Raw genomic sequence first — 57,499 nt, 5'->3', positions numbered from 1 at the left:
TAGCTGGCTAGCTAACCTCGATAATTACTCTAAACTACACAATTATCAAACTATGACAAAGACAACTATGTCGCTAGGTAACACTACACTAATCAAATCGTTCCGTTGTAATGTATTAGTTTCTACAGTGTTGCATGCTTCACTGTAGGGATGGTTCAATCTTGGTTTCATCAGACCAGAGAATATTGTTTCTCATGGTCTGAGAGTCCTTTAGGTGCCTTTTGGCAAACTCTAAGCGAGCTGTCATGTGCCTTTTACTGAAGGGTGTGTTCCGTCTGGTCACTCTACCTTAAAGGCCTGATTGGTTGAGTTCATCAGTGATGGTTGTCCTTCTGGAAAGTTCTCCCATCTTCACACAGGAACTCTGGAGCTGCGTCAGAGTGACTATCAGGTTAGTGGTCACCTCCCTGACCAAGGCACTTCTCCCCCGATTGCTCAGTTTGGCCGGGAAGCCAGCTCTAGGAAGAGTATTGCTGGTTCCAAACTTCTTCCATTTAAGAATGATCGAGGCCACTGTGTTCTTGGGAACCTTCAATGCTGCATACATTTTTCGGTACACTTCCCAAGATCTGAGCCTCAACACAATCCTGTCTTGGAGCTCTATGGACAATTCCTTCGACCTCATGGCTTGGTTTTTGCTCTGACATGCACTGTCAACTGTGGGACCTGATATAGACAGATGTGTGCCTTTCCAAATCATGTCCAACCAAATTAATTTACCACAGGTGGACTACAATCAAGTTGTCGAAACATCTCAAGGATGATGAATGGAAACAGGATGCACCTGAGCTCAATTTCGAGTCTCATAGCAAAGGGTCTGAATACCTGTTTTCACTTTGTCATTATGGGTTATTTTGTGTAGATTGATGAAGATTTTTTTTTATTTAATACATTTTAGAATAAGGCTGTAACATAACAAAATGTGGAAAAAGTCAGTCGGTCTGAATACTTCCCGAATGCACTATATATGCCCAAGCCTTTCACAGAAATAACTGTCAAGGCAGGTTCCCCCTGAGAATACCTGGCAGCAGCCATCGCTTATTTTTGACTGAATGTGACCACATGACTCAGAGGGGCCCAGGACAGCTAGTCATTTAGGCTCCCAGAATGCTCAGGGGTTTCATTCCCCTCTATTAATCTGAGAACTTGGTGTCATGTCCTAACAGTCCTCAGATTTGCCCACTAGACCTTGCTACCTGCTCTGGCACAAGGTGATGACGTAAGCATCTCTCTAGGGCCAGAGAGCAAGCAATTATGGGGAGAAAGAAAAGGGAAATGGAGCAGCAATTAAAGCCATCTGAGTCAATAGAGGGGGAGAGATGGACTGTTCCTCCATCCCTGCCGAGCAGACACAGTGAGTTTCTGTGTGGATTGGCTACTCCGACTGGGAGGCTGTGGTACTACATGGCTCCTGAGCATCAGGTGTTTCAAGTTAAACACTGATTTCAAAATGCCTAAAATCAAGGAAGACATTTACAATCCTGCTGATCATTTAATCAAAGTAGTAGCATCAGTCACATGAGAGAATTGAGAGGTGTGCACCAAAAGCAGGAAAGTCCTTACAGTGCAATGACACAACATGAGAGATAAAAGTGCCAATGGTGGTCATAGAAAGATACATAGGACACACAAAGACATTGATACGGACGCAGAATAATGCATTATATTACACAGACACCAACAGTAAAATCCAGAAAGCAGACACATTGCGTAAAATAAAAAAATAAAAGGCTGAATTGGATAAATATGGTCCATGTTACATTCATCCTGTTATGCTAACATAGATGAGCCAACGCCTCAGACTAGCAGGGCAGATCTCCAGCGGTGTTCTAGCCTGCCTGGAGTCGGCCCCTTAGTGATCATGTCAGGTGACTGACCCTTCACTGCTGTGGCTCCTGTTATGCAAAAGATGCTACAGGTGAGGTTGGGGGGGGGGGGGGGGGGGGGGGGCTCTCACCACAAGAGGGCAACTCACTCTCTGCCTCCATTAGCTTTCATGTCCTGGAGAGTAGTGAGACTTGGTCCATTATCTTCCCACCGCCACAGCTCAGGCACCAGACTGATCTTAGAGTAATGCAGGAATATTTTAATGTTAATTTCCTATGGGAGCTTTAATTAAGCATTTCATTAAAACATGATAAAAGAAAGTGTACTTGAAAAAGATGTGTCTAACCCCTGTATGCAAAACATTGTAGCAAGTTAACCCTGTAGGGAAACCTACACAAGAAATAAGCAAATAAATGCTCTCCGATCTGATTCATTGTGTTGGGTGAAATAATGGCTCTGTAATGTCAATGTTACAGAAACAATCTGCAGGTGTTACATGTTAAATGTGGAGATATTACATGTCAAAAGAGTCCAAACTAATATCAAGATGACAAGTATGGCACTATTTTCCGACATCAATATGTTCCACTCCTTCAATTTGTTGACAACTCTGTTTAGTTAGCACTTGCCATGTTGCCTTCTACTACCGACTAAGGTGAGAGAAACTGTACAATATCATTATCTGTTTATCAAAAAAGAAACCCAGTTTATAAGACAGGTCCACAGAACATAAAATAACGTTTTCCTATGGTTTATATTTTCTAAACATTGTTAGAACGTTTTCAGTCAAGTATAATAAAAATTATCTGCCACAAAAGAAAGTGCTTAAAATGTTTCACATGTAAAACAAAGTATTTGACAGGTAGGTGTAAATATTTATAGCATATAAATCACAAAACAATTTATTAGACTAGTAATTTATAATATAGTTTGATCAGCACAAAGGTGATGAGAGAGGCAAGACGATGCGTCCGAGTGGGCTCCGATCATCCGAAACAGCTACACCGCGGCCAGTTCAACATCTGGAAACATTTCCATATGACCTGCATTCTCCATATCTGTGGTCAACGGAGCAATTTTGTGTTTCATTCGGTAAAGCATTACGATCAACATGACAAGCAATAATAAGAACAAACATACAAAAAGTCCAACGTATGTCGATAAACTTGGTAGCGTTGGGTCTTGACGTTCTATTTGCGCGACAGTTGTTGTCCAGATGTGCTCCTCGCTGGAGTTTAATACAATTTTTGAAAAACCATCAGGTCTTGGCGTAAAAAAGTTCCTCCAGATTATTTGGTGATTCATCATGGTGAATATTTACAATGGTGTCCTCAAGCTGTTGACTGCGGGTTTCACGTGAACGAATGGTTTATGTCCAGTCGCGCAATGCCCAATGTATATCCCAATTACATTTAAATGTTCAATCGTCGACATAATTCAAACGGTTTGGTGAATAAAGACCGGTGGCCAGTCCGAGGACAGGTTTCTAGGATACACCGTGACGGTAGTAGACGTTAAGGTGTGCGTATAAGCACACGGGCGCGCGGACTTCTGTCACGCCTGTGAGTGCGCTCTTCGCGTTTTCTCGGTAGGATTACGTCGCCTTTATAATGAGAGCAAATGCCGGACACAAAGCTTACGAGGAGACCGCTGTTTATATGAATGGATTTAAAATTGACTTCTAATATACTTTACATTTAAAATAGATACATTGTCTAGGCTTTTTACGCACTGTCGTGACCGCGTTTATCTTTGCCTCCTCCCAGTGACATTTAAAAAATTCATGAACGGATGAGTTTAGTGTCATAAAATAGAAGCAGTGACCTTGCATCCTCTTAAAAATACCATGAACGTCGAACCATTGACTGAAGGAATTGATTGGGAGGCTGGAACACAACGGTTAAGAAATTCATTTATGGTTTTCTTCTTCAGAAATTACAATCATGTTTGATGCTCAGTATTTTAAAATATGATATATCTTCTGTTTGTGGCGATGGGTGGGGGGTCCTCTTATTTTGCCATTTACTCTAAATAGACTATCCTTGAAAGCTAGAATCCGTAATTGAAACAATAACAAAGCGTATTCCCTGCCTCAGTTTTGGTTTAAAAAAAAGGCTGAGGGATGGGGCTGGAGAAATGTAACCAGTCTTAAATTCATTGGCAGAGGTATGGTTGCAAGGACTGACCATTCATGATATCAAAATTATAGTTTTAACCATGTATGAGGCTATATACAGTGTTGGTTGACATTATATTGTTTAAAAACTTTGGAGTTAAACACGCTAATATTTGGGGTTCTGATGGGGTAGGACAGTTGCTCATGACTATGCTCATGAGGCATTATAAATGATATTCTTATGATTATTCTAAACGGGGAAAACATACAGGGGGATGTGGAGGTGGAGAGGGATGGGTTTAGCTTGGGAGAGACAAGGCAAATTTAGCTATACTACAATGTAATTGTATTTATTTTTGCAACTTGCAAACCTGCTGTAAAATGAACAAGGTATCTGTATAGATAGGGAGAGGATGTCAAGTCAGTATTTCTTGTTTGTTATTATAGCTAAGATTCAATGGTGGTTATTGGTGAGAGTGGATAGGGTGACTGGAAGGAGACATTTCTTAAATATTGCCTCAAAGTACATAGAAGTACTTTATGTTATTTTTTGTTTTCTGTTAAATGTCTGCTCAGCCCACACTGTAAAAAATTGACCCACGGGCTTAGTAAATATTGCAAAAGAAAAGTAATGATTTTTATTGAAAATAATAGGTTTCTGGTTTTACTTACATTTTTGAATATAGTACTTCATTTATATTTGTTGAAAAAGACTAGCATTTCAAAATAAAAATCCAAGGTAATATGCTGCTAAATTTGAATGAATATTTCTAAGTAACAACCAAGAACTTAAAAATATGATATTCAAATTATCATTATTATGTTGGACTGGCATGCTAGATCTTGGTTTCTCAAATGATTGCCTCGCCTGGTTTACCAACTACTTCTCTGATAGAGTCAAATCGGATGGCCTGTTGTCCGGGCCTCTGGCAGTCTCTATGGGGGTGCCACAGGGTTCAATTCTTGGGCCAACTCTTTTCTCTGTATACATCAATGATGTCGCTCTTGCTGCTGGTGAGTCTCTGATCCACCTCTACGCAGACGACACCATTCTGTATACTTCTGGCCCTTCTTTGGACACTGTGTTAACAACCCTCCAGACGAGCGTCAATGCCATACAACTCTCCTTCCGTGGCCTCCAACTGCTCTTAAATACAAGTAAAACTAAATGCATGCTCTTCAACCGATCGCTGCTCGCACCTGCCTGCCCGTCCAGCATCACTACTCTGGACGGTTCTTACTTAAAACAACTACAAATACCTAGGTGTCTGGTTAGACTGTAAGCTCTGCTTCCAGACTCACATCAAACATCTCCAATCCAAAGTTAAATCTAGAATTGGCTTCCTATTTCGCAACAAAGCATCCTTCACTCATGCTGCCAAACATACCCTCGTAAAACTGACCATCCTACCGATCCTTGACTTCGGCGATGTCATTTACAAAATAGTCTCCAATACCCTACTCAATAAACTGGATGCAGTCTATCACAGTGCCATCCGTTTTGTCACCAAAGCCCCATATACTACCCACCACTGTGACCTGTACGCTCTCGTTGGCTGGCCCTCGCTTCATACTCGTCGCCAAACCCACTGGCTCCAGGTCATCTACAAGACCCTGCTAGGTAAAGTCCCCCCTTATCTCAGCTCACTGGTCACCATAGCAGCACCCACCTGTAGCACGCGCTCCAGCAGGTATATCGCTCTGGTCACCCCCAAAGCCAATTCCTCCTTTGGCTGTCTCTCCTTCCAGTTCTCTGCTGCCAATGACTGGAACGAACTGCAAAAATCTCTGAAACTGGAAACACTTATCTCCCTCACTAGCTTTAAGCACCAACTGTCAGAGCAGCTCACAGATCACTGCACCTGTACATAGCCCATCTATAATTTAGCCCAAACAACTACCTCTTCCCCTACTGTATTTATTTATTTATTTTGCTCCTTTGCACCCCATTATTTCTATTTCTACTTTGCACTTTCTTCCACTACAAATCTACCATTCCAGTGTTTTACTTGCTATATTGTATTTACTTTGCCACCATGGCCTTTTTTGCCTTTACCTCCCTTATCTCACCTCATTTGCTCACATTGTATATAGACTTATTTTTTACTGTATTATTGACTGTATGTTTGTTTTACTCCATGTGTAACTCTGTGTTGTTGTATGTGTCGAACTGCTTTGCTTTATCTTGGCCAGGTCGCAATTGTAAATGAGAACTTGTTCTCAACTTGCCTACCTGGTTAAATAAAGGTGAAAAAATAAAAATAACAAAAAAATTAATAAAGATGCCCAGCCCTGTTTGAGCCCACTCAGGTACAAAATACAGCTGAATGAAAATAGCCAATGTAGGTAATTTTTGAAATATTAATTTAAATATTTTGTGTTGTCTTGACCTAATATTCTATTGTACAATTATAAATGCATTAAAGATTAGTCTGAACATTCTCACTCTGCACATGCTTTGGGAGGGGTTTCCCAAAAGCATTCTGGCTCTCAGATCATCTTTTGTTCTTATTTGTTCAGAAGATGTTTCCTCCCCTTCTCCTTTCTCTCTCTCTCTCTCAGATTAAGGAAGAGTTCAGAAGAATTACAACTGTTGCTCTTGAGTCTACCTTTATACACCAAAACTATTGGACTTGTTTAAGTCAAAAGGAGGTGATGTAAAGGTGTGAATGTCGAAGATCTTTGAAGTTCTGTACGGGGTATGTACAGTAACACCTTCACAATAGTATATAGGTTATACTGTATGTATTTAGTTGCCGATATTAAATGCAATTATTTGTATAACATCATATTACAGTGCAACACCATCCAGGAAAGAAGAGACAGTGTGATCCGTGGCCTGATCATATACCTCGGTGAGATGGTTGAAGACCTTATTACAGAATACAAGGTAAAGGTTTTTATTTTTGTACCCTTATTTATCTCTAAATTAGGTATCTTCCTTTGTTTCCCTCTCCTCAAGTAATGTAATGTAATGTAATGTAATGCAATTACATCTGTTATTTTTTAATTGTCACTGTTACGTTCCCCAGTTTCTGTGTTGTGGTTTTGTTTGTATGTGTGTGTGTGTGTGTTTCAGGATGGCTTCCTGAAATTCCCCCAAGCAGCTGATTGGTCGGCCCCATTGATGATTGGAGCTGACCCCGCCCTCTCATCAGAAACAGCTGTCTTCAATTACCAACTCCTTCTGAAGCTAGAAAAGCAAGTGTTCCTTTGTTAGGAAAAAGATGATTGATATGTCCTGTGTTGGTTGTTGCTGAGAGAGAGCGTATGGTTATGTCCTGTGTTGGTTGTTGCTGAGAGAGAGCGTATGGTTATGTCCTGTGTTGGTTGTTGCTGAGAGAGAGCGTATGGTTATGTCCTGTGTTAGTTGTTTCTCAGAGTTTTTGTTGTTGTTGTTGTGAAGTAGTTTGTTTTATTCTGTTTCATTTGTTCCCAGGTGGGAAGGGACCTAGGGAGTGCTTAGGCAAGAGGCCTGCGGGCATACATAACCCGTAGTATTTACTGTCTATGCACACTAGGTAAGACCTGGGCGGACCACCCCCTGTATTTTGGTTAGCACACCAGGTGGTGCTAAAATAGGTAAGTAGTGGGTAGGTAGGTAAAGTAGGAGAGGGGGCTTTGACTTTTATTTTCTTTGCTTTGGTTCCGTCCAGCCCCTTTTCCCCAAATTACCGTGTGACGGAATAAATTCCCAGTAAACAGTAAATTCTCTGCCTTTTGTCATCCTTACTCGCACCTACATTCCCATACCTCTTTCACACCACGGGGAATTGAGTTGTAGCAGGGTGTTGCGTTCCCTCTTCCTAGAGGCGTACGTAATATAATGGGGGCTCATCCGGGATCTCATTAAACCCACCGGACCCTGCTGCTCTGAGCGTTTTGTGATTAGTGATTGAGGTGTGATGGTAGGTTGTGAGTTTGGATGACTTATTTAGTTTGCGTGTGTTCAGTAGGCTGCAGTGTACAAAATGGCTGCCTCAGCCATATCCAAGTTTGTTGAAGCGCCCTCTGTTGATCGTTTGGTGGGGTTGCGGAAAGTAGACCTTTTCGCTATAGCTGACCATTATGGACTCTTCGTCCCTGAGAAAGCCCTAAAGCCTGAGCTTTTGGTGCTAGTCAGGGAGGGTTTAAAGAGAAAATGAATTTTCTTGTTGAAAGATGAGAAGAGGGAAGCTTCAGGAGAGGAGACAGGTAGACCTTCCGATGCCAAGTCGGAGGACGGTGCGGAGGAAGGAGTTGCTCGTACCCCTTTACATTGCCCCGATTTGACCCTTTATCTTCTGCTTCGGGTCATTCAAACGGGACTGCTAGGCTAAAGGTGAGGCTGGCCTGTTTAGAAATGGAGCAAAAAGATAAAGAGACAGATGAAGTTCGATCTAGAAATGAGGAACATGGAAATCAACAAGGAGGTGAGGGTCCGACAACTGGAGCTAGATGCTGGCTCCAGTCTGACTCCACACCCTGCTCATCATCAAGCCCACTTTGATGTGAGTAAAAATATAGCTTTAGTCCCTCCATTCTGGGAGTCGGAAGTTGATTCCTATTTCTCTGCGTTTGAGCATGTGGCTGCTGCGCTGCATTGGCCACTCGAGGTTTGGCCGCTCCTGTTGCAATATAAATTGTCTGGGAAAGCCCAGGAAGTAGTAGCTGCTCTCTCCCTGGAAGACAGTTTACACTATGATACAGTTAAAACAACTGTGTTGCGGGCTTATGAATTGGTGCCTGAAGCTTATAGGCAGCACTTCAGGAACCACAAAAAAACCCTCACTGTACTTATGTTGAGTTTGCAAGGGACAAAGAGTCTCTGTTTAATAGCTGATGTTCAGCCAGCAAAGCTAACACCTTTGCTGATATTCGGGAGTTGGTACTGTTGGAGGATTTTAAAAGCAACCTCCCTGATAGAATTGTAGTTAATTTAAATTAACAGAAAGTGGCGACATTGGCCCAGGCAGCAGTGTTGGCAGATGAGTATGCTTTGACACACAAGACTGTCTTTGATGCGCCTCGTTTTGAAGGCCTAACGATTACGTCATCAGTGCCTCGTTCAGGTCGCTTTTCCTCTGACAACCCTAAGCCTTTTCATGAAATCCATGAATGTTTTTACTGTCACCAAAAGGGTCCCGTGATTGCGGACTGCCCGGTTTTTAAAAATAAACCGAAACAGTCCCTGTCACCGTCCCCTAAAATGAAAAGTGTGGGTTTAGTCAAGTCTATGGCTCGTCCGTTGGACCGAGTTATTGATTCAACATGTGGGAAACCGGATCCTGTCTATGCTCTGTTTATCTCTGCCGGTTATCTTTCCTTAACTGGAGAACAAGCTGATCAAAAGCCAATACCAATCTTACGAGACACCGGGGCGGCGCAGTAAGTAATTGTTACTGATGCTTTACCCTGGTCTCCTGAAAAGTATTGTGGCTCGCATGTCATATTACATGGTATAGAGACAAAAACCACACCTGTACGAGATTGGTTCCAAGTTTATTGGAACCACACACATACAAACAAAACCACAACACAGAAACTGGGGAACGTAACAGTGACAATTAAAAAAGAACAGATGTAATTGCATTACATTACATTAACTGTGCAACTTGAGGAGAGGGAAACAAAGGAAGATACTGAACACATTACACTGGGTCCACTTAGTGTCAGACTTGGTATCAGGACGTTTCCGTGTTGGTGTAGTGTCTACACTGCCAGTAAAAGGAGTCACATTGCTACTAGGGAACGACATTGCTGGTGCTAACGTCACTCCTGTGTTAGAGGTAGTAGACAACCCAGAAATCAAAACAGCAGATGATAAATTGGTTCAAGCATTTCCATATGTTTTTCCTGCTTGTGTGTTAACGAGGGCACAATCTCGCAAGCTAGGAGATGTGATGGATTTGGCTAGTTCCATTTTTGAGAATGTTGAGGTAGAAGACAATGCACCGAGTATTCCTTCTGCAATGCCGACAGTTTTTACCCCCGTAAAAACTAAGGCAGGGGAAAGCGAAATCGCGCCCCAATTACATGACATTCTTTTTTCTGTCACCCCGAGAAGGTGATTGAATGTCAAAAAGGAGACACCAGTCTTCGCAAGTGTTTTGCTTCGGTAATTTCCATTGAGGAAGCTAAAACTAGAGAGACCTTCTACTTTATGGAAGCAAGAGTTTTGATGCGTAAATGGGCAGCTCATGACACCGTTAGTGACTGGAGTGAAGTGTGTCAAGTGGTTGTTCCTACACTGTTCTGACAGCAGGTGCTGTCACTCACCCATGACCAGGCGTGGTCCAGACACTTGGGGATCACGAAGACTTATAACCGAGTCCTTCAACATTTTTTCTGTGTGTCATGTTAACATGCTGAAAGCATATTATGTGCATGATACTCCAGACAGCTGCTCAGGTAAGCCGGTCCAGCCCGCAGTCTCCAGTGTGGCTGCGGTGGTGCTGAAGCCTGGCTGGGACCTAGAGGAGGATAAGGAGGACAGGTTGGAGTTATGCCATACGTTACAGCAGTGTGAACGCTTATGTAATTCAGAGATGCTGAAAAAGTTACCCTCTCAAATGGAACATTTGGATAACGATCACACTAATGATCTTATCCTATTGATAAATAGTTTTCTCAATGTGTTTCAGGACGTTCCAAGTCGCATGTCCATCTTGGAACATGATGTGGATGTGGGGAACGCTGCTCCTATACGTCAACATCCGTACCGGGTTAATGCAAAGAAAAGGGAGGTAATGAAAAGTGAGGTAGCTTGTTTATTACAGAATGACATGGCAAAACCCAGTAACAGCTCCTGGAGTTCCCCGTGTATTCTTGTTCCTAAGCCTGACAGTACGTCCCGCTTATGTACGGACTATCGTCGCATAAATGCAGTTACAAATTCGATTATTTTCCTCTACCCGGCTTAGATGACTGCATTGATAGAATTGGCTCTGCTGCTTACGTTAGTTGGATTTGCTAAAAGGTTATTGGCAGGTGCCTCTGACCTCTCGAGCTTCGGACATCTCAGCTTTCGTTACGCCTGATAACTTCGTGCAATACACTGTGATGCCCTTTGGAATGTGTAATGCAACTGCTACTTTTCAGCGCCTAGTTAACATTGTGCTCGCGGATGTGCCAAATTGTACTGCTTACCATGACGATGTGGTGATTCATTCGTCTACTTGGTCTGATCATCTCACCACCTTGAAAAGTGTGTTTCAGCGGTTGGAGAATGCTTCTTTAACCCTCAATTTGGTCAAGTGTGAGTTTGGGAAGGCTACTGTGACTTACTTAGGGAAGCAAGTGGGACGAGGCCCAGTAACTGGCAAGGTGGAAGCAATTATTGCTTTACCTGCTCCCATGACTCGCCGCCAGTTGTGCAGATTCCTGGGGATGGTAGGTTACTACCGTACGTTCTGTAAGAATTTTTAAAGGTAGTAGCTCCCCTTTCATCTCTGCTTAGTCCCAAAGTACCATTTAAGTGGTCCCAGGACTGTAACTATGCTTTTGAGTCCGCCAAAGCGCTACTTTGTAGTGCCCCAGTGCTTGCCACCCCCAACTTTGACAAACCTTTTAAGTTGGAGGTAGATGCTAGCATAGTGGGGGTGGGTGCGGTTCTCTTGCAGGAAGATGAAGAGGGAGTGGATCGGCCCGTCAGTTTCTTCTCCCGTAAGTTCAACTCGTGTCAGTCAAGGTACTCCACCACTGAACAAGAGACGGTGGCTTTATTGCTAGCCTTACAGTTCTTTGAAGTATATGTGGGCTCCAGTGCCTTGCCTATATTGCCCCCCCCCCCCCCCCCCCCCCCCCACTTGAAGAAAGAATTAGACAGGACCCAAACATAACAGGTATCAGTATTGGTAAACATGAATATAAACTAAACTTATTTGCAGATGATCTTCTGATGTTCCTGACCAATATTGAAAACTCAATGATACCTTTACTAAAAATATTTTCAGAATACTACAAAATCTCAGGATATAAAATTAACATGTAAAAAACAAAATGGCAATGGGATTTTTTTTTTTTTAAATAACTTACGATTTACAGCAATCCTTTAAGTGGACTACAAAAAATATAAACTACTTAGGATGCTTAATAAGTGACAACAAACAAGTATATAAAGATAAAATTATCCCATTACTAAACAATATGAAAGCAGATCTAATTAAATGGAACAATCTTCCAATAACAGGTAGAATAAACGTCTCAGAATGGCATGGCTTCTAAAGTTTTTATATTTATTCTTGGTAATACCAATTACCCCGCTAAAGACATTGTTAAAAAATATATACTTGGTCATAAGACTTTTTACGGGCAAATAAAACTCATAAAATAAAAAGGAATATTTGACATATTCCTTAATCAGAGGGTGGTTTTAACCTTCCGGACCTGGAATTGTATCAACTCGCCACTTAGGGACTTTACTTGCTACTTATAGAGGGCCTGCAGTTGTGTTACAAATTACCTAGCAACTGCACCAGGCTCCATGTTGGAAGACCAGTCAGTCTGGTGGAAGTCCTCCAATCATCCACATGGCTAGCTGCATTTTGCTATCACCAGAATCTTCGGGAACATTGCCCATTATTTCGTTTTTTCTAAGGACCCAGAAAACGAAGGCGGTGGGAGAACCTACAGTACATTAGAAAGGTATTCAGACCCCTCGACTTTTTCCACATTTTGTTACGTTACAGCCTTATTCTAAAATTGATTAAATAGTTTTTTCCCAACCATACCCAATACATTTCTGCACAAAAAAACCTGAAATATCACATTTCCATAAGTATTCAGACCCTTTACTCAGTACTTTGTTGAAGCACCTTTGGCAGCGATTACAGCTTTGAGTCTTCTTGGGTATGACACAACAAGCTTGGCACACCTGTATTTGGGCAGTTTCTCCCATTCTTCTCTGCAGATCCTCTCAAGCTCTGTCGGGTTGTATGGGGAGTGTCACTGCACAGCTATTTTCAGGCCTCTCCAGAAATGTTTGATTGGGTTCAAGTCCGGGTTCTGGCTGGGCGACTCAAGGACATTCAGAGACTTGTCCCGAAGCCACTCCTGCATTGTCTTGGTTGTGTGCTTAGGGTCGTGGTCCTGTTGGAAGGTGAACCTTGGCCCCAGTCTGAGGTCCTGAGCGCTCTGGATCAAACTTTCATCATGGATCTCTCTGTACTTTGCTCCGTTTAGCTTTCCCTCGATCCTGACTAATCTCCCAGTCCCTGCCGCTGAAAAATATTCCTACAGCATGATGCTGCCACCACTACCAGAATCTTGAGCAGGTGGGTCTGGGCAGGGGTGATGTCGTTAAGGTATGTGTGCATCTGTATTTTGTCATTTATGTGTTTGTTTTGTATTGTAAAAAATTAAATACTAACTAATAAATAACTAAATAAAAAATTAATTATATTCTTCTAAAATCAATGTAGAAACTAAGGACTCTAGCTTTAAATAGTCTATTAAAAATATATATATTTGGCCCATCTCCACCACATTCACCCTCACCCCCACCCCCTTCCCCACATGGGAGGACTATCTCATTATTTATTTGTTTTTTAAAAACATGTTGCAAATTCATCATTTATGGAATATATAAAAACCAGAACACCAGGCACCAAATACAATCTAGTGTCCTCTCGATATCTAGTGTCATGACGTTGCCCTCCTTGGGTACAGCGAGCACTATTCCCCCTCCCTCTGCACCATCCCCCTCTCTCTGTCTCTCCTACACCCAGGCTGCTCCAACCTCAGGTCATAAATTCCTGGAGGAGAATTCTGCCTCATGGCCAGACAGTATAGAGAGAGTGAGTTTCATAAGAGAGAACAAAGGAATTTCTTCCACAGCCTAGAACGTGAGGTCTGAACAATATTCATGTTCTGGAGAATATATAAAAGGTCTTTGAAGTATCCAGCTACGAACTGGTCTGTTTGGTACAATTTTGTGAAACTCATGAGAGACAATACCATACCATTACTATAACCCTGTTTATACAAGAGTCTCAAGAATGAGGCTTACATCTAATTGTTGTACAAAATGAATGAGTAAAGATGAAACTATTTGTGAAATGATGTGATGCTATGTAATGATGTTAATGTGAGAGAATTGTATTTCTGTTTAAAGTTTCACTAAGTCATTGGCACGCCCCCAGGGGAACAGACATGACCTGGTGTCATGGGACAGCCCTTTCTGCTTTTCCGAATAAAACCCCCACCCGGGTTTTCTATCACCGGACCAGCTTACCTCGATAACCACGAGAGGGCTAAGGTTTGGGTCGAGACCATGCATTTCTCTTGCTGAATTCTTAACCATACCACGTGGTTAAACTCTTAGACAATCGATACCGATAGAATAAGAACAAATCTTTGATACTAATTACTAGTCTGCAGCTAGGAATTATGTACCCGTGAACGCGAAGACTGACAACCGCCGAAACATCTACTCTATAACAACATTAATGAATGTTACTCTGAAATAACCATTCTAACCACGGCAGAGAGAGAGAGAGGGCGGACAAACTCTCCAACAGAAACAAACTTTTCAACAGAGATCCCGACGTCACACTGAGTGTAAATATATGATTTGATTGCAATTATTCCTGAATGAGTGAGCGTTCATGTGCAAAGGATTAGCATTTCAATTGTTATAACTATCAACTTTGTGGGGTCTTATCTCATTCGACCCCCACTTCCCCTTTGTCCACCAAGCCGTGATGCCGGTTTAGCCCACTAGGGCACATCCGCTATCATTTCCTTGTAACTATCTACTGTTTGTTTATGCCTTTCTGTGATTACTTAGTTAGTAAATAAATGATTTAAGACAATTGATGTATTGATGACTCGTAGTGAAGACTGGGTTCGTGCAGATAACCAACAATTTACGACGTTTGGAATGAGACTAACGTGAGGTAAAGAATAATTCATTAATTGGAAGACTAATTTATCAGATATTACAATATCTGAAAGTTATATTAGGAAAAGAATAACTTTGTAATCTGAATATTTTCCTTGGTGCCCCGACTTCCTAGTTAATTACAGTTACATGATTAATTAGTTTAATCGCGTAATAATAATTACAGAGTTATTTGATAAATAAGTCTTCAGTTTTAATGATGCCAAAGACACGACACTAGTGTCCTCTCGATATATACTGTCCTCTTGAATCCCACTCCCATCCGCAACTCCTCCACCGCTTAACCTTCCCCATCCCACCATCCCATATACATACAACTGTATTAAAGTGAAGGTAGGTAGTCTATTAAAAATCAATTTACTAAAACAGACTTGGATAACTAGTTTTGATTGAAATCTAAATTGCATAAAATAATTTGTTGGACTCAGTCTGTAGTTAGCCTATGTTAGATCTATATTCAGACATAAGGATAGGCTAACGTTACAGTGCTTGTGCTCTCTTCAAGCCTACTGTGTTTGTGAGAACAATATGGATGGGATTCTGATTACCTTTCAACAGAGTTTGATGTCAGTGTGTGGTCAATGTGTACAACAAAGTAGTATGCAGGGGGATGGGTGGGGAGGTTTGGAGACTGACAACATTTAGTCTCAATTTGTCTCAACCTTATTACAGTCCATTCAATTGAAAAGGTAATGGACACATTGGAAAATATTTGATCGTAAAATAGCAAAAGCACTTGCACATCTGAGTCAGATTGTTGGAGGTGTGTGAGATAATTAAATGAAATATTTAGAGAAAAGCACTGACGAGGCCAACAAGTCCGAAACGTAGGCCTAAAGCTGAAAGAACTGAAGGGATACTGGCAAGAGCAGTGTCTTTCTTTTCTCTAAAAAGTATTTCATTGTACAAGAGTTTTCCTTATAGGCTACGTTTCAGATTTAGGATGTGTTCACATATTCAATTGGGAATAATAAGAATTCTAAACCAGGTAGTTTGGGTCCTGGATGCTGTTTGGCTGAAAGCCGTGGTATATGAGATTATATACCACGGGTATGACACAAAAATACTTGTTTACTGTTCTATTTATGTTGGTAACAACCAGTTTATAATAGCAGTAAGGCACCTCTGGGGTTTGTGGTATTTGGGCAATATATCATGGCTACCCAGCTAGCAATGAGGAATCAGCCCAGAAGCGGCCCACTTCCGGGGGCCGGAACTGATGAAATTGGCCCGGAATCGGGTGTCGGACTCGGCCCGGAATCAAAATGAATGACTGCCCTTTGTACATTGGGCATTCCATCTACCGTAATTCAGCCGACTTTGCCTGCATCTTACCAGAATCCCACCAGAAGCGGCCCAATGCAATTTTAAATAAATGCATGCAAAATTATTATTATTCGCTCCACAGGTAATATTACACTTCTTTACATTACAACGGTTTGGTTTGTCTGATCTGAACAATTTTTTCTTAGCTATCAAAGATAATTGTGTAGTTTAGAGTAATTAGAGTAATTATCGAGGCCAGCAATTTTTTTTTCGTCCTCCTAACGTAGTCAACACTGCTGGCTGCTAGCTGCTAGCTAGTCAACACCGCTAGCTAGCCAACCGTTACCGACTAGCAGCGCTGTGGATACTAATACATTACAACGGAACGATTTGACTAGTGCAGTGTTAGCTAGCTAGCTACATAGCTGTCTTTGTCATAGCTTGATAATTGTGTAGTTTAGTAATAGCTAGGTCAGCTAGCCAGCTATTTCCGTCCCCCGCGACGCCATTGTTCCATACCCAGCCAACTATTACCGACGAGCAGCATTGTAGAAACTAAATACGTTACAAAGGAACCTCTTGATTAGTGTTATGTTAGCTAGCTACAAAGTTGCTTTTGTATAATAGCCAACCTCTACCGACTAGCAGCACTGTAGAAACTATTACATTACAACGGAACGATTTGACTAGTGCGGTGTTAGCTAGCTAGCTACATAGCTGTCTTTGTCATAGCTTGATAATTGTGTAGTTTAGTAATTATCGAGGCTAGCTAGGTTAGCTAGACAGCTATTTCCGTCCCCCGCGACGCCATTGTTCCATACCCAGCCAACTATTACCGACGAGCAGCATTGTAGAAACTAAATACATTACAAAGGAACGTCTTGATTAGTGTTATGTTATGTTAGCTAGCTACAAAGTTGCTTTTGTATAATAGCCAACATCTACCGACTAGCAGCACTGTAGAAACTATTACATTACAACGGAACGACTTGATTAGTGTAGTGTTGTGTTAGTTAGCTAGCATTTTCGTCATTTTAGTCAATAAGATTTTCGCAACGTAAGCTTAACTTTCTGAACATTCGAGACGTGTAGTCCACTTGTCATTCCAATCTCCTTTGCATTAGCGTAGCCTCTTCTGTAGCTTGTCAACTATGTGTCTGGCTATCCCTGTTCTCTCCCCTCTGCACAGGCCATACAAACGCTTCACACCGCGTGGCCGCTGCCACTCTAACCTGGTGGTCCCAGCGCGCACGACCCACGTGGAGTTCCAGGTCTCCGGCAGCCTCTGGAACTGCCGGTCTGTGGCCAACAAGGCTGAGTTCATCTCAGCCTATTCTACCCTCCAGTCCCTAGACTTCCTGGCGCTGACGGAAACATGGATTACCACAGATAACACTGCTACTCCTACTGCTCTCTCCTCGTCTGCCTACGTGTTCTCGCATACCCCTAGAGCATCGAGCCAGCGGGGTGGTGGCACTGGAATCCTCATCTCTCCCAAGTGGACATTCTCTCTTTCTCCCCTGACCCATCTGTCTATCTCCTCATTTGAATTCCATGCTGTCACAGTTACCAGCCCTTTCAAGCTTAACATCCTTATCATTTATCGCCCTCCAGGTTCCCTTGGAGAGTTCATCAATGAGCTTGATGCCTTGATAAGTTCCTTCCCTGAGGATGGCTCACCTCTCACAGTTCTGGGTGACTTTAACCTCCCCACGTCTACCTTTGACTCATTCCTCTCTGCCTCCTTCTTTCCACTCCTCTCCTCCTTTGACCTCACCCTCTCACCTTCCCCCCCTACTCACAAGGCAGGCAATACGCTTGACCTCATCTTTACTAGATGCTGTTCTTCCACTAATCTCATTGCAACTCCCCTCCAAGTCTCCGACCACTACCTTGTATCCTTTTCCCTCTCGCTCTCATCCAACACTTCTCGCTCTGCCCCTACTCGGATGGTATTGCGCCGTCCCAACCTTCGCTCTCTCTCTCCTGCTACTCTCTCCGCTTCCATCCTATCATCTCTTCCCTCTGCTCAAACCTTCTCCAACCTATCTCCTGATTCTGCCTCCTCAACCCTCCTCTCCTCCCTTTCTGCATCCTTCGATTTTCTCTGTCCCCTATCCTCCAGGCCGGCTCGGTCCTCCACTCCTGCGCCGTGGCTCGACGACTCACTGCGAGCTCACAGAACAGGGCTCCGGGCAGCCGAGCGGAAATGGAGGAAAACTCGCCTCCCTGCGGACCTGGCATCCTTTCACGCCCTCCTCTCTACATTTTCCTCTTCTGTCTCTGCTGCTAAAGCCACTTTCTACCACTCTAAATTCCAAGCATCTGCCTCTAACCCTAGGAAGCTCTTTGCTACCTTCTCCTCCCTCCTGAATCCTCCTCCCCCTCCCCCCCTCCTCTCTCTTTGCGGATGACTCGTCAACCATTTTGAAAAGAAGGTTGATGACATCCGATCCTCGTTTGCTAAGCCAAACGACACCGCTGGTCCTGCTCACACTGCCCTACCCTGTGCTTTGACCTCTTTCTCCCCTCTCTCTCCAGATGAAATCTCGCGTCTCGTGACGGCCGGCCGCCCAACAACCTGCCCACTTGACCCTATCCCCTCCTCTCTTCTCCAGACCATTTCCGGAGACCTTCTCCCCTACCTCACCTCACTCATCAACTCATCCTTGACCGCTGGCTACGTCCCTTCCGTCTTCAAGAGAGCGAGAGTTGCACCCCTTCTGAAAAAACCTACACTCGATCCCTCCGATATCAACAACTACAGACCAGTATCCCTTCTTTCTTTTCTCTCCAAAACTCTTGAACGTGCCGTCCTTGGCCAGCTCTCCTGCTATCTCTCTCAGAATGACCTTCTTGATCCTAATCAGTCAGGTTTCAAGACTGGGCATTCAACTGAGACTGCTCTTCTCTGTGTGACGGAGGCTCTCCGCACTGCTAAAGCTAACTCTCTCTCCTCTGCTCTCATCCTTCTAGACCTATCTGCTGCCTTTGATACCGTGAACCATCAGATCCTCCTCTCCACCCTCTCCGAGCTGGGCATCTCCGGCACGGCCCACGCTTGGATTGCGTCCTACCTGACAGGTCGCTCCTACCAGGTGGCGTGGCGAGAATCTGTCTCCGCACCACATGCTCTCACCACTGGTGTCCCCCAGGGCTCTGTTCTAGGCCCTCTCCTATTCTCACTATACACCAAGTCACTTGGCTCGGTCATATCTTCACATGGTCTCTCCTATCATTGCTACGCAGACGACACACAATTAATCTTCTCCTTTCCCCCTTCTGATAACCAGGTGGCGAATCGCATCTCTGCATGTCTGGCAGACATATCAGTGTGGATGACGGCTCACCACCTCAAGCTGAACCTCGGCAAGACGGAGCAGCTCCTCCTCCCGGGGAAGGACTGCCCGTTCCATGATCTCACCATCACGGTTGACAACTCCCTTGTGTCCTCCTCCCAGAGTGCTAAGAACCTTGGCGTGACCCTGGACAACACCCTGTCGTTCTCCACTAACATCAAGGCGGTGACCCGATCCTGTAGGTTCATGCTCTACAACATTCGCAGAGTACGACCCTGCCTCACACAGGAAGCGGCGCAGGTCCTAGTCCAGGCACTTGTCATCTCCCGTCTGGATTACTGCAACTCGCTGTTGGCTGGGCTCCCTGCCTGTGCCATTAAACCCCTACAACTCATCCAGAACGCCGCAGCCCGTCTGGTGTTCAACCTTCCCAAGTTCTCTCACGTCACCCCGCTCCTCCGCTCTCTCCACTGGCTTCCAGTTGAAGCTCGCATCCGCTACAAGTCCATGGTGCTTGCCTACGGAGCTGTGAGGGGAACGGCACCTCCGTACCTTCAGGCTCTGATCAGGCCCTACACCCAAACAAGGGCACTGCGTTCATCCACCTCTGGCCTGCTCGCCTCCCTACCTCTGAGGAAGCACGGTTCCCGCTCAGCCCAGTCAAAACTGTTCGCTGCTCTGGCACCCCAATGGTGGAACAAGCTCCCTCACGACGCCAGGACAGCGGAGTCAATCACCACCTTCCGGAGACACCTGAAACCCCACCTCTTTAAGGAATACCTGGGATAGGATAAAGTAATCCTTCTAACCCCCCCCCCCCCAAAAGATTTAGATGCACTATTGTAAAGTGGTTGTTCCACTGGATATCTTAAGGTGAATGCACCAATTTGTAAGTCGCTCTGGATAAGAGCGTCTGCTAAATGACTTAAATGTAAATGTAAATGTAATATTATTATTATACATTTTATCCATACAAATTATACCCATCCACAATTTTTTTAAATAATTGTATTTTACCCCCTTTTCGTCATGTCCAATTGTCTTGTCCCATCACTGCAACTCCCGTACAGCTTCGGGAGAGGTGAAGGTCGAGAGCCATGCGACCTCCGAAACACGACCCGCCAAGCCGCACTGCTTCTTGACACACTGCTCACTTAACCCGGAAGCCAGCCGCACCAATGTGTCGGAGGAAACACTGTACAACTGGCGACCGTGTCAGTGTGCAGGCGCCCGGCCCACCACAGGAGTTGCTAGAGTGCGATGGGACAAGGACATCCCAGCCGGCCAAACCCTCCCCTAAGCCAGATGACGCTGGGCCAATTGTGCTTCGCCTCACGGGTCTTCCGGTCGTGGCCGGCACAGGAATCGAACCAGCATCTGTAGCAACGCGGTTTGAACTGCGATGTAGTGTCTTAGACCGCTGTGCCACTCAGGAGGCCCCATCCACAAAGGTTTTAATGCTTATCAATTGCCTTGCGCAAAGTATCAAAATACTAAAATACTACTTAAACAGGACTGTAAAAGAATTTCATTTAAATGTTCATTTTATTTTTTGATCACAAAAACAATGGAAAAATAAATAATGAAATGTTAATTATATAAAGCAGCCGTGTAATCATCTGCCAGAGTAGCCACAATCGGCCCGAGCCCCAAGTAATACAGTTGAGGTCGGATGTTAACAAACACCTTAACCAAATACATTTAAACTCAGTTTTTCACAATTCCTGACATTTAATCCTAGTAAAAATTCCCTGTCTTAGGTCAGTTAGGATCACTACTTTATTTTAAGAATGTGAAATGTCAGAATAATATTAGAGAGAATTATTTATTTCAGTATTTATTTCTTTCATCACATTCCCAGTGGGTCAGAAGTTTACATACACTCAATTAGTATTAAGTAGCATTGCCTTTAAATTGTTTAACTTGGGTCAAACGTTTCGGGTAGCCTTCCACAAGCTTCCCACAATAAGTTGGGTGAATTTTGGCCCATTCCTCCTGACAGAGCTGGTGTAACTGAGTCAGGTTTGTAGGCCTCCTTGCTCGCACACGCTTTTTACAGTTCTGCCCACAAATGTTCTATTGGATTGAGGTCAGGGCTTTGTGATGGCCACTCCAATACCTTGACTTTGTTGTCCTTAAGCCATTTTGCCACAACTTTGGAAGTATGCCCAAGACCCAATTGTGACCAAGCTTTAACTTCCTGACTGATGTCTTGAGATGTTGCTTCAATATATCCACCTAATTTTCCAGCCTCATGATGCCATCTATTTTGTGAAGTGCACCAGTCCCTCCTGCAGCAAAGCACCCACGCAACATGATGCTGCCACCCCCGTGCTTCACGGTTGGGTTGGTGTTCTTCGGCTTGCAAGCATCCCCCTTTTACTCCAAACATAACAATGGTCATTATGGCTAAACAGTTCTATTTTTGTTTCATCAGACCAGAGGACATTTCTCCAAAAAGTATGATCTTTGTCCCCATGTGCAGTTGCAAACTGTAGTCTGGCTTTTTATGCTGGTTTTGGAGCAGTGGCTTCTTCCTTGCAGAGCTGCCTTTCAGGTTATGTCGATATAGGACTCGTTTTACTGTGGATATAGATATTTTTGTACCTGTTTCCTCCAGCATCTTCACAAGGTCCTTTGCTGCTGTTCTGGGATTGATTTGCACTTTTCACACCAAAGTACATTCAAATCAAATCAAAATCAAATCAAATGTATTTATATAGCCCTTCGTACATCAGCTGATATCTCAAAGTGCTGTACAGAAACCCAGCCTAAAACCCCAAACAGCAAGCAATGCATGTGAAAGAAGCACGGTGGCTAGGAAAAACTCCCTAGGAAAAACTCCCTAGAAAGGCCAAAACCTAGGAAGAAACCTAAAGAGGGACCAGGCTATGAGGGGTGGCCAGTCCTCTTCTGGCTGTGCCGGGTGGATATTATAACAGAACATGGTCAAGATGTTAAAATGTTCATAAATGACCAGCATGGTCAAATAATAATAATCATAGTAGTTGTCGAGGGTGTAGCAAGCACTTCCGGTGAACAGGTCAGGGTTCCATAGCCGCAGGCAGAACAGTTGAAACTGGAGCAGCAGCATGGCCAGGTGGTCCTGAGGCATGGTCCTAGGGCTCAGGTCCTCCGAGAGAAAGAGAGAATTAGAGAGAGCATATTTAAATTCACACAGGACACCGGATAAGACAAGAGAAATACTCCAGATGTAACAGACTGACCCTAGCCCCCCGACACATAAACTACTGCAGCATAAATACTGAAGGCTGAGACAGGAGGGATCAGAAGACACTGTGGCCCCATCCGATGATACCCCCAGACAGGGCCAAACAGGCAGGATATAACCCCACCCACTTTGCCAAAGCACAGCCCCCACACCACTAGAGGGATCTCTCCAACCACCAACATACCGTCCTAAGACAAGGCCGAGTATAGCCTACATTCATCTCTAGGAGACAGAACGCGTCTCCTTCCTGAGCGGTATGACGGCTACGTGGTCCCATGGTGTTTATACTTGTGTACTATTGTTTGTACAGATGAATGTGGTACCTTCAGGTGTTTGGAAATTGCTCCCAATGATGAACCAGACTTGTGGAAGTCTACAATATTTTTTCTGAGGTCTTGGCTGATTTCTTTTGATTTTCCTATGATGTCAAGCAAAGAGGCACTGAGTTTGAAGCTACGGGTACACCTCCAATTGACTCAAATTATGTCAATTAGCCTATCAGAAGCTTCTAAAGCCATGACATCATTTTCTGGAATTTTCCAAGCTGTTTAAAGGCACAGTCAACTTAGTGTATGTAAACTTCTGACCCACTGGAATTGTGATACATTGAATAATAAGTGAAATAATCTGTCTGTAAACAATTGTTGGAAAAATTACTTGTGTCATGCACAAAGTAGATGTCCTAACCGACTTGCCAAAACTATAGTTTGTTAACAAGAAATTTGTGGAGTGGTTGAAAAACGAGTTTTAATGACTCCAACCTAAGTGTATGTAAACTTCCGACTTCAACTGTACATTTGGGACAAATAACTCACACCGGACTCGGCTCAAGCTCAATCCCTGCATCCTAGCCGTAATTAATACTGCCGAAGGCTGCCTAAACTCGGGCCACATGACGTCGGCCGAGTCTGACTCTCAGCCTATTGCCCCGACTCACAGCCGGAATCGGCTCAGATCCATTGTGCTACTGTAGCTGGGTAAGGACTGTATCCAAGCAGTGTATCCAAGCACTGTATCTGCTTCACTTCTTGCCCAAAATCAGTCCTTAGCCATGGTAGCCAATATACCACATCCCCTCAGGCCTTATTGCTTAATTGGCCACCAGAAAGCTAAGAACCAAAGATGATCTATTATATTGACAAGATATTTGAGGAAGGAGGCGAGATCAGGTGAGACCCACATCACGACAAGAGAGACAACACAACACTACATAAAGAGAGACCTAAGGCAACAATAGAGCATGGCAGCAACACATGACAACACAGTATGGTACTGTAGCAACACAACATGACAACAACATGGTAGCAACACAACATGGCAGCAGCACAACATGGTACAAACATTATTGGGCACAGACAACAGCACAAAAGGCAAGAAGGTAGAGACAACAATACATCACGCAAAGCAGCCACAACTGTCAATAAGATTGTCCATGATTGAATCTTTGAATGAAGAAATTGAGATAAAACTGTCCAGTTTGAGTGTTTGTTGCAGCTCATTCCAGTCACTAGCTGCAGCGAACTGAAAATACGAGCGACCCAGGGATGTGTGTGCTTTGGGGACCTTTAACAGAATGTGACTGACAGAACGGGTGTTGTATGTGGATGATGAGGGCTGCAGTAGATATCTCAGACAGGGGGGAGTGAGGCCTAAGAGGGTTTATAAATAAGCATTAACCAGTGGGTCTTGCGACGGGTATACATAGATGACCAATTTACAGAGTATAGACTGCAGTGATGTGTCCTATGAGGAGCATCCGTGGCAAATCTGATGGCCAAATGGTAAAGAATATCTAGCCGCTCGAGAGCACCCTAACCTGTCGATCTATAAATTACATCTCTGTAGTCTAGCATGGGTAGGATGGTCATCTGAATCAGGGTTAGTTTGGCAGCAGGTTTTTTCCAACACTTTTGATAAACAGGGCAAAATAGAAATAGGTCTATAATAGTTAGTATCAGCTTGATCTCCCCTTTTAAATAAAGGACGTTAGCTAATTAATTTTCTAGCTATCATACAGTAGGCGTATATTCAACTTTTATATATTTCATATAAGTAGACATGCATTCATTATTGACTGAAGCGCATATAAAGCACCCACAAGCTACCGGTGGCGGAAAAAACAATCATGGTGACGAATTTCCGGCCAAGGGTGGTCCATTTTAAAAGTCATTCTTTCCTCCCATCCCCTGCAAGTGTATACTCGTCAGACGTCATGTTACATCATCAGAAGTGTCCACTAAATTTGAGGGCTGAGGGGATAGGGTGTGTCTTTTAAGTGTTTGGACCGCATATAGATTTGAGGTCCAGCCTCTGACCAGGTGGTCGTTATGGGACGGTCACGTGACCTTGTTAGAGGTGTTAGGCGACCAATGACTGGCAGGATGGTCCAACGTGGGGAGGAATTTGGGATTTGGTTTCCAGTCCATGATATCCAAAGCGCCTCCGTCTGTAATCTCGGTTAACCCAGAAGTAACATCTCGCTTAATTTGGTCAGCTACACGCATAATCTGCCCACGGGAGACTACTCCGTCTGTAATCATTCTTACATTGATGGCTCGTATATTTCCATCCTTATCTCAACTGTAGTAGTGAAATTAGTTCCGCAGTGACTGTGCCAGCTGCCATATCAGTTGTCCAGATGGGGGCGCACGGGGTCTGAGTGAAGCGCATTGTCCGCACAGACAGACGCGAGGAGGAGAGGACTTTATGAGAGGTTGCACCACAACTTGCTGTAGTCAATTCTGAACTTTCGGATCTGATCGTGTTGAGGACCCTGTCGCAGCTTTTCTTTTCTCCTCAATTTCAACACGCGTGGATCCAAGTCAACTTAATATGACAAAATGTCTATAAATGAAGTGTACGTTTTCCGACCGTTCAAGTTGATTGCTTTACTTTGTGTATTTCTGGCATTGTGTCTGGACATCGTAGCGTTATTGAGCCCCGCCTGGGTAACGGCAGAGCGTTTTTCTTTGTCGCTATGGGAATCATGTACTGAAACAGAGGCTGGCTGGAGATGCCTTTCCACCCTCACATCTGGTAAGAAGCGATTCACGTTTTTTTCCTAAAATGATTCTGTATCTTGATGTAAATCACGCCTTTCAAGTGGTTTTCTGTCCAGATGAAAAGGGGTCCCCACAATTAGTTATAATCCTTTGACTCCCAAAAGAATGGGGAAGTAGGCCTTTGTTGGCATAGCATGACTTGGGACTATATGAACCCAAACATTGTGATATTGGCCTGTTGTAACACACGTTATAGAACCTGGCTATAAAGCCTGGCTATAAAGCCTGCCTTCATGCTGTGGCATGGAAACTGGGGTTCTGGTGCAGTTTATGTATTTAACCTTTTATTTGACCAGGAAAAGCCCACTGAGACCCAGTCTTTTTTTCAGTTGTTTCTCTTTATCAAAGTTCTAACATAGGCTATACAATGTTTAGTCTACACACATTAACAGACTGGATAGAAGAACAATGCGTGAATCAATCTGATTATAGTGAGAGAAATGTCTGGAATTTACGGTGAATTTCTATGTACATCATGGATGAAGAGATCAAACAATGGACCATTGTTAATGCACTGTAATCGCTCTCTGTCCGGCTCCACATATGCGTGTCTACTGTAACATTTGCGTTCCAGGCCATTGGTAATATTTTGCTCTCTGCCCTGTCAGTCAGAGCGCGCCAGTATAGCGGAGATTCGCCACCTATGTGAGTAATTCTCGAGATACAAGTAGCTGTTTAGGCCTATCGGTTCTCTTTTCGTGTCCTCACGGCTTTTTGATCTTGCACTTTTAAGTTTTCTTTCTCAGCTGAGAGTTGTCCCTATGACGTGATGTGCCATCTGTGTGCTCCACTGGCCTTTGTAACTTCGTGAATGCAGGTGGGTGTGTTCCACCTATTGTTGCGTTCCACTGGTGTGGGACACTCTCTTTTTGGGAATGTCTCTGTCCCCCTCACTCTCTTTGAATGGGGGATGGGGATTGAGGGTCCTTGGTTATGGACTGAAAGCATTATCATAGATAGATTTCACAGTTTGTTTTAAGGAGACAGAGTTCTCACACATTCCTACAGGGTTTAAGACACATAAAAATATGTTTGATGAGAATGTATTCTATCTATTTATGGAAACAACATGTTATCATATTGCACTACTGAAACCTATCGTTGGTCTCTTTCAATATCCCATGCTCGTTCCTAACAAGAGTTTCTTCCTTCTCCCCTACTGCTTCTCAGTATCTCAGTAGCTGTTTGGCTGAACCTCCAAGCAGAGTAGAATGTGCTGTTTGTTTTACCTGCAGGGAGAGCATTAGTGATGACACTACTGCCACTGCAGCCAGCTTTATGACTCTAGCACAGAGCAGAGAGGCTGGCAGGCAGTGGAGACTGAGACAGACACCAGATGGGTGCTGTGCTCAGGCGAGGCAGGTTAACCCTGGCTGTCTCCTCTGGTAGGATCCTTTCTCTCAGATCTGTGCCCAGCCAGTGACACCCTCCCTCTCCCAACCCAGCTTAATGGTCCGTCTCTGTCAGAAAAACACCTGTCATTCTCCTGCCAGAGCCTCCTGCTACCCCCACCTCAGAGGTTTGTCTGGACAGACGGTGTCGTCAATGGAATGGTCTCTGTATTGTTCCTCTGGTCCATCCTGGTGTTGTGGTTGGTTCTAAGTCCAGCTCGTTTGAGTAGGGGTAAAATGAGGACGAGGCCTCTCATCTCACACAGCTTGATGAGGTGGAGCAGAGGGGGCATTCTGATCTCCTCCCCTCTGTTGTTGTGGTGGAATGTGTGGGGGGGGGGGGGGGGGTGAATGTGAGGTGGGCTCTGAGAGATAAGCTTGTCCCTGGGGCAGTGAGAGAGAACGCCTGCCTGGTGGAGCTCATTAGGACAAGGGCATCAGGGTTGTGGGGTTAACATTACAGGAGACAAAGGAGTAAATGGCCTGGGGGGGCAGAGAGACAGGACAGAGGACAGACGGAGCCCATTAGCTGCCTCCAGTGGAGCTTCTCTCTGTTCTCTGAGATGAGCCAGCCAACCGAGACGCAACAGACCTGAGGGAGAACTGAACAGTCAGCTGGATTTTGGAGCACTTGTGACCTCAGCACTTTCTGCACAGCCAGAACCTGGACAGAGGAGAGGCAGTGGCAGATGGGATGGAGGATATGGGAGAACCTTTTTGGCACATAGTCAAGTGAGCATGTTTGAAGTAGCTGTGTGGGTTAAGCTCCCTGTTCACTGTCTGCTAACACTGAAGAGGGAGAGCTGTGTGTGTTGGGGAATTTTTAGATCTTTCTTGAACACAAACACACACGTGTTTTGCGTTGTAACGAGCAGTAGGTTATTTGTTTCCTGCTTGTCTGTCATCACTGATCAGAGTTAATGGGGGATCCATTCAACTCCACCATAGTCTGATTTCAGTGAGTGACTAGTCGAGTACCCTGTGAATGGATGGCGGTGGTTGTCTGTAACATGTCTCCTCCTCCTGCAGACTGGCAGATCGCCACTCTGGTGCTGCTGCTGGCCGGTGCTGCGGTGACTCTGGTGACCTTCCTGGTGGCCCTCATCTCCCTGTGCCGGGGGACACACAGACGGCACTACCGCATGGTGGCCGTGTTCCTGTTTACTGCAGGTACATCCAACATAAACACCATACATGGACATACTGTACAACACTCTACAATAATCCACAACACCATCACTTACATCTCTAATGTTTCCCCTATATTCATTTAGGGGCAGTGGCCAACCGCTGTTAAATTCTTGCCACCACTGCAAAAAATATGATGTTTTTAATATATGTAAAGTACCAGTCAAAAGTTTGGACACACCTACTTATTCCAGGGTTTTTCTTTATTTTTTACTATTTTCTACATTGTAGAATAATACTGAAGACATTAAAACTATGACATAACACATATGGAATGTGTTAAACAAATCAAAATATATTTCATATTTGAGATTCTTCAAAGTAGCCACGCTTTGCCTTAATGACAGCTTTGCACACTCTTGGCATTCTCTCAACCAACATCATGAGGTAGTCACCTGGAATGCATTTCAATTAACAGGTGTGCCTTGTTAAAAGTTAATTTGTGGAATTTCTTTCCTTCTTAATGTGTTTGAGCCAATCAGTTGTGTTGTGACAAGGTGGTATACGGAAGATAGCCCTATTTGGTAAAATACCAAGTCCATATTATGGCAAGAACAACTCAAATAAGCAAAGAGAAACGTCACTCCATTACTTTAAGACATGAAGGTCAGTTAATGCAGAACATTTCTAAGAACTTTGAAAGTTTCTTCAAGTGCAGTCTCAAAAACCATCAAGCGCTATTATGAAACTGGCACTCGCATCTCTGCTAAACAATAAATGAAATGGCCACCGGACTATTTACATTGACCCCCCCACCACCCATTTTTACACTGCTGTTACTTGATGTTTACTATCTGTGACAAATAAGGTTTGATTTGATTTATTCGAGTGGATAGAGATAACATGGATTTTCCCCTGTTCCTGTTCCCAAATGGGCCATTCTAAATGGAAACAAATGTTACATATTAGTAAAGATGAGAGAATAGTCTGATGGGTGAAAATATGATCACTTGATGAGAGGGGACACAGCATGTGCAGCCTGAGGCAAGGAACAGAGAGCAAGCATTTCTTTGCGACTTTCTCAAATCATCAATAGCCTATAGTCCCGTCATGCAGCCCATATACATTTTGATTTGTAAGATATTCTAAGGTTTCTATCATTCACAACTAAAGTTGCCAAATAACTCAAAAATCAAGCATATTGGACCTGTTTCAAATGATCACTTTTACGCTCCACATATCCACTTCATATTTGCACTCGCGCCAGAATGGGAAAAATATAACTTCTATTTCATTCAGTTAAGTTCAATTCTATTCTTCTTACTATAAAATCATATAATATAAAATAATGGCATTGGACATAAACATATCTTGTCGGATAAATGAACAAGCCTACAGCCTATGACATGGAGCATAGCCAGGTCTATGACATGGAGCATAGCCAGGTCTATGGCAGGGAGCATAGCCAGGTCTACGGCATGGAGCATAGCCAGGTCTACGGCATGGAGCATAGCCAGGTCTACGACATGGAGCATAGCCAGGTCTATGACATGGAGCATAGCCAGGTCTATGGCAGGGAGCATAGCCAGGTCTACGGCATGGAGCATAGCCAGGTCTATGACATGGAGCATAGTCAGGTCTATGGCAGGGAGCATAGCCAGGTCTACGGCATGGAGCATAGCCAGGCCTATGGCATGGAGCATAGCCAGGTCTATGGCATGGAGCATAGCCAGGTCTATGGCATGGAGCATAGCCAGGTCTATGGCATGGAGCATAGCCAGGTCTATGGCAGGGAGCATAGCCAGGTCTATGACATGGAGCATAGCCAGGTCTATGGCATGGAGCATAGCCAGGTCTATGGCATGGAGCATAGCCAGGTCTATGGCATGGAGCATAGCCAGGTCTATGGCATGGAGCATAGCCAGGTCTATGGCATGGAGCATAGCCAGGTCTATGGCATGGAGCATAGCCAGGTCTATGGCATGGAGCATAGCCAGGTCTACGACATGGAGCATAGCCAGGTCTACGACATGGAGCATAGCCAGGTCTACGACATGGAGCATAGCCAGGTCTACGACATGGAGCATAGCCAGGTCTACGGCATGGAGCATAGCCAGGTCTACGGCATGGAGCATAGCCAGGTCTACGGCATGGAGCATAGCCAGGTCTACGACATGGAGCATAGCCAGGTCTACGGCAGGGAGCATAGCCAGGTCTATGACATGGAGCATAGTCTATGGCATGGAGCATAGCCAGGTCTACGACATGGAGCATAGCCAGGTCTACGACATGGAGCATAGCCAGGTCTACGACATGGAGCATAGCCAGGTCTACGGCATGGAGCATAGCCAGGTCTACGACATGGAGCATAGCCAGGTCTACGACATGGAGCATAGCCAGGTCTACGGCAGGGAGCATAGCCAGGTCTACGGCATGGAGCATAGCCAGGTCTACGGCATGGAGCATAGCCAGGTCTACGACATGGAGCATAGCCAGGTCTACGGCAGGGAGCATAGCCAGGTCTATGACATGGAGCATAGTCTATGGCATGGAGCATAGCCAGGTCTACGACATGGAGCATAGCCAGGTCTACGACATGGAGCATAGCCAGGTCTACGGCATGGAGCATAGCCAGGTCTACGGCATGGAGCATAGCCAGGTCTACGACATGGAGCATAGCCAGGTCTACGGCAGGGAGCATAGCCAGGTCTATGACATGGAGCATAGTCTATGGCATGGAGCATAGCCAGGTCTACGGCATGGAGCATAGCCAGGTCTACGGCATGGAGCATAGCCAGGTCTACGGCATGGAGCATAGCCAGGTCTACGGCATGGAGCATAGCCAGGTCTACGGCAAGGAGCATAGCCAGGTCTACGACATGGAGCATAGCCAGGTCTACGGCAGGGAGCATAGCCAGGTCTATGACATGGAGCATAGTCTATGGCATGGAGCATAGCCAGGTCTACGACATGGAGCATAGCCAGGTCTACGGCAGGGAGCATAGCCAGGTCTATGACATGGAGCATAGTCTATGGCATGGAGCATAGCCAGGTCTACGACATGGAGCATAGCCAGGTCTACGACATGGAGCATAGCCAGGTCTACGGCATGGAGCATAGCCAGGTCTACGGCATGGAGCATAGCCAGGTCTACGACATGGAGCATAGCCAGGTCTACGGCAGGGAGCATAGCCAGGTCTATGACATGGAGCATAGTCTACGGCATGGAGCATAGCCAGGTCTACGGCATGGAGCATAGCCAGGTCTACGGCATGGAGCATAGCCAGGTCTACGGCATGGAGCATAGCCAGGTCTACGGCAAGGAGCATAGCCAGGTCTACGGCATGGAGCATAGCCAGGTCTACGGCAAGGAGCATAGCCAGGTCTACGACATGGAGCATAGCCAGGTCTACGACATGGAGCATAGCCAGGTCTACGGCAAGGAGTATAGCCAGGTCTATGGCATGGAGCATATCCAGGTCTATGGCAAAGCGTATTGAAGCTGTTCTGGCGGCTCACGGTGACCCAACGCCCTATTAAGACGCTTTATGTTGGTGTTTCCTTTATTTTGGCAGTTACCTTTATTTTCCCTTCACACCACATTTGGTCTACATAGACACATAATTACCATTTGAGAAAATGGTCAAGTTTTTTGCACAAAGCTAAATAGACACTGACTGAGACTGAATGTGAGGGTGAGGTTGTGATGTGTTAAAAGTACCAATCTGTCTGTTTAATTGATTAGCACACAGCTCAGACACTCATACGTACCCCACAAGACATGCCACCAGAGGTCTTTTTAAAAGTCTCCAAGTCCAGAACAGTGGCTAGGAAATGCACAGTACTATATAGAGCCAGGATGGAACTCTCTTCCACCTTAGGTAACTCCAGCTAGGAGTCAAATCGGATCAAAAAAGCGATAAAACACCTCATGGCACAATAGGGACTCACACACTCTAAAACATGCACTCTACACACACACACACACACACACACACACACACACACACACACACACACAAACTCTAAAACATGCACTCTACACACACACAAACTCTAAAACATGCACTCTACACACACACACACTCTAAAACATGCACTCTACACACACACACACACACACACACTCTAAAACATGCACTCTACACACACACACACACTCTAAAACATGCGCTCTACACACACACTCTAAAACATGCACTCTACACACACACACACACACACACACACTCTAAAACATGCACTCTACACACACACACACACACACACACTCTAAAACATGCACTCTACACACACACACACACACACACACACACTCTAAAACATGCACTCTACAAACACCCACACACTCTAAAACATGCACTCTACACACACACACATACACACACACTCTAAAACATGCACTCTATACACACCCACACACTCTAAAACATGCACTCTACACACTCCCACACACTCTAAAACATGCACTCTACACACACTCACACACACTCTAAAACATGCACTCTACACACACACACACACACACTCTAAAACATGCACTCTACACACACACACACACACACACACACACACTCTAAAACATGCACTCTACACACACACACACACACACACACACTCTAAAACATGCCCTCTACAAACACCCACACACTCTAAAACATGCACTCTACACACACACACATACACACACACACACACACACACACACACACACTCTAAAACATGCACTCTACACACTCACACACACTCTAAAACATGCACTCTACACACACACACTCTAAAACATGCACTCTACACACTCACACACACTCTAAAACATGCACTCTACACACACACACACACACACACTAAAACATGCACTCTACACACATCATGACATTTTAGTCATTTAGCAGACGCTCTTATCCAGAGTGCATACATTTCATAACATTTTTGTTTTTTTTGTTTTTCCCATACTGGTCCCCCGTGGGAATCGAACCCACAACCCTGGCGTTGCAAACACCACGCTCTACCAACTGAGCCACACGGGACCATCCACACACTATTCTTAGTAATGTAGTATTGTAATACTGTGATGGAGAAATATATATTTATATAATGCACAGTGTTTTGTTTGATAAAACATTATATCTCTGTTTGGACCTCAGGACAGGAAGATGTGGATCCTAATAAAAGACTAAATAGTAAAGTGTGGAGAAGGAGAGGGTGGGGGCGATAAGAGAGTTGGGTTTGAGCTAACTCTTTCTGTGGTGAGGGAGCTGTTGTGAGACCCAGAAAGCAGGCTGCTGTGTGCCAAGAAAAAGCAGCCACAGAATTTGCACAGTTACCAATGAAGAGAGGAATGTATTCCCTCCCCATAGCTCTCTGCTTTGTCTACTCTCTCTCTCTCTCTCTCCCTCTCTGCTTTGTCTTCTCTCTCTCTCTCTCTCTCTCTCTCTCTCTCTCTCTGCTTTGTCTACTCTCTCGCTCTCTCTCTCTCTCTCTCTCTCTCTCTCTGCTTTGTCTGCTCTCTCTTTCTCTCTCTCTCTCTCTCTCTCTGCTTTGTCTACTCTCTCTCTCTCTCTCTCTCTCTCTCTCTCTCTCTCTCCTTTGTCTGCTCTCTCTCTCTCTCTCTCTCTCTGCTTTGTCTACTGTCTCTCTCTCTGCTTTGTCTACTCTCTCTCTCTCTCTCTCTCTCTCTCTCTCTCTCTCTCTGCTTTGTCTACTCTCTCTCTCTCTCTCTCTCTCTCTCTCTCTCTCTCTGCTTTGTCTACTCTCTCTCTCTCTCTCTCTCTCCTTTGTCTGCTCTCTCTTTCTCTCTCTCTCTCTCTGCTTTGTCTACTCTCTCTCTCTCTCTCTCTCTCTCTCTGCTTTCTCTGCTCTCTCTCTCTCTCTCTCTCTCCTCTGCTTTGTCTGCTCTCTCTCTCTCTCTCTCTCTCTGCTTTGTCTACTGTCTCTCTCTCTGCTTTGTCTACTCTCTCTCTCTCTGCTTTGTCTGTGCTCACTCACTCACTCACTCTTTCTGTCTGCTCTGGTCCTTTTCCTTTTCAGGCTCAGTGAAACACAGTAAATTGTCCTGGAATGACAGTGCAGAGGAGCGCTGAACTCATAAAGTCATTCTTCAAAAAATGAATTTCACAATACTTTGTGTTTGTCTTGTGTGAACTGTACTGTTGCAAATTAACAGCTGCATATTAAAACCAATACATCACCATATAAAACATTCACAGAGGGGACAAGCATAGTAGACCAGGGCTCCCGAGTGGTCTAAGGCACTGCATCTCTGTGCTAGAGGCATCACTACAGACCCTGGTTCAATTCCAGGCTGTATCACAACCGGCCATGATTGCGAGTCCAATAGGGCGGCGCACAATTGACCTAGCGTCGTCCGGGTTTGGCCGGGGTAGGCCTTCATTGTAAAGTAAGAATTTGTTCTTAGCTGACTTGCCTAGTTAAATAAAGGTTAAAATATAAGAAAGCAATATTAAACAGACATTGTTTTTGTTGTTTGTTCTAATAATGAAAAACAAAAGGTGTGTTCGTGCGTGTCTGTGTGTTTTATGTTTGTGTATGTGATGTCAGGATTAGAGCGGTGTACAGTGCAGTCAGTACATCTTGTGGTTTGAAAACAATGATGAAGCAGAGACCACAGCCTTACTTGGGTGGTGCTCAGTACAACTTTCCCCAATATAAAACTTGTTTATATAACAGACATGCATCCTGCTATGCCATTTATGTCGAATGCTAACAAATACTCTTACTCCCACTCCCTGCACTTTCTCTTAGGCCTCAACACATATCTTTTCTAAGTGTTGTGTTTGGGAAGTGTTGTGTTTGGGAAGTGTTGTGTTTGGGAAGTGTTGTGTTTGGGAAGTGTTGTGTTTGGGAAGTGTTGTGTGTGGGAAGTGTTGTGTTTGGGAAGTGTTCTGCAAGTCCATTGGGGGACAGGTGTAAGGATGGATACAGCCAACCATTGGTTCCATCACCCGGTTACTTAAGTTCACTCTTGGAAAAACCTAAACAGCATGAACGCCTGCAGTACTGTAGGAACAGTATGTAGTGGGTAGATATGTCTGAGGCTTTCGCTGTTTGTCATTTGCTGAGAAATGAGTAAGAGGCAGTGCTTTCAGGCCTGGTCAGGATAAAGGTCTCCTTATGGCAGGAAAGCCCCCAGTCACAGGAGAGAGGTGGAGGGAGGGGGGAGAAGGAGGGGAAGAGAGCCCTTAGTCACAGGATGGAGAGGAAGAGAGCCCTTAGTCACAGGATGGAGGGGGAGAGAGCCCTCAGTCACAGGATGGAGGGGAAGAGAGCCCTCAGTCACGGGATGGAGGGGAAGAGAGCCCTCAGTCACGGGATGGAGGGGAAGAGAGCCCTCAGTCACGGGATGGAGGGGAAGAGAGCCCTCAGTCACGGGATGGAGGGGAAGAGAGCCCTCAGTCACGGGATGGAGGGGGAAGAGAGCCCTCAGTCACGGGCTGGAGGGGGAAGAGAGCCCTCAGTCACGGGCTGGAGGGGGGAGAGAGCCCTCAGTCACGGGATGGAGGGGGAGAGAGCCCCCAGTCACGGAATGGAGGGGGAGAGAGCCCTCAGTCACGGGATGGAGGGGGAGAGAGCCCTTAGTCACAGGGTGGAGGGGGGGAGGGGGAGAGAGCCCTCAGTCACAGGGTGGAGGGGGGGAGGGGGAGAGAGCCCTCAGTCACAGGATGGAGGGGGAGAGAGCCCTCAGTCACGGGATGGAGGAGAGAGCCCTCAGTCACGGGATGGAGGGGGGAGAGAGCCCTCAGTCACGGGATGGAGGGGGAGAGAGCCCTCAGTCACAGGATGGAGGGGGAGAGAGCCCTCAGTCACGGGAATGGGGGGTTAGAGAGCCCTCAGTCACGGGATTGAGGGGGAGAGAGCCCTCAGTCATGGGATGGAGGGGCGAGGGGGAGAGAGCCCTCAGTCATGGGATGGAGGGGGGGAGAGCCCTCAGTCACGGGATGGAGGGGGAGAGAGCCCTCAGTCACGAGATGGAGGTGGAGAGAGCCCTCAGTCACGGGATGGAGGGGGGGAGAAGGAGAGAGCCAGCAGTCATGAGAGGGGGAGAGGGAGAGGGAGAGAGCCCTCAGTCATGGGAGGGAGAGAGCCCTCAGTCATGGGAGGGAGGGGGGGAGAAGGAGAGAGCCAGCAGTCATGGGAGGGAGAGGGGGAGAGGGAGAGAGCCCTCAGTCATGAGAGGGAGAGGGAGAGAGCCCTCAGTCATGGGAGAGAGAGAGAGTGGTACATTTCCCAGCCTTTCCCCTAGTCAGAGAAAGGCTTGGAGTCAAGTGTTGTGCCTAACTGCTGGCCAGAGGTACAGCCCCAACGCAGCCGCTTCAGTCTGGCCTCCCTCAGAGTCACGTTCCTTGGCTTATGTCTCAGCCTACCCCCCTCTCCATCTCCTCTCCTCCAGACCCCGTCGCCTTGTACAGCAGGAAGGAAATAGGTGGTCTCAGTAAATTACACAATGTCCTCGCTCTGAGTCCAGTACTCACACGTACTCACATGTATACACACACACACACGGAACAGTAGTTAAAATGTCTAGAGGGCCCACAGTGTGGTATTTCTCTCTCTTAACTAGGCACCCTACCGTTTGACTCTAAAAGTAGGAAGAACACACATGCAATGACAGCTTCCTGCTCTTAAAAGGATGTATTAAGAATGTGTTGACTCAGAATGTGAGGAATGTGATGTGAGGGATGAGTTTACACAATGTGACCAAAGGGAGCCAAAGTGATTCATAACTTTAACAGTTGTAGCGGTATTAGATCAAAGTTCAATCGGCTAACACTGGTGACTATTCCACAGGATGTACAGAACACTCACTGAGCCTTATAACAACCTGACAACTGTGTCACGAACCGGCTCAAAGTTCGTAACAAAAGGGAGACAACGTGGAGACAAGGAATAACAAAATATATATTTATTAACTAAGGTAACCTATATACAAATAAACATAGTGTGTCTGCATGGAGAGAGTCTGTCCAGTGAATGTGGAAGAGGGCCCTTTATCCTGGGACACACCCGGGCCCAGGTGTTTCCCCTGTGGCTCCGCCCACCGGTATCCTAATAAGGAAACAAAAGCAAAGAGAGAGAATACGGCAGACGGAGTGGGAGGGTCGTCACAACTACTGTGTTAAACCTCTCCTGCTCTGCAAGTTGCACCGAACAATGTTAACACATGATGTCCATAATGAAAGTTCTGTCGCTATAGGGATATTTCAGTGTGACATCAGGTTTTCTATTATGACCTCTGCCGCTACAGTCTATAGAAAGGTTTGTGGGCATACGCACATCCTTAAAAACATAGGCCAATAAAGAACACTAGTAAAGAACAAGAAGGCCTGCACACTGTTAAAGCTCCCAATTCCCCACTTTATTGACAACGTTTCCATCCGAATCGGATGTTCGTCAGGTCAAACGTTGTCGATGAAGCGGTGAATTGGGAGCTTTAACAGTGTTCTTTACTCTGCCACTACAGACTCAATACAGTCCAGTGGAACACAACTTTAAACACTGGTGGAACATTTGACTTTTCTCTGGAAGTTCAGGATCATATGACAGTATTATGCCTACATAGAGCCAGTTATAGTACAGGTGTCAGATCTTACACTGAACAAAAATATATTCGTGTTGGTCCCATGTTTCATCAGCTGAAATAAAAGATCACAACATTTTTCCATAGGCACAAAAATCACTTAGGCACTTTACCTCCCTGTTAGTGAGCATTTCTACTTTGCCAAGATAATCCATCCACCTGACAGGTGTGACATATCAAGAAGCTGATTAAACACCATGGTCATAAAACACAATGGCACAAGTTGTCTCAGGTTTTGAGGGAGTGTGTTATTGGGATACTGACTGCAGGAATGTCCACCAAACTGTTGCCAGACAATTGAATGTTCATTTCTCTACCATAAACCGCCTCCAACGTCTTTTTAGAGAATTTGGCAGTATGTCCAACCGGCCTCACAACCACTGACCACGTGTAACCATGCCAACCCAGGACCTCCACATCTGGCTTCTTCACCTGCGGTATCGTCTGAGACCAGCTTATCGGACACCTGATGAAACTGTGGGTTTACACAACCAAAGGATTTCTGCACAAACTGTCAGAATCCGTCACAGGGAAGCTCATCTGAGTACTCGTCGTCCTCACCAGGGTTTTGACCTGACTGCAGTTCGTCGTAACCGACTTCAGTGGGCAAATGCTCACCTTCAATGGCCACTGGCATGCTGGAGAAGTGTGATCTTCACAGATTAATCCTGGTTTCAGCTATACCGGTCAGATGGCAGACAGCGTGTGTGGCGCCGTGTGGGCGAGCAGTTTGCTGATGTCAGTGTTGTGAACAGAGTGCCCCGTGGTGGCGGTGGGGTTATGGTATGGGCAGGCATAAGCTACTGACAATGATCACAATTGTATTTTATCGAAGGCAATTTGAATGCACAGATATACCGGGACGAGATCCTAAGGCCCATTGTCGTGCCATTCATATTCCGCCATCACCGTTTCAGCATGAGAATGCACGGCCCCATGTCACAAGGATCTGTACACAATTCCTGGAAACAAAAAATGCCCCAGTTCTTTCCTGGCCTGCGTACTCACCAGACATGTCACCCATTGAGCATGTTTGGGATGCTCAGCGTGTTCCAGTTCCTGCCAATATCTAGCAATTTCGCACTGCCATTGAAGAGGAGTGGGACAACATTCAACAGGTCACAATCAACATCCTGATCAACTCTATGTGAAGGAGATGTCGCGCTGCATGAGGCAAATGGTGGTCACACCAGAAACTGACTGGTCTTCTGATCCACACCCATACCTTTTTTTTAAGGTATCTTTGACCAACAGATGCATATCTGTAGTCCCAGTCATGTGAAATCCATAGATTATGGCCTAATTAATTTATTTCAATTGACTAATTTCGTTATATGAGCGGTAACATAATTGTTGCATATTGGCATTTATATTTTTGTTCAGTGTAATTTGATCTCTTTTTTTTGCTGATAGTTTTAAGGTGAGCCTATTGCACTTTTCATGTAGCCTCATTTTTCCAGCTAATAGCATAACCACCGATCGAGCAACATTATGGACTATTATGCTGTAGGATTATTTTGCTACGACAATGCTGGTCAAATTAAGATCCAGTATCTGTAGGCCTTTACCTAAATACTTCAGTACAGCGTGTAAAATACTGGACCAGAATTGTTTAATACAATGGCCTGTATTCATAAAGCGTCTGAGAGTAGGAGTTCGGATCTAGGATCAGGTGCCTGCTGTCCATATAAACCTATTTATTTTGACCTGAAAGGCAAACTGATCCTAGATCAGCACTCACCTGAGTTGCTTTGTGAATACGGGCCAATGAGCCTATATTTAGGCTGTGGTCAATAAAGCCCAAGAATGTTATGCCACAACCATAGAGTATAACATATGGTAGAGTACTGCTCAGAGTCAACTGAAGGAGGATGCATTAGAACGTTACAAGAGAACTAGAGATTGGATACAGGATGTTGTTTGTTTACTGTGTGGTGAAGTATGGGCCAGCGTGTTGTGCTGCAGTAATGAGTCTGGTGGGTGTGTTGTGCCTGGTAGGGCGGTGGTGTATGTTTCATGATTATCCACTCATGGTGTGATTGTGATAACGTACAGAAACCTCACAATCAAATGTCGATCGTATTACCTCCCCAGAGAATTCTCTCAGTTATAGTCACAGCTGTGTATATTCCCCCTCAAGCCGATACCATGACGACCCTCATGGAACTACACTGGACTTTGTGCAAACTGGAAACCACATATTCTGAGGCCGCATTTTATTGTAGCTGGGGATTTTAACAAAGCAAATTTGAGGAAAATGTTACCGAAGTTCTATCAACACATTGACTTTAGTTCTCACGCTGGGAAAACACTTGACCACTGCTATTCTCTCTTCACATATGCCTACAAGCCCCTCCCCCGCCCTCTCTTCGGCAAATCAGATCACAACTCCATTTTGCTCCTCCCTTCCTATAGGCAGAAACTCAAACAGGAAGTACCCGTGCTAAGGTCTATTCAATGCTCATCTGACCAATCGGAATCCATGCTTCAAGATTGTTTTGATCACGTGGACTGGAATATGTTCCGGGTAGCCTCTGAGAATAACATTGACGTATACACAGACACGGTGACTGAGTTCATCAGGAAGTGTATAGAGGATGTTGTTCCCACTGTGACTATTAAAACCTACCCAAACACCGTGGATAGATGGCAGCATTTGCGCTAAACTGAAAGCGCAAACCACCGTATTTAACCATGGCAAGGTGACCGGGAATATGGATGAATACAAACCGTGTAGTTATTCCCTCCGTAAGGCAATCGCACAGTGCCATCGACGCAGCCCCCTCCCAAGGACTGTTGGCTCTCGATCTCCATGGCCGACGTAAGACATTTTAAGCGTGTTAACCCTCACATGGCTGCCGGCCCAGACGGCATCCCTATCCGCGTCCTCAGAGCATGCGCTGACCATTTGGCTGGAGTGGTTACGGACATATTCAATTTCACCCTATCCCAGTCTGCTGTCCCCCTTGCTTCAAGATGTCCACAATTGTTCTTGTACCTAAGAAAGCAAAGGTAACTGAACTAAATGACAATCACCCCATAGCACTCACTTCTGTCATGAAGTGCTTTGACAGGCTAGTTAAAAATCATATCACCTCTACCTTACCTGACACCCGAGACCCACTTCAATTTACTTACCGCCCCAATAGATCCACATACAATGCAATCGCCATTGCACTGGACACTGCCCTATCCCATCTGGATAAGAGGAATACTTATGTAAGAATGCTGATCATTGATTATAGCTCAGCCTTCAACACCATAATACCCTCCAAGCTCATCATCAAGATCGGGGCCCTGGGTCTGAACCCCGCCCTGCGCATCTGGGGTCCTGGACTTCCTGAATAGCCGCCCCATGTGGTGAAGGTAGGAAACAATACCTCCACTTCACTGATCCTCAACAAGGTTGAGTGCTTAGCCCCCTCCTGTACTCCCTGTTCACCCATGACTGCGTGGCCACGCACACCTCCAACTCAATCATCAAGTTTGCAGACAACACAACCATAGTAGGCCTGATTATCAACAATGGCAAGACAGCCTACAGGGGGGAGGTGAGGATCCTGGCGGAGTGGTGCCAGGAAAATAACCTCTGCCTCAACGGCAACAAAACAAAGGGGCTAATCATGGACTTCAGGAAAAAGCAGAGGGAGCACGCCCTTATCCACATCAACAGGACCGCAGTGGAGAAAGTGGAAAGCTTCAAGTTCCTCGGCATACACATCGCTGACAAACCGAAAGGGTCCACCCGCACAGACAGTGTGGTGAAGAAGGCCTCTTCAACCTCAGGAGGCTGAAGAAATTTGGCTTGGCCCCTAAGAACCTCACAAACTTTTACAGATGCACAATTGAGAGTATCCTGTCGGGCTGTATCACCGCCTGGTATGGCAACTGCACCGCCCGCAACCGCAGGGCTGTCCAGAGGGTGGTGCCTGGTAGGTCTGTTGTGCCCGGTGGGTGTGTTGTCCCTGGTAGTTGGCTGCAGGCTACAGTAATAAACCCGGTGGGTGTGTTGTGCCTGGTAGTTGGCTGCAGGCTACAGTAATAAACCCGGTGGGTGTGTTGTGCCTGGTAGTTGGCTGCAGGCTACAGTAATAAACCCGGTGCGTGTGTTGTGCCTGGTAGTTGGCTGCAGGCTACAGTAATAAACCCGGTGCGTGTGTTGTGCCTGGTAGTTGGCTGCAGGCTACAGTAATAAACCCGGTGGGTGTGTTGTGCCTGGTAGTTGGCTGCAGGCTACAGTAATAAACCCGGTGCGTGTGTTGTGCCTGGTAGTTGGCTGCAGGCTACAGTAATAAACCCGGTGGGTGTGTTGTGCCTGGTAGTTGGCTGCAGGCTACAGTAATAAACCCGGTGGGTGTGTTGTGCCTGGTAGTTGGCTGCAGGCTACAGTAATAAACCCGGTGCGTGTGTTGTGCCTGGTAGTTGGCTGCAGGCTACAGTAATAAACCCGGTGGGTGTGTTGTGCCTGGTAGTTGGCTGCAGGCTACAGTAATAAACCCGGTGCGTGTGTTGTGCCTGGTAGTTGGCTGCAGGCTACAGTAATAAACCCGGTGGGTGTGTTGTGCCTGGTAGTTGGCTGCAGGCTACAGTAATAAACCCGGTGGGTGTGTTGTGCCTGGTAGTTGGCTGCAGGCTACAGTAATAAACCCGGTGCGTGTGTTGTGCCTGGTAGTTGGCTGCAGGCTACAGTAATAAACCCGGTGGGTGTGTTGTGCCTGGTAGTTGGCTGCAGGCTACAGTAATAAACCCGGTGGGTGTGTTGTGCCTGGTAGTTGGCTGCAGGCTACAGTAATAAACCCGGTGCGTGTGTTGTGCCTGGTAGTTGGCTGCAGGCTACAGTAATAAACCCGGTGCGTGTGTTGTGCCTGGTAGTTGGCTGCAGGCTACAGTAATAAACCCGGTGCGTGTGTTGTGCCTGGTAGTTGGCTGCAGGCTACAGTAATAAACCCGGTGCGTGTGTTGTGCCTGGTAGTTGGCTGCAGGCTACAGTAATAAACCCGGTGGGTGTGTTGTGCCTGGTAGTTGGCTGCAGGCTACAGTAATAAACCCGGTGGGTGTGTTGTGCCTGGTAGTTGGCTGCAGGCTACAGTAATAAACCCGGTGGGTGTGTTGTGCCTGGTAGTTGGCTGCAGGCTACAGTAATAAACCCGGTGCGTGTGTTGTGCCTGGTAGTTGGCTGCAGGCTACAGTAATAAACCCGGTGGGTGTGTTGTGCCTGGTAGTTGGCTGCAGGCTACAGTAATAAACCCGGTGGGTGTGTTGTGCCTGGTAGTTGGCTGCAGGCTACAGTAATAAACCCGGTGGGTGTGTTGTGCCTGGTAGTTGGCTGCAGGCTACAGTAATAAACCCGGTGCGTGTGTTGTGCCTGGTAGTTGGCTGCAGGCTACAGTAATAAACCCGGTGCGTGTGTTGTGCCTGGTAGTTGGCTGCAGGCTACAGTAATAAGGAGCTGTTGGGCCTCTGAGGGGAGGAGCAGACAGAGTGATAGGACCCGTGGAGGAGGAACAGGGTTTATAGAGTGTAGTGGACGCTGAGGGGAGGGGTGTGAATGGACCCCCTGGGTAACGGCTGGGTTGGGATATCTATCTACCACCCTTTTCCTGGCCCTGGCTGTTGTCCTCTCTGACTCGCACACAGCTCCAGTTTCCCATCAGGAGCCTTGGCATCAATGGTTCTCTACCTGCACACAGGTAGTCATTCATTCATACAACAAAGAGCCTTGTCAGGCAAGCAGAAGTGATGATGGCTATCTGGTGATGTTCCCTTTTACCATCTCACATAGTATACAGAGATAGTAGACATACGTACATTGTCTAATTGCTAAACTGTAAAATGTTAACTCACAGAAAGATGTAAATATGTTATCTGTTTTTTTCCCCCTTTCTTTCAGTGGTCCTTCAGGCCTGTGCACTGGTCCTCTACCCAATCAAGTTTATTGATGGAACTGTCCTCCAGACCTACCATGAGTTCAACTGGGGCTACGGACTGGGCTGGGGAGGCACCATCTTCATGCTAGGGGGAGGCATCCTCTTCTGCCTCCGGACGGACATGTACGAGGACGCTATGTACTGAGTCCTCTCTCTCTCTCCTACTCTCTATATCTCTCTCTTGTTCTTTCTGTCACACACACAAACAAATATTGCCATTCACTCTCTTGTGCGACAACACACCCACACAAACACATCCTTCCTCTGCCCACATAGACAAGCTTCGACACCTACATACAGTACATCTCTGTTATTTATAGACAGCGTGTGAGGGCTCCTGGCTCTGGCTGATCAGCAGGAGAGATGAAGTCGGAGGAGCAGCTGTGTGGAGAGACTGTCTGCCTGTCCCCAGTGGGGTGCCAGAGACCCTCACCACGGTCAGACAGACAGACAGCCATGATGTTAAATCACAGAAATGGTTTTGGACAGACGGGCCACTCGACCTATGAACTTTTCTACAGCACATCCCATGAGTCTCCATTCGTAGAGCAACAAGGTAGTAGATTCTCTGAGCCCTACCCTCTGAGCTGAGGTGTTTATATAAGGGATTGTTACAGTATATGGGCCATCCCACCAATTCGGTGGCTTTTGAAAAAAATACGTTTTGATTTAACATTTTAACATTCTGTCATAAAGAGCAAATGTTCAACTTAATAAAAGTTTTCCCATCTCAAAATAAATGTAAAAGACAATAAAAAGTCCCTATTAGCTGCCAAATAAAGTGACAGGGTTGACAATTGAATCTTAAATCAGCCATGAATCCTGTTTTGACTTGGAGAATGGAAGCTTGTTGTTTCCAACAGGGAGTGGCAATTGAATGCAAGCTTCACCAAAAATGTTTAATTGTTTAAACATTTCTAGTATGTCTATCTATGGGTAACAGGGTTGACGTGTTGTGCTCGAGCCCCTCACTTTCCACGACAGACACTAGAAAATGGCCAATAGGAGTAGAGCCTTCAAAAGGAAGGCATAGTTTCACCATATTAAAATGAGAGTTAAGATAATGTAACAGGCTTGACCTTAAAATGAGGGGCAGAGGTAAATGATTCACTAATCACATTAAATAAATCATTTTCAGAAATGATTTTGCCAAAGCAACTTCATAACTAGGGCTTTACAATGATGGTGAAAACTTACAGAATTTTAGGGTTAAGTGGGTTAAATATTAAAAGTCACAGAGGGTGCATGGAGGGACATGTCAAAATACAGAATTTGGGCTCTTTAGCAAGTCTTTATTCATATAAAAAATGTGATTTATAGAATTCTCCATGTGGTCTATATTAATTTAATATAAGTCTTTTAAAATGTAATATCGGTGCACAATGTTTACTTAAAATAGCAAATAGATTCAAAAGGCACTCTTAGTGGAACGACCCATATATTCCTTTTTTTTCTTTTGTGTATTTTTATGTGATGACGACAAATAATATTGTTAATGTATTGATGGTATCATTTATCTTGCTATCTATTCTCCCACAGGAAGATATATATTTTATGTATTGCTGTTTGATAATTGCAGTTTCTGAACACTGAGAACTTAAAATGGGTGAATCCCAAAACATACCTGGTTTTCTAACTCCTCCTGACATTTGTAGTGTAAAATAAACAATACTGATATATATGCAATAATGACCAAATGCTTCTCATTTATTTCAAATTATTACAGCAGTCTTAAGCGTTTGCTCTGGATTATGTCAAATGCTTTGCAAGTTGATTTGGTAGTCTGAACATTTGCACAACTATGAAGAGTGAAAGTCATGTGAACATGCATAGCATAGTCTTTGAACAGTATAGTTCCAGTCATAACTCTGGCCCAGAAATACCCAGTGAAACTATGGCAGGAATGTACCACTGAGGAGAAATGTAAATGATCAGTTCCTCTCTTTGGAGGAAGGGGCATGGCAGGGAGCCACTTGCAATCTCTTACATGGCTGCACCATTCTATCATGACCCAGGACACAAGGGCCTCGCAGGCCAGAACGAAACAGCCGCAGCAGGGCAATTATAGTTGTCATTACCAGTGTGGCTGCTTGCGGCTAAATGGGACGTGGGAATGAGACTCCTGGGCTGGAGCGTAATGAGGTTTGGAGCTATTGGCTGGCAGGATATTGATGGTCTCTCAGGGCTTCACACAGACACTAATAGTGGTTCCTATCCACTAGATGAAAGTGGGGCCAAACAACAGCGGCAAAATAGTTCAGGACCCCACCATTTATTACATGCCTATTGTGCTATTAGAGTGCTATAAGAGTGGTACAGTATCATTATTGCCTATTTTGACATTTTGAATGTTCAGGACCTAATGAATATGTAAATATCAAACACGTCCCAAGCACGTCTCATTTGTGAAATTCTCCTTTGATAGAATGTGGGTAGATTTGGGTATAACAATACATTCAAGTCAAAGTCATTCTACTAGATTCAGTCCAACCCTCTTCCCTTTTCCTCCCTGCATTCCTTTAAACACTAGTAACTACCGTTCCATATAATCCCATTTCCTCCTGTATATTCCACAGAAGCTCAGGGTTAAATAAGCAAGTCATTTAAAACAGCCCCTGAACGGATTGATTATGTGAAATCAAGCTATCTGTTTATTTGTTCCTCAAAACAAACCATCAGGGTTGCTGTTCCCCTCTGTGACTCGAGACTGTTTTCCCTGCAGGATGTGTTTTTAAGGCAGAGAGGGAAATGGAATGCACTGCCTGGGATGCTGTTTCTGTTCAGCCCATCTCATCTGGTTTACATTCCCTGGGATGCTGTTTCTGTTCAGCCCATCTCATCTGGTTTACATTCCCTGGGATGCTGTTTCTGTTCAGCCCATCTCATCTGGTTTACATTCCCTGGGATGCTGTTTCAGTTCAGCCCATCTCATCTGGTTTACATTCCCTGGGATGCTGTTTCAGTTCAGCCCATCTCATCTGGTTTACATTCCCTGGGATGCTGTTTCAGTTCAGCCCATCTCATCTGGTTTACATTCCTTGGGATGCTGTTTCAGTTCAGCCCATCTCATCTGGTTTACATTCCCTGGGATGCTGTTTCAGTTCAGCCCATCTCATCTGGTTTACATTCCCTGGGATGCTGTTTCAGTTCAGCCCATCTCATCTGGTTTACATTCCCTGGGATGTTGTTTCAGTTCAGCCCATCTCATCTGGTTTACATTCCCTGGGATGCTGTTTCAGTTCAGCCCATCTCATCTGGTTTACATTCCCTGGGATGTTGTTTCAGTTCAGCCCATCTCATCTGGTTTACATTCCCTGGGATGCTGTTTCAGTTCAGCCCATCTCATCTGGTTTACATTCCCTGGGATGCTGTTTCAGTTCAGCCCATCTCATCTGGTTTACATTCCCTGGGATGTTGTTTCAGTTCAGCCCATCTCATCTGGTTTACATTCCCTGGGATACTGAGGACTGTGATCAAATTTGCCTTGATATTTTTATGTTTTTTGAAGAACAACTATGGCTTTCTCAGCGAGGGAGGTCTTGAGCCACTCTTCCTCTCAGTAATGAGACTCAGGTTGTGTCTGGGGTCCTAGCAGAGTTGCTGTGTGACTGACTGGGTATTCAGTAGAGTAGGAACCAGAGGAGGTGCCCCGGCAGGCCAGTACTCAGCTGTTCCTCCTGAACCACTAACTCTCAGGTGTCAGGTGGAGAGTCAGCCCACCTGGTGCCTCCTTCCTGTGCCATGTGCTCACTCCTCTCCTCTCCCTGGCCAGCAGAGCACACACTGCAGCAGCTGGGACTTCCTGCCTTGAATGGGGTCATCCATCCTCAACACCATCTAACTATTTTTACTGCACCAGTGATAAAAGGGCCCATTTTCCTGTGTGAGGTTGCTCTTGTAGAATACGTCTTCCACGGTGTCGGCCTCTGTCCCCAAGCTGTCAGCAGCTTCTTATAGGAGTCTGGAAGGTGTTAGGTCAAAATGGATCCTTAGCCTTTCTGGTAGTTACTGAAGTGGCTGTTCTAGGGCAAAAATGTATTTAAAAAAAAATACAATGAATTACTTTTCAAGAATTCATGGACTGCAGCTTGTTGGTTAGGGGGTCATGGTCATGTGGTGTGGTGTATTGGGTACATAAGCTCTACATGGGGGGGCTTCTATAGAATGACAGGTATGCAGCTGTGTTACACTAAGGTGTGTCCTCTGTTGTAACTGAGGAGTCTAAGTTATCTGTAGCTCATTACGTATTGGGTTTGGTAGCAAAGGCATGGTCTTGTCTTTAGCCTGCATTTATTTGACCATGCATACACCCACTTATGAATAGACAATAAAAGTTTGCACAAACACTGTCATTATTCAAAACCATAAAAAACAAACCATAAACTGTATGGAGCTAAATGACATGTTCACTGCCACAATTGTTTTGTTTACTTTACAATCTCTCTCATGGTAGGTAGAGCATCCCACAGCATTGAGGTCATTGGAGCAATGATCCCGTTTCACAGTCTGACCACACCTGCACTATAAACACATCTCCTTCTCGACTCCTAGTGGACAAATATAACACTGCGATACTGCTGGGAAAAGGCACGGCCTCATTGGCGTGGTAAAATACGTTGTTTTGTCATTCTTGAATTGCAGTGGCATTTGGGCATGCATTTTAGAAAAAATGTACAGAATTTTTCTAGATTTGTATTTTATTTAAATGTATTTGAGTACATCTTCCCATTCTAAATCAGCTAATACCTGTCATTCTATAGACGGTCGCTTAATTACTTTAAATCATTTGTACCGTAATGATAACATTGTGCCACCAGTAGGAATACCAACAATAATGTTGGTTACACCAATTATACATTTAATGTAAATTAGGATTTTTTTAAATGGAGGGCACAAATGCTCAAATCTAAGGTCATCAATCCTTTAAAAATAATTTACTAAAGCGATATGATTCATCATTTTGCTCACAATGTTATTTCCCTTCATTTAAAAACCAGGTTACACTTTTGATTTAACCACCAAATTATCAATGGAATCCTGAAATCTATGACAAATTAGATTTGATAAACTAATAATTTTCATTAACATAAACCCCTCCCCAAGTTTTCCACGGGAGGAAAAGGTCCTTGTATAACTTTGGAATACTGGAAGTGATTTTCAATGGCGGAAACTCCAATGACACAACTGAGGGACACACATTATGTAAAATAGGTAAAATAGGTATTCTAATAGCCTTCTTTGTTTTTATTGCTCTACCAGGTATTCCCAAACTGGTCGGGTATTCCCAATGCCGTCAGGGGTACGCCAAATAAAAATGTGATTCACATTTTAAACAATTTAACATTTTCAAACGGTCCATTTATATTTTCCAACAGGGCTATACATTTGGGTGAGGTTTTTTTCTCGCCTAAGTAGCCTCGTTTCATTGGCAAAAATCAAATTAAACCATCTAGTGCTCAGCGAAATAACAACACAATGTCAAACACAGGTAGCCTAGTCAAATAACTAACATCCAATCACATTAACCGTTACTCTCTCGCGGGAAACCTTCACTCTTGCGCAGACATTTAGAAACGAAACATGACAATTTGAAAAATAAGCCGCGGGAGTTTTTTGAGTGAGAATAAAGACGACTTTCGAGTAGTAAGACATGTATAAAAGCAACAGATACCATTAATAAGAAGGGGCTAGAAGTGTCTTACATGGTGAGCTACTGAGTGGCTAGGACAAGCAAGCACCATACTATTGTGGAGGACTTAATTCTTCCTGCTGCTGCGGATATGGCTTGGACAATGCTGGGGAAAAAGGCCCCAAAAACTATACAGACAATGTCTCCATCAAACAACACTGTTTTACGACGCATCAGTGACATGGCAGGAGTTGTTTTGAAACAATTACTGCTTTGCATACAAGCCAGTGAATTCTATGCGTTACAGCTGGATGAGTCAACAGACTTGGCGGGCCTGGCACAGCTCCTGGTATATGTTCTTTATGTTTTTGGAGGGTCAATTAAGGAAGACATCCTCTTCTGGAAACCACTGGAAACCAGGACAACAGGAGAGGATATTTTTAAAGAACTGGACAGCTTTGTGACATCAAATGGACTTTGGTGGTCAAGATGTGTTGGTATCTGTACTGATGGCGCAAAAGCCATGACAGGGAGACATAGTGGAGTGGTAACGTGCATGCAAGCAGTTGCCCCCGATGCCACTTGGGTACACTGCAGCATCCATCGAGAGCCTCTTGCTGCCAAGGGGATGCCTGACAGCTTTAAAGACGTTTTGGACACTACAGTGAAAATGGTTAACTTTGTTAAAGCAAGGCCCCTGAATTGTTGTGTATTTTCTGCACTATGCAATGATATGGGCAGCGATCATGTAACACTTTTACAACATACAGAAGTGCGCTGGTTATCAAAGGGCAAGGTATTGACACGTTTTTTAAAATTGAGAGACGAGCTTAAAGTTTTCTTTACTGACCATCATTTTCACTTGTCTGACTGCTGGCATGATGACAAGTTTCTCACACGACCTGTCTGGGTGATGTTTTTTCTCGCCTGAATGATCTGAATCTAGTATTACAGGGACTCTCCGCAACTATAGTAAATGTGCGGGACAATATTGAGGCTATGATTAAGAGAAGGTGGAGCTCTTTTATGTCTGCATTAACAAGGAAAACACGTCTTTCCATCATTGTATGATTTTTTTTATGCAAATTAACTGAAGTTTACGGACAATGTCAAATGTGATATAGCGAAGCACCTGAGTGAGCTGGGTGCACAATTACGCAGGTACTTTCCAGAAACGGACGACACAAACAACTGGATTTGTTATCCCTTTCATGCCCTGCCTCCAGTCCACTTACCGATATCTGAACAAGAGAGCCTCCTCCAAATTGCAACAAGCGGTTCTTTGAAATTTGAATTTAATCAGAAGCCACTGACAGATTTTTGGATAGGGCTGCGCTCAGAGTATCCTGCCTTGGCAAATCGCGCTGTTAAGACACTGATGCCCTTTGCAACCACGTACCTATGTGAGAGTGGATTCGCGGTCCTCACTAGCATGAAAACTAAATACAGGCACAGACTGTGTGGAAAATGATTTAAGACTGAGACTCTCTCCAATACAACCCAACATTGCAGAGTTATGTGCATCCTTTAAATTCACACCCTTCTCATTAACCTGTGGTGAGTTATTCACAATTCTGTTATATGTAAGATGGCTAAATAAAGAGCAAAATTATTGATTGTTATTATATTATTATTTGTGCCCTGGTCCTATAAGAGCTCTTTGTCTCTTCCCACGAGCCGGGTTGTGACAAAAACTCTCATTCATTCTTATATTTAATAAATGTATCGTATAGTGTGTGTGTGGCTGGCTTACAATGACGGCAAAAACAACATTTGAGAGTGCGCTGACCCTGGTGCTAGAGGGGGTACGCAGCTGGAGGTTGAATGTTTGAAGGGGTACGGGACTATAAAAAGTTTGGGAACCACTGCTCTATGCAATATATTAGACACTTGTGTTAACTTTCTAATATTCAAAATAATAGATATCTCTTAATCCCCAAAACATGTCTCTACAACTGTACACATCATTACTGGAACAAGCCAATTTGCTTACCCTAAACAATGCATAAACATAAGCTTTTGCAGTATAAATGACTAGCATGATGTTTTATCGTTTATAAACAGTTCAATAAAAACAAAAACATGCATAATGTGTAACTAAGTAATCAGCTCAAAGTCAACATTCTCACTCTGCTGAACTGAGGGGGGACACAGTGTTCCTAGATGGGCAACTGGTTGACATTTTTTATAATTCAAATCTAGAAACAGATGTGAGTCTCAGTTAATATATAATGTGAGTGATACATACAACCAACCAACTCCCCCATGCAAACTTTACATTTAACTCAAATCAAATCAAATGTATTTATATAGCCCTTCGTATATCAGCTGAAATCTCAAAGTGCTGTACAAAAACCCAGCCTAAAACCCCAAACAGCAAGCAATGCATGTGAAAGAAGCACGGTGGCTAGGAAAAACTCCCTAGGAAAAACTCCCTAGAAAGGCCAAAAACCTAGGAAGAAACCTAGAGAGGAACCAGGCTATGAGGGGTGGCCAGTCCTCTTCTGGCTGTGCCGGGTGGATATTATAACAGAACATGGTCAAGATGTTAAAATGTTCATAAATGACCAGCATGGTCAAATAATAATAATCATAGTAGTTGTCGAGGGTGCAACAAGCACGTCCGGTGAACAGGTCAGGGTTCCGTAGCCGCAGGCAGAACAGTTGAAACTGGAGCAGCAGCATGGCCAGGTGGACTGGGGACAGCAAGGAGTCATCATGCCAGGTAGTCCCGAGGCATGGTCCTAGGGCTCAGGTCCTCCGAGAGAAAGAAAGAAAGAGAGAAAGAGAGAATTAGAGAGAGCATATTTAAATTCACACAGGACACCGGATAAGACAAGAGAATACTCCAGATGTAACAGACTGACCCTAGCCCCCCGACACATAAACTACTGCAGCATAAATACTGGAGGCTGAGACAGGAGGGATCAGAAGACACTGTGGCCCCATCCGATGATACCCCCGGACAGGGCCAAACAGGCAGGATATAACCCCACCCACTTTGCCAAAGCACAGCCCCCACACCACTAGAGGGATGTCTACAACCACCAACTTACCGTCCGAAGACAAGGCAGAGTATAGCCCACAAAAATCTCCGCCATGGCACAACCCAAAGGGGGGGCGCCAACCCAGACAGGAAGACCACGTCAGTGACTCAACCCACTCAAGTGACGCACCCCTCCCATGGACGGCATGGAAGAACACCAGTAAGTCAGTGACTCAGCCCCTGTAATAGGGTTAGAGGCAGAGAATCCCAGTGGAAAGAGGGGAACCGGCAAGGCAGAGACAGCAAGGGCGGTTCATTGCTCCAGCCTTTCCGTTCACCTTCACACTCCTGGGCCAGACTATACTTAATCATAGGACCTACTGAAGAGATGTCTTCAGTAAAGACTTAAAGGTTGAGACTGAGTCTGCGTCTCTCACATGGGTAGGCAGACCATTCCATAAAAATGGAGCTCTATAGGAGAAAGCCCTACCTCCAGCCGTTTGCTTAGAAATTCTAGGGACAATTAGGAGGCCTGCGTCTTGTGACCGTAGCGTACTTGTAGGTATGTACGGCAGGACCAAATCGGAAAGATAGGTAGGAGCAAGCCCATGTAATGCTTTGTAGGTTAGCAGTAAAACCTTGAAATCAGCCCTTGCCTTAACAGGAAGCCAGTGTAGGGAGGCTAGCACTGGAGTAATATGATCAAATTTTTTGGTTCTAGTCAGGATTCTAGCAGCCGTATTTAGCACTAACTGAAGTTTGTTTAGTGCTTTATCCGGGTAGCCGGAAAGTAGAGCATTGCAGTAGTCCAGCCTAGAAGTAACAAAAGCATGGATTCATTTTTCTGCGTCATTTTTGGACAGAAAGTTTCTGATTTTTGCAATGTTACGTAGATGGAAAAAAGCTGTCCTTGAAACAGTCTTGATATGTTCTTCAAAAGAGAGATCAGGGTCCAGAGTAACGCCGAGGTCCTTCACAGTTTTATTTGAGACGACTGTACAACCATCCAGATTAATTGTCAGATTCAACAGAAGATCTCTTTGTTTCTTGGGACCTAGAACAAGCATCTCTGTTTTGTCCGAGTTTAAAAGTAGAAAGTTTGCAGCCATCCACTTCCTTATGTCTTCCTTATGTCCTCCTTATGAGGACAAACAATTCACAGAGACAAACTGATATCTTTCCGACAGATAAGATCTAAACCAGGCCAGAACTTGTCCATGTAGACCAATTTGGGTTTCCAATCTCTCCAAAAGAAGGTGGTGATCGATGGTATCAAAAGCGGCACTAAGATCTCCCCAATGAGACCTCTAAAAGTGTGAGCAGCCATGGAGGTGGGACACCTCAGTAAGATGAGGACGCTGCCTAGACCCACCAGTGGCCTGAGTGGACCAGAGAGCTCCCTAGCTGTCCCAGCCCAAAGCCTCTGTCTGAGCCTGACAGGTGTTCTGTGGCTGTCAGTGTACAGCAAGACCCTCCCCCTGATCCTGCCCTTCAACACAGCCCCATCCTAAATGAAATAATAAATAGAAGAACGACCCCTCTCTGCCAAACATCTGGTCTCTACTCATCATGCCAAGGGGAGCCAGGCTTCCCAAAAAAATTACCCAAAAATATATAATAAAAAATAAAACATTTATCTTTCATAATTTTCCTTCAATTCGCAAGAGGCTGAATGTATCTCACCACCACCCACAGGACAAAGCATCTGAGCAAAACAGCGCCCCTCTGTCTCTCTACGTGTAGGCCATCTATCTGATGCTGTCTGGTCCAAACGAGTATGACATTGTGGCAGCCTGTAGCATTGAAGGCAAGGGAAGCCAGCGAGTATCTGGCCTCCCTTGACAAAAAAGTTAGCCAACTGTTACCGAGCTCAACTGTGAATGGCCCTGGAGCACCAAAAAAAGTGGATTTGGCGTCACTCCTATCAAATCCCATTGAGAGCATACATCATTGACAAAAAAACTTGAATTGTTGCATCTCGTCTTCTGCATTTAACCCAACCCCTCTTTAAGGTGAGTCAACATGTCTTTCTACTTTTACATTTCAGTAATTTAGCAGACACTCTTATCCATAGCGACTTACAGAAGTGAGTGCATACATCTTCAAATTTGTTCGTACTGGTCCCCTGTGGGAATCGAACCCACAACCCTGGAGTTGCAAGTGCCATGCTCTACCAACAAAGATATACACACACACACACACACACACACACACACACACACACACACACACACACACACACACACACACACACACACACACACACACACACACACACACACACACACACACACACACACACACACACACACACACACACACACACACACAGAAATCAGAACCATGGACAGCCACATCATATTTAACTTACGTTGATTGGAATAAATTGTGTTTGGTATCTTTTAGTTGTCACTGTATTAGACTAAGCAGTGGTGATTTAATGATGTTGAAATGGTGCTGGAATAGTGGAGGCAGCTCCTGTTTTCTTTGTGACTTGCTGTAACTCTCTGTGGTTCTAAATCAATAGTTGTTTAGTGAGCTGAAAAATCCAGAAACAGTAACTTGCTTGGTCATGCTGTAGGTCATGTAACTGTCTGTTACATGCAGTATACTTTGTGGACTTCACTGGACAGAGGTTGCTATCCGGTTTTGTGATAAAACAAAGGTGTGGTTGAATTTATTCTGCCACTGTCTTGTTATTGTCTCAGCCTTTAGGCCTATATATATCATGGTCGCAAGGCATATTCATTAACAGGTTTGGCTTCCCCAGTGATTTTACCCACGCACCTCTATTGGTGCTCATGCCCCCTGGAGACCGGGCATTTTCCAGTGTATTGTCTTCTGACTAAACAAAATGTTTCAGTCATTAAGTCTCAGAATTAGTCACAAGTTATTCATCAATGCTGAATGCCTTGTGAACCAAGCCGTGCGAGTCAGGGCTTTATCTCCCAAACTGACTGTTTGTCTCAATCATTTGTTTCCTCTGATGTTGCAGAGGAAACAGAAGCTACCAGTTTACAATAGCTACATAATATTATCCTACCATCTGCATATCTATTGGTACTCGTTATGCGCCAATGAAACATGTGATCAAGATCAGACATTGGTGTGTGTGTCCACGTGTATGTCTGAGTGTGTGAGCCAGTCTGACACATTCTGACACTTCCCTGAGGCGCTAGCTCTGTTTTCCTCTGCAGACTTGTCACATCAATGCCTTTGTTCCCTGAGCTCTCAGGGAACAAAGTGTGTGTGTGTGTGTGTGTGTGTGTGTGTGTGTGTGTGTGTGTGTGTGTGCGTGCGTGCGTGCGTGTGTGTGTGTGTGTGTCCAGATGCTTCATCAGCAGTAGCTGTCCTCTGTCTCTGGTGGTTTGTGGTTCATTAGTAGAGAAGTGTTCCATGATTGACAACAGAACGGCAGTATTGTCTGCCTGTACAACTCCTCTGTCTCCTCACTGGGTCCTCACTGGGTCCTCACTGGGCTGAGAGGTTATGGAACAGGGTGATATTAGAGTTGAACGAGTAGACCAGCATGTGTTCCTGGCCTCCAGTCTTTATCATGTGTCCTGGACAGATACACAATTAGAAAAGAGGGTTCTTTTGGACTGGTGATGGTTCTATGTGGAACCATCATGACTCAAAGAACCCTTTGAGCCCTTCAATGATTCTTTGCTTTTTAAGTGATAAACAAAATGCAGGGGCGGCGGCTTGTTCCAATATTTTGGGGCGGGGTTTGCGCAGAGCTCTTTTTGCGCAACCATGAGTGAGTGTCATTCCAGTTGATGTCATCTGTTGTGTTATGCCTTTACATGTTAAATATGACTATAGACAGTAACTGTGTCTTGTGAAAGACTCATTTATGGCCTTGTGTCAATTGAGAACAGTGGACTAAATCAGGGGTTCTCAATTCTCTCCTCAAGAATCCCCAGCTGTTCCAGAGCTAGCACACCTGATTCAACATGTATATTAAGACAATAATAACACCTATGGGATTTTTACAATGTCATATGGCTAACCAGAATAAGAAACTATGGTTCTTCAAAGGATCTAAACATAACCTTTCAGATTGAGAAACCATAAAAAAGGGTGCTATATAGCCCCAAAAATGGGTTGTAACCATTTTTTTGTGCTCTGCACAAACATTTTAAGCTGTTATCAGTATGAAAAATAGTTGCCAAAGGTTTTGAGCAGGTTCTGTAATCAAATGGTGCTGCACACTAGAATAAATGCTCCCAGGTGTGTCTAGAAGGTTTTGACCCTTCATCAGGTCTCAATGGGTTAAACGTTGCTATAATGGATACTTGGAAGTGCATATTGTAGTGTGCAGTATTATATAATGGATACTTGGAAGTATATATTGTAGTGTGCAGTATTATATAATGGATACTTGGAAGTGTATATTGTAGTGTGCAGTATTATATAATGGATACTTGGAAGTGTATATTGTAGTGTGCAGTATTATATAATGGATACTTGGAAGTGCATATTGTAGTGTGCAGTATTATATAATGGATACTTGGAAGTATATATTGTAGTGTGCAGTATTATATAATGGATACTTGGAAGTGTATATTGTAGTGTGCAGTATTATATAATGGATACTTGGAAGTGCATATTGTAGTGTGCAGTATTATATAATGGATACTTGGAAGTATATATTGTAGTGTGCAGTATTATATAATGGATACTTGGAAGTATATATTGTAGTGTGCAGTATTATATAATGGATACTTGGAAGTGCATATTGTAGTGTGCAGTATTATATAATGGATACTTGGAAGTATATATTGTAGTGTGCAGTATTATATAATGGATACTTGGAAGTGTATATTGTAGTGTGCAGTATTATATAATGGATACTTGGAAGTGTATATTGTAGTGTGCAGTATTTTTTGCTGATTTTAAATGTTCAGTTCCAACATCAAGTAATTCACTTTTAGTAGTGGACAGGATATTGTTGAAAACATTTTTGTGTGCATATCAAAGTGATAACACTATATCGCCATCTATTGGTGTTGTATGTCACATGCTCACCCCTTCGTAGGGGTGAACCAAACACATTTAAGGCAATGCACAGTATATAATAGAGCCATGGTTACAGGGAACTGAACCCTGCCATCTCAAATTGTCCAAGAAAACAGCAACATTAGCTTTAAAAA

At 44.7% G+C, this 57,499-nt stretch overlaps 1 protein-coding gene across 1 annotated transcript; it reads left to right on the top strand.

The window, feature by feature from the left end:
• The first annotated feature begins 25,034 nt into the window (after positions 1 to 25,034).
• Positions 25,035 to 45,417, top strand: LOC115204331 (transmembrane protein 47). Its single transcript, XM_029769824.1, has 3 exons — positions 25,035 to 25,658; positions 28,105 to 28,245; positions 43,692 to 45,417. Exons 1-3 carry the CDS (start codon positions 25,463 to 25,465, stop codon positions 43,871 to 43,873), a joined length of 519 nt encoding a protein of 172 aa, XP_029625684.1. The 5' UTR covers positions 25,035 to 25,462; the 3' UTR covers positions 43,874 to 45,417.
• The last annotated feature ends 12,082 nt before the right edge of the window (positions 45,418 to 57,499 follow it).

The sequence above is a fragment of the Salmo trutta genome, chromosome 12 (assembly GCF_901001165.1).
Source record: "Salmo trutta chromosome 12, fSalTru1.1, whole genome shotgun sequence".
Lineage (NCBI taxonomy): Eukaryota > Metazoa > Chordata > Actinopteri > Salmoniformes > Salmonidae > Salmo > Salmo trutta.
Note: the sequence above shows the minus strand (reverse complement) of the source record. Positions and strands in the feature narration are given on the sequence as shown.

Bases quoted from the DNA above. Each gene is read 5' to 3' on its own strand.
- LOC115204331 (XM_029769824.1), top strand. From the start codon at position 25,463: ATGTCTATAAATGAAGTGTACGTTTTCCGACCGTTCAAGTTGATTGCT. The intron at 25,659-28,104 runs GTAAGAAGCGAT...CTCCTCCTGCAG, and splicing joins CCTTTCCACCCTCACATCTG to ACTGGCAGATCGCCACTCTG. The intron at 28,246-43,691 runs GTACATCCAACA...CCTTTCTTTCAG, and splicing joins CGTGTTCCTGTTTACTGCAG to TGGTCCTTCAGGCCTGTGCA.